The sequence below is a fragment of the Saccopteryx leptura genome, chromosome 3 (genome assembly GCF_036850995.1).
Source record: "Saccopteryx leptura isolate mSacLep1 chromosome 3, mSacLep1_pri_phased_curated, whole genome shotgun sequence".
NCBI lineage: Eukaryota > Metazoa > Chordata > Mammalia > Chiroptera > Emballonuridae > Saccopteryx > Saccopteryx leptura.
This window is the reverse complement of record NC_089505.1, coordinates 132,372,342-132,444,430: the sequence shown is the minus strand read 5'-3', so window position 1 is coordinate 132,444,430 and position 72,089 is coordinate 132,372,342. Positions and strand designations below refer to the sequence as shown.

Sequence of the window (72,089 nt, the reverse complement as noted above, 5' to 3'; positions counted from 1 at the left end):
GCTCGATGTTCCTGTCGGTCTCTCTCTCTCTCCCCCTTCCTCTCTCACTAAAATTAATAACTAAAAAAAATTAAGAATCCATGTATACATCAGTGTGTTTCCTCAGGGGAACATGGACCAATAAAATGGATAAAACCTTCGCTGAATTCCTTCCCTCTATCTGCCTGGAAAATCGCCTTGCATCCTTTAAAACCAAAGCCATGCGCCATTCCCCAACGGTCTTCCCTGCCTTCTCAGGTGCTCCTCCTCGAGGTACCTGCAAGCTCCTGGACTCCTCCTTTCCCTCTACCCTTTCCACCCTGGGTGGAGGGTTCCAGGGCCCCCAGCCTGGGACTAGATCAAGGGCAGACAGTGCTCAACTCTATACTCTCAGAGCCCTGTGGGTGCCTGACTTGGAAGACAGGTATTAAATGAAGACAACCAGAGGATTCCCAGGTAAATGAGAAAGAAAGCCATGACTGGGCTAAAGACAGGGACATCGTGAAATGGATCCAAGAGTGCTGATCTGCAAGGAGGCTGGGAAAACGGGGGCCCAAGGGAGAGGCCTGGGCAGCGTGCCCCTGGCTCACGCCAAGAGGATGGTTGGCAGAGCTGCTCTGCGTGTTGGGCAGCTGCCCCAACCACATTCAGGCCTGGAGAGGATGGGGACAGGAAGGAACCATCCACCTTGGGCAGTCGTGTTCTGACATCTTAACATCCTCTTTCTCACTGGACACATTCCAGGTGGCAAAAAAGAACAGGTGCCCAGTCAGGTACTGATGTTTCATTAGTGTCTCTGGGCCAGCACTCCAGGGACAAAACTTCCTCCCCTCCCCTCTGCATGCCCGCCCTGAGAAGAAGAAGGTGAGGGAATAAGAACACAAATGAATAAATCAGACTTCCAGCCTTTACTAAGCCCTCCTGTATGCCAGGTGCTGAGAGGTAAACAGCAAGGGAGATACCAACTCACATGGTGTGGCCAAGAGTGAACAGGTTGGAGGTTAAGCACACACTAGCAGAAACCCCAGCTCCATCCCCTACAAGCTGTGGGACACTAGCCAATGACCTCACCTCTTGGAGATTCAGTTTCCTCGTATATAAAAGGGTCGCATGATGCCAAGCTCACTGGACTGGTGTGTAGATTAAATGAGACCACACATGTGAGGCATTTAGCAGGTAAACAGCAGGCGTGCCCTAGATCTTAATGCTTCCCGGCTTGTCCATCTGCAGCCAGAATTCCGCAGAAAGCACCAGTCTGAGAGGCAGATGGGTGGTTGTGATGAGCTGCTTACCTAACCCATCTCTTAAACTGTAAGCTAGAGTGCTCTCTGAGTAACATAGGACTGTAGGGATGCAATGGGTGATGGCTGTGAATGTGCTTTGTTAACTGCTAAGCATTAATCAAACGTAAGGAATTGTAGCTACTGTTATTCATTCTTTCATTCACACCATAACACTTCATATCTAAAGTGATGTCCAAAAGCCCAAGGTTCATTTGGAGGTGTGTAGGATTGGAGCAGACACTTGGAGCTGTAGGATTCTACCAGAAGAGACTGTGGCACACCTAAGCTGGGGTGGTCAGGACGTCTTCTTTTCCAGAGAACTGGCCTCAGTGGGATGAGCCTGGATAGGCTGAGACTCTCTAGAGAGCATTCCCGGTCTCCCTAAACTAGTTGAATATCCTTCCTCTGGGCTCCCACAATTCCTTGCATTTCCTCTCAAAGTGCATCACACCAAATTAGAATTGTCTGTTTGTGATCCCATTTTCTCAGCAAACCATAAAGTTTGGGGTCATGTTTCTCCATCGTTGTACCCCCACTGTTTATTTTAGCTCAGGACACACAACACAGAGAAGGCTGAATAAATGCATTTGAGGGAGGGCCAGGGGGTGAGGGCATAAAGCCAAATTTAAAGCCATATCTGAGTTAAGCAAAGCCCTGGGAATGTCTTCTGAGCCACTGAAGACCTAACAGGTCCTAAGAGCATTTCAGCACATGGGGAGAGAGGACATAAGGACATCAGGGTTTGATCCTCCCTGTCTAGTAGCACCAGGCCCAAGAGAACCAAGAAGTTTGGCCTGGCTTGGCCTTTTTTAAGCCAGACAAGTGCCATCTGGTGGGAAAGTTTGCTGTCCCCGTCCCTGTCCTTCAGCCCAGCACCCTTTGCCTGAACGCTGATGTTCTGTCTACCTAAAGGGGAATTTGAAGTCTGGAAAAGCAGTGCTCAGCAGCCCTTTTCCTCATGAAAGACAACCTCACACCCTTAAATCTCTCAGCACACGTGTGAGGCCATGGTGCCCTCCTCCCTGCCCGTCTGCTTTCCCTTTTTACAGTCGGGAGCCAAAGGGACTTCTTGGTGCCCTATCCCTTTTTCTGCTCAAGGCCATAGAGAAGTCTGATTTTCCAGATTTCATGGCTCCTCATCCTATCCCCAGACCCCTGTTTACCTTTTTCATAGGGGAGCAGAGAAGAGTAATTATTGCTCCTGGAAGCTTAGAAGGTTGGTATGCTCTGTGGCAACAGAGTTGTGAAATATGATGATTAGCACTAATAATAAGTATTATTAACAGCAGGGGTTAATAATACCTCTTTTGAAAAGGACAAATGGTCCTGCAACTGTTTCCAGCTGCTGAGTCTCCCTCCATTGCTGTTTTGCATTTGCAGGGCATCCACAGCAGGACAGGATGGCTTAGTACTTGACTCCTGTCATAATCACATACCAACCCTGGCTCAAGATGGAGAGAGAGTACTGGTAAATGATCACTCTGGGGACTTAGCATTTAGTATTTCTCAAGATGCCTGATCTGGCCCTTGCTTCTTTCATCTTGAGTCATTCTCTTCCTAGTTCTCTATTTCCTCCAGTGTGCTCTTTCCAACCCCAGGACTGTTGCACATGCTAGTCTGCCTAGAAGGCCTTCCTCCCACCTGTGACCCTTCACTGAGCTGATGTCTGTGCATTCTTGAGTCTCTGTTCTGTGCAGCTGGTGCTCTGTATTCTCTTGCACAGATATCTACCCAAGTTCTGCCTTCTCTGCTACGTTGGGATGTGTATGAGCATAGATCAGAGGTCCCCATGGACCACTCCATTTCCTATACTAAGTTCAACAAAGTAGGAGGTACTTATCTTGTATATTACACACACACACACACAAATCAAACTTACCTCAGGAAAGGGGGGCAAGATATCCCAAGTGCAATCAGTGCAGAGTTCCCCCTTACACCTCTAGGCAGGCCTGCACCCCCAGAGCTGGAGCATCCTGGAGGAACCAGAAGCCTGAAGTATCCCCTTTCCATATCTTTTATTGTTTAAATCTCATTCTTGTGAATACAGATGAGCATGGATATGTCTGCACTCTCTCTACCCCTTGGCCACCAGTCTCAGGTCCTGAGGCGGCCAGTGGTAACACTCACCCTTGGTCACAGCAATTTGTCCAAGGCATGCACATGACCCATGCCAGGCTAATCACAGCACTTTCATTGGATTTTTCTACCTCCCACTATAGGGAAAAAAATGTTCTTTTCTTTCTGATAGCAAGCTGGAAAAAAAAAGTGGAAACTTAAACTGTACAGATGCCATTATATCCGCGTATGTGATATTTCCCAAATTTAAAAAGACCACAAATGTTGGAAAGCAAGCCTGGAGCTTCAGCAACCACAGTGTCCATCACACGCAGGAAGCTGACGAAGCGCAGGGGAGACCGCAGCGCACACGTCAGGGAGGAAGAAGACCGAGGGGGTGGGGCAGCAGCAGCACAGGAGAGCCAGCGCTAGCAGTTCCGACCCTGCCTCCATCCCTGCCCTGGATTTATCCGAGCAAAAAAAGTCCTCTTTTTGGCTCATGCTAGACTGAGTGTGGGTTTCTTTTACCTGAACTGACTGACCACCAAGAAATAAAAATAATATTTTATCTTTTATTTATGCCCACTTTGTTCCACTAAGGACTTAAAGCTAATGTCCTTCCTCGTCTTACATTTTCTGATTTATAATTTATTACTTTGCTCAAGGTAATCCCTCAATATGGTTTTGGGAGGTAAGTAAAGCAAGTACAATTCATCCATTTTACAGATAGTATAACGGAGGCCCAAAGAAATAAAGGGACTTGGATCACATAGCTAGGAAATGGCAAAGCCTGGACTGGAGTCCGGGTTTTCATATTTTTCTCCCTGTTTTACTAATAAATCAGGGCTATGAGCACTAGGAGAAAGACAGTTTTATTGCTTGGGTTCATAAGGTTCCCACAGCATCCTACTGTGCTCTTTTAAATTATGCCCTTTCAAAAAGCATGTCTCCATAATACAATAATATTTGCTAGAAATATTACTGAAAAGTAATAAAAGTTAAAAACTATCACAAAATCCCAGGGATGTGCTCAATTTTAAATAATATATTTAATATTAAAAAAAATACCAAGATCCTAACTTTTTCTAAGGTGATCAGGGTTCTCTGAGCCCAGTGAAAGGAAATATTGGGTGGATTTGGTTAGAAAGTCTCCACTGGTGTTGAAAAGAGGCAGGAGGTAGAGGGAGGAGGCTGGGGAAGGTTCTGCTCTCATAACTGAGATATAAAGGGAAGATGTGAGGTGAGAAACCACCACTGCAAAGACAGACAGACTCAAGTTCAAATCTCCTTGCACCAAGGACTAGTTAACATCTTGGGCGAATAACTGAATTTCTCAAATTTCTCATTTGTAAAATGGGGGTAATAATGCCTTCTTTCAAAATGCATGTATATTATGGCTTATGCATATAAAAGTACCCAGCAGCGCTGGCACATAGTAGTCACTCAATAAGTGTTTCTCTTTCCCTCACATTAGCAATGGGCACACTTTGTCTTCCATAATGAGAATCCAGTAGGAAACACCTGCGTGACTCTAGGTGGAGTAGGACACAGTGCAATGTGACTCAGCAATGGGGACCTTCCACCTGTGGCCCCAAGCATCTTCCCGGGCCTTAGTGCCCCTTTGCTTCCTCCTCCTCCCATGTCACTCAAACTATGCAGATTGTTTGTCTTTCTTCCACCAAATATTATCCTTCCTGCTCATCCTATACCTCGGTGCATTCCCAAGCAGGTTTTCCTGGATGGTTTCATTGCCAGTTAGCCTTGCCCGGAAAGACATTCTGATGGAGCCCTTTCTACATAGAGCATTATCTCTCCCAACAGAGAAAAGGGAAGGAAGCAGAAACGGAAGGCGGGCGAGGGTCTGCAGGATGGAATAAAGAATAGAAAAATACAACAGACATATTGTTTTAAGGGCTTTCCCCAAGAAGTATATTAATAGCCATAGGAAAAGACTAGACTCTGTTAAACATCATATTTACCAATTACTATACCCAAGTTCTCTATTTTTGGAATCTTGTACCACACACCTTTTTCTCTTATGGTCAAAACACTATATAGCCAGCAAGGCTCGGCACAAATGCTTCCCAGCTTGCATTAATTAAGTCATGCATTTGATATATCAGCTGAATTCCAGCTATGTGCCAAACATCAAACTGGGTGCCAGAAATATAGCGGTGACCAAGACAGACATCGTCCTGTTCTAATGAAGCTTTAAGCCTTGCCTGGTTCCCCCTGAAAAAAATATGTGCCTCCTCTATCTGCTTCCATAACAGTTGTTGCTGCTGTTACTGTAATTTCTTTTATGTCTTCCTTCCCTTTAAAAAAAAAACAAAAAACTGTAAAATAGCGTGACAAATTCATGTCAGTGTGCCTGAGACTTTCCTGGATTTAGCACTGAGAGTATCATGTCCTAAGAAACTTCTCAGGCCTTAGCAAATTGGAACAGTTGCTCACTCTGCTATAAAGTCAATGCTATTACAACAACAAATATTCCTGGAAGGAAATCACTCAATCATTCATTTGTCAAATATTTATTGAGCACCTAATTGTTATAGGTGCCTTTCCCACTGTACTGTGAGTCCCTGGGGGTTGGGGCCCATGTCTTCTTTTTCAGCCTTGCATTGCAAGTAGTAAGACCCATTAACACCCTCCTCCTCTCTTAGTCTCCCTCTAGCCCTTCTAGCAGATAAGGCAGCTGTGGCAGCTTAACGACTGAAAATCACACATATGCGGGTATCAGCCTCATCCAACCCTACTCTTGTCTTCAGAGGATGCAAGTTTTAACTGTAAACTGACTTGAAATATAAATCTCTGTAGCCTCTACCTATTGGTTGTGGTCCTAGCCAGGACTTCTAGATGCCTTTCCAGCATTAAAAGAGTATTCTCATGCCTCTTACTTATCACGCCAGCCACAATCCATATAAACACCTGAGGTTTTCTTATCTATCCCAATAGTTCCTTCAACTGTGGCCGGACTAGTAAAATTTTAGTGGTTTCACAATTCATTAGTTATGTAACCCTAAAAAACTCACCTCATTTCAATCCTCAGTTTGATCACTAGCTATATGGGAATGCAAATATATAACACAGAATTAGTTTGGGAACCAAGAGTGGTAAAGAATGGGAAAGTGCTTAAAAAGCTATAAAAACCTTTCAGATATCAATTATTTGATTTTTTTCCTCTCTTTTACTCCTATGTAAATTTTTTAAAAGTTTGTCTATTTTAGTTTTCCTTCAAAGAACCAACCCATGAATTTAGTTATAAAGTCTACTATTTTGTTGATTTTCTAATTCATTTATTATCCTTGTTCATTTTATTGTCCTATTATTATTGGTTTTGTTTTGGTGCCCACTATCTAAATGCTTAGGTTAGACATTTAGTTGCTTTCCTTTAATTTATTCACATTTTTAAGCGAAACCATGAAGGCTATAAATTTACCTCTGACTATGGCCTTTGCTGCATTTTCAGATCTGGCATTCTCATTTTCTTTTGTTTTTAAGTAGTTCACAATTATGCATGAATATTTTTTTCTTCTTTGACTTTATATTACTATCATTCTATATTCAGCAGTGTAATTAGCCCTTATTGATGCAGGAGCACCTATTGTTATGCTGAAGCTAGAGTGTTATAGTTTTCTGTAAATAACTTTCTCTCTGACACCTTTTTTTTTTAAATTTTGAAATCCCATTATTGCACTTTATTTTTTTTTATTTCAATATATTGTGTTTACATAGATTCTAGTGTTACCCCAAATGCATCCCCTCTCCCCCATATTCCCCTCAACATCTTCCTTGCCACCCTCCCTACAGCGCCCTCCCCCCTTCCCTTCAGGTTTATCCCATCCTATCATCCCCTTTCCCTCTGTCCTCTTTTCCTCTGGTCCCTTTGATCTCTCCTCATCTCAATTCCATTCCTCAGTTCACATTGTTCATTGAATTCCTCAAATGAGTGAGGTCATATAATGTTTTTCTTTTTCTGCCTGGCTTATTTCACTTAACATAATAGTTTCCAGGTCCATCCATGTTGTCGCAAAAGGTAAGATTTCCTTCTTTTTCATGGCCCCATAGTATTCCATTGTATATATGTACCACTGCTTTTTAATCCACTCGTCCATTGACGGACACTTGAGCTGTTTCCAGATCTTCACTATTGTGAACAATGCTGCCATAAACATGGGGGTGCATTTCTTCTTTTCAAACAGTGCTATGATGTTCTTGGGGTATATTCCTAAAGGTGGGATAGCTGGGTCAAAAGGCAGTTCGATTTTTAATATTTTGAGGAATCTCCATACTGTTTTCCACAGTGGCTGCACCAGTCTGCATTCCCACCAGCAGTGCAGGAGGGGTCCCTTTTCTCCACATCCTCGCCAGCACTTATTCTGTGTTGTTTTCTTGACGAGCGCCATTCTGACTGGTGTGAGGTGATATCTCATTGTGGTTTTAATTTGCATTTCTCTAATGATTAGTGATGTTGAACATTTTTCCATATGCCTATTGGCCATCTGTATGTCCTCTTTGAAGAAGTGTCCTCTTCATTTCTTTTGCCCAGTTTTTGATTGGATTGTTTGTCTTCCTGGTGTTGAGTTCTACAAGTTCTTTATAAATTTTGGTTATTAACCCCTTATCAGATGTATTTTCAAATATATTCTCCTATTGTGTAGTTTCTCTTTTTATTCTGTTCTTATTGTCTTTAGCTGTGCAAAAACCTTTTAGTTTGATATAGTCCCATTTGTTTATCCTGTCTTTTATTTCACTTGCCTGTGCAGATAAATTGGCAAATATATTGCTGCGAGAGATGTCGAAGAGCTTACTGCCTATGTTTTCTTCTAAAATGCTTATGGTTTCATGGCTTACGTTTAAGTCTTTTATCCATTTTGAGTTTATTTTTGTGAATGGTTTAAGTTGGTGGTCTAGTTTCATTTTTTTGCAGTAGCTGTCCAATTTTCCCAACACCATTTGTTGAAGAGGCTGTCTTTACTCCATTGTATGCTCTAACCTCCTTTGTCAAATATCAGTTGTCTATAAAGGTGTGGGTTTATTTCTGGATTCTCTGTTCTGTTTTATTGATCTATGTATATGTCTGTTCTTATGCCAGTACCAACCTGTTTTGAGTAAAATGGTCTTGTAGTATAACTTGATATCAGGAAGTATGATACCTCTCATTTTATTCTTCCTTTTCAAGATTACTGAGGCTATTTGTGTTCTTTTTTGGTTTCATATAAATTTTTGGAATATGTTTTCTATATCTTTGAAGTATGTCATTGGTATTTTAGTTGGTATTGCATTGAATTTATAAATTGCTTTGGGTAATATAGACATTTTACTGGTGTTTATTTTTCCTATCCATGAACATGGTATATGCTTCCAATTGTTTGTATCTTCCTTGATTTCTTTTATCATTGTTTTATAATTTTCCGAGTACAAGTCTTTAATCTCCTTGGTTAAATTTGCTCCTACGTAATTTTTGTTGTTGTTGTTGCAATAGTGAAGGGGATTGTTTCCTTAATTTCTCTTTCTGACAGTTCATTATTGGTGTATAAAAATGCCTCTGATTTCTGAGTATTAATTTTATATCCTGCCACCTTGCTGAATTCATTTATCAGGTCCAGTTGTTTTTTAACAGAGACTTTATAGGGTTTTCTATATAAAATATCATATCATCTGCAAATAATGATAGTTTTACTTCTTCTTTTCCAATTTGGATGCCTTTTATTTCTTCTGCTTTCTGATTGCTGTGGCTAGGACTTCCATAACTATATTGAATAAGAGTGGTGAAAGAGGCACCTCTGCCTTGTTCCTGATCTTAAGGGGATTGCTTTTAATGTTTGCTCATTGAATATGATGTTGGCTGTGGGTTTGTCTTAGATGGACTTTATCATACTGAGGTATGTTACCTGTATTACCACTTTTTTGAGAGTTTTGATCATGAATGGATGCTGGATATTATCAAATGCTTTTTCTGCATCTATTGAAATTATCATGTGGTTATTCTCCTTCCTTTTTTTTATGTGATGAATCACATTGATTGATTTGCAAATATTGTACCAGCCTTGCCTTCCAAGAATAAATCCCACTTGATCATGGTGTATGATTTTTTTCATATATTGCTGAATTGGTTTGCTAATATTTTGTTGAGGATTTTAGCTTCTAAATTCATTAGGGATATTGGCCTATAACTTTCTTTCTTTATGTTGTCTTTGCCTGGTTTTGGAATCAGAATTTTGCTCGCCTCATAAAAGGAAGCTTGGAAGTCTTCCTTCTTCTTGAATTTTTTGAAATAGCTTGAGAAGGATAGGAGTTAGTTCTTCTTTGAATATTTGGTAGAATTTACTTGTGAAGCCATCAGGCCCAGGACTTTTCTTTTTTGGGAGTTTTTTGATAACTGTTTTGAACTCATTTGTTGTAATCCATCTATTTATGTTTTCTGATTCTTCCAGATTCATTTTTAAAATATATGTTTCAAGAAATTTGTCCATTTCATCTAGGTTGTCTAATTTTTTGGCATACAGTTCTTCATAGTATTTTCTTACAATCCTTTGTATTTCTGTTGTGTCAGTTGTTATTTCTCCACTCTCATTTCTAATTTTATTTATTTGAGTCCTCTCTCTTTTTTTCTTGGTGAGTCTCGTTAAAGGTTCATCTATCTTGTTTACCTTTTCAAAGAACCAGCTCCTGGTTTCATTGATCCTCTGTATTGTTTCTTTAGCCTCTATGCCATTTATTTCTGCTCTGATCTTTATTATTTCCTTCCTTTTACTACCTCTGAGCTTTACTTGCTGTTCTTTTTCTAGTTCTTTTAGATGCAGGGTTAAGTTGTTTATTTGAGCTTTCTCTAGCTTCTTAAGGTATGCCTGTAATGCTATGAACTTCCCTCTCAGAACTGCTTTTGCTGTGTCCCATGAATTTTGAGTTGTTATATGCTCATTATCATTCATTTCTAGGAATTTTTTTATTTCTTCCTTGATCTCATTGTTAACCCATTCATTATTTAATAACATGCTATTTAGTTTCCAAGTGTTTGAGTATTTTTTAGTTTTTCTGTTGTGGTTGATCTCTAGTTTCATGCCATTTTGATCCGAGAAAATGCTTGATATGATTTCAATCTTCTCAAATTTTTTTATACCACTTTTGTGCCCTAACATGTGGTCTATCCTAGAGAATGTACTATGAACACTTGAAAAGAATGTATATTCTGCTGCTTTAGGGTGAAAAGTTCTGAAGGTATCTATTAAATCCATTGATCTAGTTTGTCCTTTAAGTCTGCTGTTTCTTTGTTAATTTTCTGTCTTGAGGATCTATCTAGTGATGTTAGTGGGTATTGAAATCCTCTACTATTATAGTATTGCTGTTGATCTCGCCCTTTATATCCATCAAAGTCTGCTTTATATATTTAGGTGCTCCTATATTAGGTGCATAGATATTTATAATGGTTATATCTTCCTGTTGGATTGCTCCCTTTATCATTATGTAGTGACCTTCTTTATCTCTTACTATAGCCTTTGTTTTAAAGTCCATTTTGTCTGATATAAGTATTGTTACCCCAGCTATTTTTCATTTCCAATTGCATGAAATATTTTTTTTCCATCCTTTTACCTTCAGTCTATGTGCATCTTTTGTTTTAAGGTGTGTCTCTTGTAGACAGCATATGTATGAGTCCTGTTTTCTTTTTTTTTTTTTTTTTCTTTTTCATTTTTCTGAAGCTGGAAACGGGGAGAGACAGTCAGACAGACTCCCGCATGCGCCCGACCGGGATCCACCCGGCACGCCCACCAGGGGCGATGCTCTGCCCACCAGGGGGCGATGCTCTGCCCATCCTGGGCGTCGCCATGTTGCGACCAGAGCCACTCTAGCGCCTGGGGCAGAGGCCACAGAGCCATCCCCAGCGCCCGGGCCATCTTTGCTCCAATGGAGCCTTGGCTGTGGGAGGGGAAGAGAGAGACAGTGAGGAAAGCGCGGCGGAGGGGTGGAGAAGCAAATGGGCGCTTCTCCTGTGTGCCCTGGCCGGGAATCGAACCCGGGTCCTCCGCACGCTAGGCCGACGCTCTACCGCTGAGCCAACTGGCCAGGGCCGAGTCCTGTTTTCTTACTCATGCAGCTACCCTATGTCTTTTGATTGGATCATTTAATCCATTACATTTAAGGTTATTATTGATAATGTAGTTGTTTATTGCCATTTTATTCTTTAAAGCTGTATTCCTCTTTTGCTATATGCTTTTCCCCCTTTTATCTGCTTACAACAGGCCCCTTAGCATTTCTTGCAGCATTGGTTCGGTTGTAATGAATTCCTTGAGGAATTTTTTGTCTGAGAAGCCTTTTATTTCTCCTTCAATTTTAAACAATAGCCTTGCTGGATAAAGAAGTCTTGGTTGTAGGTTCTTGTTCTGCATTACTTTGAATATTTCTTGCCATTCCCTTCTGGCCTCAAGTGTTTCTGTTGAGAAGTCGGATGTCATCCTTATGGGGGCTCCTTTGTAGGTGATAGCCTTTTTTTCTCTAGCAGCTTTTAATATTTTCTCTTTATCTCTTAGCTTTGGTATTTTAATTATAATGTGTCTTGGCCTAGATTTCTTTGGGTTTCTCTTTATTGGAATTCTCTGTGCTTCTTGAACTTGTGTGACTTTTCCCTGCATCAATTTAGGGAAGTTTTCAGCTGTGATTTGATTGAACAAAGTCTCTATCCCTTTTTCTTTCTCTTCTTCTTCAGGAACCCCTATGATGTGGATGTTATTTCTCTTCATGTTGTCACAGAGCTCTCTGAGAGTTTCCTCTGACTTTTTGAGCCTCTTTTCTTTTTGTTGCTCTGCTTCCATGCCTTCGTTTATTTTGTCCTCTAACTTGCTGATTCAATCCTCACCTTCATCCATCCTGCTTTTAATTCCTTCCATTGTGGTCTTCATTTCTAATATTGTATTTGTCTTTCTGACTGATTCTTTTTTATTATTTCAATGTCCTTTTTTATACTTGCTCTTTTTATTTAAGTGTTTGTTATGCCCATCTATTGTTGTTCTGAGATCTTTGAACATCCTAACAAACATTATTTTAAACTCTGCATCCAGTAATTGGTTATATCTGACTCATTCAAGTCCTTTTCTGGGGATTTCCCTTGATTCATTTGTGTTACATTTCTCTGCATTCCCATTTTGTCTGTGTATAAGAAATGTGTGGCCTCTGGAGTCCAATGGGTGTGGCCTCTGTGTTCCCTAGGTGTGGTCTGTCTGCAGGCCTGCCACCCTCTCTGCCACTGCCTCAGACATTCTGTATGGGCGTTGCCAGGGCCAGCCCACTGCAGCAGTCACTGCCATTTCCGCCTCTCCTCCACGAGTGGGTCTGTATACCACACCTGGGGCTGCAAGCCTTGGCACCACAGGCAGGGCTGTGCACCTATGCTCAGCCGCGGGTCTCCACCTGGTCCCAGGCTTTCGCCCTACCCCCATGGGCAAAGCTGTGCTTGCAAGTTGGGCCGCAAGCTCCAACTCCAAGGGCCGGGTGGGTCTGCACACCTGTGATCAGCTGGAAGGTCCTCACCTGTTCCTGGGCTATCACTCCACCACCTTGGGCAGAGCTGTGCTTGCATGTCAGGCCGCAAGCACCGGCTCCGCAGGCTGTGCGGGGCTGCGTGCCTGCCCGCACTCAGCCACAGGTCTCTGCAGTTCCCAGGCTTTTGCCTTTCCGTTGCTGGCGAGATTGCAGGCGGGACCACTCTTGCTCACCTGGCCCTGCAGCCCAGTCGGACCACTTTTGTGCATCCCCTCCACCTCCACCAGGCGAGACTGAGCTCATGCTGGGCCTCAGTTGTGGCCAGCCCAGCTTCCGCCCCCATTGACGGGACCACTCTTCCACGTCCCGCCACCGCCCGCCTTCCAGCAAGCCCTGAGCAGTGTGGGTGTGGGCGCTGCAGCTCAGACCCTAACACTCAATACTTTATTCCTGAAAGCTCCCTCCTTCTAAGCGACTCTGCTCTGAGTGCCGCGGTACAGCTTGTTTGGCTGGTATCCTGCTTACCTTTGCTGGTATTGCTGTTTCCAGGAGAAATAGTCTCTTCAGATTTGGGAGGTGACTCAGCCCAGGGGTTTGGGTGACTTTCCCTCAAAGTGTTTCTCCCTGTGCCTCCTAGATTACACTCTCTTCCTGCTACTCCAGTCCTCTCCTCTCTCCCCATCCCCTGGAACCCTGGGTGAGTGGTTGTGAAAGAGATTTTCTGTGCAGTCCCTTTAAGAAGAATCCTGGGTTTGAGAAATCTGTCTCTTTCTCACAACCAATATCCTGACTTGTTTTTCAGCTAAATACTGTCCATATGCCTCTTCTAGGTTCTGGGGCTGCAGGCTGGGGCTTGTTCCTGGGGCCCAGGACCCTTCCCTCTCCGGTAAACTCACTTCCCGCCATGCAAATCTCTCCAGGCTGCCATTTGCTCCCAGGAGCTGGGCAGCCCTCTCCATGTTTCTGCTTTTTCTACCAGTCTCAGTGTGGCTTCTTCAGTGTTCCTTGGTTGAAGAGTCCTCTTAGTTTAGTCCAAAGTTGGTTTTTCCAGATGATGGTTCTTAAAATTAATTTGTAATCCACTTTGGTTCTGGGAGGTGGAAGTTGGAATGTCCGCCTACTCCATCACCATCTTGCCACCCCCCTCTCTGACACCTTTTAATACAAGTATACCATGACTGATAAAAAGTAGAGAGTTTTTATTTATTCATCATGAAACTTCCACCATAAAATATTAGCAACTTTGAATCCAGACCTTTATCAATGAGCACAGTTTTAGAATAGTCTCCTCCTACTCAACCAATAACTAAAGAAATCAAAAATCCTGCTAAAAGAGGAAGTGTTAACAGTGCTAGTCCATGGTCCTGACCTTTGCTCAGACATTATGTTCCCAGGGTTGTAGTCTCAATGTTAGTCTTCCTTTAAACTTAACATAAGGCCCAGTTTCACCCTGCAACCTTCATAAATTACTTCAACACATGGGGATCTCTCTTCTTAGATCATATCCTGTGCCCACAAATCTAGGATTCAGCCCTAATTCCCAAACTAAACTGTAAGCTCCTTGAGAGTAAGGCCATATCTTTATACTTTTCATTCCTCCTTATATTCTCTGGCATCTAGTTCCAATAAATATTATGATTGTTTGATTATAATTCTTATTTTACTGAGTGTGTAACTGAAATTTGGAGTCATCGATTTTTTTTTTTTTTTATTTTAGTGAGAGAGGAAGAGAAAGAGAGAGTGAGACAGAAATATCGGTCTGTTCCTATATGTGCCCTGACTGGGCATAGAAACAGCAACTTCTGCATTTCGGGCCAATGCTCCAACCAACCAAGCTATCTAGCCAGGGCCAGGGTCATAGATTTTTAAAGCAACACGTGGCAAAATCAAGGATTTTTTGAAACCCTTTAAGAAGTTGAGAATAATATCTTGGACACACGCTTTGAAGAGAATAAACAGTAGTATCCCAGATATTAAGAAACCTCATTTTTAGACACTATGAAAAACAAAAGTGACACTTTGTATTTGTCCAACTAGTGTGACCTGTGGGCTCATGTGCTTTCAAGTACAGTGGTCACAAAATTGAGGTCCAAAATGATTCTAACATTAACGTCTCACATGTGTAAACTACAATTCACAAAACTCTCCCATGTGTAAGCTCATATGATGTACAAGGCTAACCTCCAAAGAAGGCAAGTTAGAGGCTATTATCCCCATTTTGGAAAATAAGTATTTGAGGTTCAAAAAAGATTGGCTTATTTATCCAAGGTCACCATGCTAGGAAGTAATTGGAATAGAACTGAGCCCAGATCTTCTGACTCCCTGTCCTGCATTCTTTAGGCTACAGCTACTCTAAAGTGATTTGGGAACTCCTGAAATAAATCTCAGCACTCAGTCATCCATTTCAATGGATGTTCATTCACCTAAATTTCCTTTGGATATCCACATGTTTGAAGATCCCAGAGGAAGAAGACACAGTTCCTGTCCTCAAGGAGCTCACAGATAACTAACTTGATCATTATACTGAGGATGATAAATTTGCTGCAAGTGCTGAGAGAATTAAGATAATGATGATAACTAACATTTGTTAAGCACTTATTATATGCCAATTTCTGTCCTAAGCACTTGTCATATGGGGTGGGGAGCATTATGTATCATACTGCCGGGCACTTAGCAACAGTTTAAGAGTTGGCAGTCATTGTTATTATTATAGTTTTTAAAAAGTAGGTATTGTTATCTGAAAAGAAAATGGAATAATATTTAATTTTTAAAATTATCCAGAGCAACACAGTAGAGGAGCAACTACCCATATAAGGAAATCAGAGCCAAGGGAGAAAGGCTGGAGTGGGATATTACAGAACAATGAAGGGAGGGAAGAACGTTTCAGGTAGAGCAGGGCCCTGAGCAGCATAAAAGGGAGAGGCAAGGAAAGGAGGCTTTGGCCTTTGGGCAGCCAGACACAACATACAGAAGAGGAAAAAGGAGAGGCCTCCCGCTAGAAAGCAGCAGAGGGGTGGGGCTCTCCCTGTGCCTGACCCAGGCACTGAGGGTGAGGCACAGATTTTCCAAGGCTATTTGTTTGTAGGTTACATTTTTCCTGAACAGAATCCAAATTCCTTTGTTTTCACAGAGAGCACCATAGTTTCCAAAGAAAAGAGAAAACAGACTTCTTGGTCCAAGGGCTTTCCCTGAGAAATATCCTACAGGCTATGGGCCAAGACAGGGTTCCACCACACTCCGCACTCAGAGAACAATAGAGTAGCAGATTTGAATCTTCTTCAGAAACTGCAAGAAAATAGTAATTCGAAGTCATTCCCTGGGAGGTTTTCAAATACAAGCAATAATGAACTGTTGGTTCTGCCCCAACCAAACCCTTCTACTTGGGGTTCCCAGAACACTGCATGCACACAGTGGGAAAACTCGGTGCCTTGCCTGAGAGCCCTTCCTCCTCCTCTCTGTGCTGGCATGCTCCTACTCTTCCTGCAAGACCAGCCCAAAGACTCCTCCTCTGAGCCTTTGAGCCTTTCCTGGTGACATCCCCAAACCTTGGCCCAATACCAGGGTGGGTGGGTGGCTTGGACCTCAGTGCTCCTGCACAGACCCACCTATTTGCAGCCATTGCCCTACCTTGTATTTACGGTGCCCCCACCTCCCCACCCCCATCTCTCTCAGTGTATGAGACAGGGAGGTGACCAAAGATGGGGGGTCAGGGAAGTCTGCTCTGAGTATAGGTAATGAAGGGGTGCATAACCTGTAGTGAACTTAAAATAATAAAATAAAATTTTATAAGCCGGTCTCTTCTTTATTGTTACCAGGTGCATGCAAGCAGTTTTGAAATGTCAGGGATAAACTACTCTACTTCTCCAGGGCAAATGGCATGTGGGCAAGTGGCATACCCACTGCTGTGAACACTTCCCAATTAATCTGGTCAGGGAAAAGAACATGCTATCAATGGCAGACTGTGATGCTGGGCAGAACCTTCAGTCAGTCATCAGTTACTCATTAAGACTCATATGTGCCTGGTACCATGCTAGCCATTTTCCATGCATTCTGTCCAGTCTTCCCATCATATATTCCCTAAATATTCCCTAAATATATACATCTCTGTTCAACTATTTGTCAAATAAAGAAATGGAGTCTAAGGTAGTTAAATGATGTATCTACCGGAAGGAAGTGGTAGAGGGGAATTTGAACCCAGACCTATGAGCCCAGTGTCTATGCTCTTTCCCCAGTGCCTAGAACAGCATGTCCACACCATACCAGGGGCTAGAATTGCAAGCCACGCATCCTCTCCTTAAGGAGTTCACAGCCTAATGGAGAAGGAAACTCACCATGATTCACCTTGGCATGTGGCAAGTAGCTTTAGAAATAAGCCAGACCAAACCCTCAACTAGGGCCACCTCAGTAAAGATCCAGGTGGGGGAGAAGGGTTGGCAAGAGAAATAATCAGCCCGATTGAACTTATACCAGATGCTATTCTGTACACATGCACATGCTCTCCTGCTTGAGTCTTACCACAAACACCTCCGAGGTGAGTCTCACTGATCTGAGTTCTCAGCAGATACTCAGAGAGGTTAAGTGATTCACCCAGGGTCACACAGCAGCTAGTAACCAGTAAAACAGTGATTTGAGGACAAGCCTCTCTGACTCAAACAGCCTATCCTCTGGGTACAGCAGCACCCTGATAAAGAAGGAATTGGACCTCCATGCTGGACTAAAGAATCTAGATGACAAAAAAAGATGAGGAAGAAAAAAATAGTATTTTGGCACTTTATAATTTACAAGATACTTTCTCATCCACTGTGTTATTGAATCCCTATGGATTTGGGAGGACAGGTATTACCTCCATTTTACAGATGAAAAAATGAAGGCTTTAATAAAGGCTTTGTGTCAATGGCCAGTGTCAGCACCTATTCCTAGGAGAACCATCAGGGATAGCATCCTAGCCTCGGAAAGGTATAATTCTGAACTGTAACCCATGAATCTGAGTACCCTAGCAGGACTAAACTGAAACTACCTACCCTCTGCAGGTGGCGTTTTAGTGCTATCTCCCAAAGTACAGTGGAAGGAACTTTTACATTTCAGTTCAAACAACCTTGGGGTGAGTCTGGCAAATTCCTTTTTGAGGACTTAACACCAAAATGCCTACTATGTTACACTAGAAGCTCACTCTGACTTTGTTGTATTTTGATTGTTTTAAAGATCATATTGTTCTTATATTTTGCTCCTCAAAGAGTTATTATGTGCTGCAGACGAAAAGCTTTAAAAATCTGATCAAGCTGTTCAGTCTATCTTCCAGGCTGATAGGCCATGCTCCATTCATTCATTCATTCATTCATTCATCAACAGCTGGCTTTCATCAGCCTGGCATGGCCAATCTTACTTCACCTACCAAATTATCATCTGACCCCAGCAGCTGGCATTGAGAACAGCCCAGAACCTACCCCTGCCATTGTTCACACCATCATTTCAGCCATCTTGTTGTTCCTCTAATGTGTCCAACTTCTTTCCACCTCAGGACCTTTGTATTTGCTGCTCTCTACTTGTAGTGCACTTCCCACAGACCTTCGCCTGGCTCCCTCCCTCACTGCACTCATAGCTCTGTCAAATGTCATTTCTTTAAAGAGCCTTTCTGGATCTCGCCATCTGAAATAATCTGCCTATTTCCCACCCCACCTGTCTTTTGTGGTCTTGATCTTTCTTCATAATATTTATTACCATCTGAAATCTGAACTAGTATATTTATTATTTACTTATTCATGGTCTTTCCACCCCAGGAGAATGTAAATGCCACGAGGAAAGATACTTTGTGCACCTTGCTCACTGCTCTATCCATGGTGCCCAAAATAGCACTTGGGGGAGAGTACACACTAGTTTTTGAATAAACAAAGAATGAATGAAAAACACTTCTCCACCCTAGCCTCTTGTTTATAAAATAAAACCTTGCTAGGGAAAGATTACAATGGCAAAGGCCAGTAAATTAGTAGATCTACAGCTTCAATAACATGAAGAAGTCTCTCTGTTATCTGTGGACCAAGGAACTCTTTACCTCAAAAACCTGCAGTGGCTCCCTATTGCTTCAACAGAAGACAGCTGTCTATGAGAGTTTACAGCCTGGGTAAAGACTTAAGACTATTAAAATAAAATAATCGGATGGTAACATTCAATGTGTGTATGTGTGTGGGCATGTATTTATTTCATACACATTTACCAAGAGCTTGCTATATGCCAGGCATTATGCTGAAAGAACAGGAAGATATGGTTCCAACCCAACCACTACAATTTTAGTAATGGTAGTGGTGAGACACCAGGAAGGTCATAAGTGATTGAGAGAGAGAGACCTGTAAACAACATTTGCATTAACAAATGCCAGGAACTACTTCTACACAGGAGGCAGAAAAAAGGAATCATCCCCCTTTATTGGGATATAAGTGGGAGTCCAGAACACTTACAGGAGGGAGCTGCAGTTCAGCTAACCTCTGATGGTAGTGAGGGCATTCCAGGCAGAGGAAAAGTCTGAGCAGAGGCCTGGAAGGATGACACATTCTGGAACTACAGGTGATAAAGCCATTTGGAAGTGTGGACCCTAAATTAGGTTGTGGTGAGAGACCAGGCTGAGAGGTAAGCAGGATGTTTAGACAAAAGACACTGCATTTGCAGTCCGATAGACCTGAGTTCAAGGGCTGATCATGTCACTAGCAAGTCACTCCTTTCTGGGCTCAATATCCTGGGAAATAAATGACCCAAGGGTAGGGGCCTCAGATCAGCAGCTTTCTATGGGAGTGGGTGGAGGTGAATTGCTGAAATCAGAAGCTCTGGGGAGGCTTGTTTTTGAAAACACAAAATGCTGAAAGCTTTGTTCCTTTGCTTTGACTTGGTTTTGAATCATATTTAAATTATTTTGAATCTGAAACTCGAAGAGGGTCTGAATTTCTATGTTTATCTAGTGGAACCTGGATTATTGAAGAGGCATACAAAACCTGGCTGAAGTGGTTCTTAAAGTCTCCGCGAATTCTAATTTCCAGTTCTAAGATGACAGAGAGCTGGACCTACAGGAAAAAGCAGTGTGGTGCAGTGATTCAGACACTGAACTTGAAGTTAGACCCAAATTCCAATTCAGACTCTGCCCCTTATTCTTTGGTGAAACAGGCAAGAGAATGAACTTGGAGTGTCAACTTCCTCTTCTGTAACATGATATTTTCCTCACGGGCTTATTGTTTTATTTGAAATAATGGACTTGCAAGCAATTGGCACATAGTAGGTGCTCAGTAAATATATAGAGTATAAACTCTTCCATTGCATTCAGTCCCTAATCATAATAGCTTTCCCTTGAGTGGCTACCATGTGTGAATGCTTTTCACAGGCTATCTCATTTGTAAGAAAAAAACCTCATGATTTAATACCATGTCATTAATTCAGTTCACTGAATTGTCTAAAGGTGGTTTTGACAGTAAGAATACAGCCACTGTGAATGATGGGAAAATAGGGTATGCTGACTGGAACCAGACCAGGCTTAAAATCCTTTTAAAATAAAGCTGTTTTTATTACTCTGGAAACCTACCCATTGCCCATTTTTTATTTCCAATCATTATGCTTTTTTTCTTACTTTCCACATTTAACTCAAGGCTTCAAATGCAAAAGCCAAGTTTGAAAGAATCATAACATTTAAGCAATGAATGTAATGACAGCTTACACTTGCATCACAGGAAGATCTATATTCTAAATTTAATAGCTTTAGCCATTTACAACAAGAGTTATCACAGGGACCCCAAAGAGGGAGGGTAGGAGAGGGAGAATTCCACACCTTGGACTAAAGATGTTGTAGTCATAATCTGTTTTGGAAATGATTAAGTGATAAATACAGTAAACTTACCCTCAGTTCTGGGAACCTCACAGCACAGACAGTAATTCTCAGAGGCAGAAGCAATTATTATTATTAAAAGGTCTAAACCTTAAGTGTGTGCTGTTTCAGTCTATTTAACTGGAAGATCACTAAGTACAGGAGAAGAAAAACTCAGGTATATGGGGGCACCTACTAGACACCAACTGCTCTATCACCCAGAACACACAACGTCCTCACTCCTTGTAAGTACTTGTAACTAGACTCACAAAAATACAAGAAGAGGGAAATTAACAATGTTGAATACTGCCTGTGTACAAGGTACACGCATTGTGCATATAAAATATAATGAAGTGCATGCCATGCTTAAGCATATGTAAGGAAGGCCAATAAACTGAGAAAGGAGACCCTGCCCTTAAGTTAAGGAGGTGATTGTGTGATGTTCTTCCTGGCTGCATCCCCATGGCCTAAGCATTGTGCCTGGCACATTGTGGAGGAGGTAGGAACATGGAATATGGAGCCAAATTTTGTGGAAGCAAATCCTACTTAGTAGCTGTGTGACCGCAGATAAATCCTTAGCCTCACCTGACCTGTGGTTATGTAGTGAATAAACTGACGACCTGGGATGCTGAGGTGACTGGTTAGAAGCCCTGGGCTTGATTGATCAAGGCACATATGAGTTGATGCTTCCTGCCTCTCTCCCCTCCCTTCTTTCTCTCTTTCTCTCTCTCACTCTTCTCCCTAAAATAAATAAATAAAATCTTTAAAAATATTCTTTTTTAAATCCTTAACCTCTCTGTGCATAGATTTCCTATTACTGTTACCCTACATGGGGTAACAGTAAAACCTCCTTCATACTGTAATTGTAGAAATAATTGAGCAAATAAGCACAAGGTGCTTAAGACAGTGCTGGCAAATAATGAGAGCTGCAAACATAACTTATGGACTTGCCAGGTGCTGGGCAGCTCCTCTGTCCTCTCCTCCACCCTGAAGTGTTAAGTGTGATGAAGCTCTCTTTTCCAGATGGGGAACTGAAGAAAGTCCACCTGCCCAGGTCATCCTGTTCTTAATTGTCCTAACAGAGATTCCTACCCAGGCCCGCCTAACGATAATAGCAAACTATAGCATTTAATTGGTTTTGTAAATGTCCTGGGCCTTTACAGATAGGCACGCATTTACTTCTCACAGCAATTATATGAGGTAAGTGTCGCCAAACCCCACTTCACAGATGCAGAAACTGAGAGTGAGAGAGCTTAAGACATTTTCTCAAGGCCTTATAGTTAGCAAGTTATGAAGGTAGGATTTCAGCCCAGGCCTGACCACCTGACTGTCCCCACAGGCAAGGTGAGGGCCACGGTTCCAAGTGCCTGAGGCTGAGCAGGTAGCCAGCATCAGAGGAGTCCTCCTAGCCCCTGCGGAAACGGGCAGTTGGGACGGAGGTTTCTCAGGCCGCAGATTGGTCTAGCGGCGCGGGAGCTGGGGCGTTGTCCGCGGCGCTCGCAGGCTTTGCGTGGGGACCGACACAGAGAGGTTAGGGCAGCTGCATCCGGCGCTCTCACAGCGCAACCCCGAGGGGCCCCGCCTGCGCGGGCGCCTGGGCTCACCACCCGCCGCCCTCCCCAGCCGTCGCGCGCGTCCCTTTCGCTTTTAGCCCAGCCGCCTACTTGCCTGCGATTACTCAGAATCGCCCCCACTGGGTTGGCTGAGTGACAAGATCTGCAGTAGATGAAAGCTATTTGCAAACAGGACCCCCGCCCCCAGCAGGCGGAAGTCCGGTCATCTCGGTTCTCCTCCGGCTCTGCCTCTCGCTCTCGGTGGCACTCAGTTTGCCCAGTTGTGTAAATGGCACTAACAACCCAGCGAAGGCGAACGGTGTGGGAACAGGCTGAAATTTCTTTGAAGTCTCCTATTTTCAGCCAAAATAATTCTGGGAGTTTTATATTCTTCTCCATCACTATGTGATTTACTAAGAATCTATACTTTTTAATTTATAAAGGAGTCAAACTGAAGGAAAAACAATCTGTGACTTATCCTGCTGCTGAAGTCCCCTTCACCCCCCCCCCACCCGCACCCCTGTTTGAGATTCCCAAAGACGCTCTGAAGAAAGGTCCTTTCTTTTCCCACTGTTGTGTTCATCTGATGCGTTGTGGTTATTTTTTTTACTGTATTCCTCGTTAAGACTTTTACAATCTCACTGATGGGGAAAAGATTGGGTTTTGCAATCAGATATTTCCTTATTTTCGGTCTGCCCCTCCCCTTTTTTCTTTTTGCCTGTGAGACCTTGGTCAAGCGATTTAAACTTAGCAAGCTTCGACCCCCAACCCCATCCCCGACTATAAAATGGGGAGAATACTCCTTGCAGGGTTGCTGGGAGATGGGATGATGGGCCGGCCAGGTGCTGGGTGATCAGTGAATGAGGGTGTTCATGGGTGAGAACACTGACGTTCTAAGCCTGGATTTCCTCCCTCTACTCCCTCTTTGGCCCCAAATCCCCGCACCTGCGGGAGAGTTGGGCGTGGCCAGTTCCCATACTCCGAGGCCTGCACGGCAGCGGTGGCAGCACCGGTTCCTGCCTCCCCGAAGGGCCGCCTCCCCTGGCAGGACCCGCGGGGACTTGCAGGTGGAAGGCTGTGGGCTTTATTTATACAAAAGGCAGCCAGTGGAACTTGCCTTGTATGGACGAAACGCTAGCGGGCCGGAACGTCGCTGGGGGAGGCAGTTAAGAGGCTGCCTGTGCCTGATAGGAATCTGAATAAATAAAATACCTGAATGAAAGAATGCACTGAAATGCCCTCCTAGGATCACCGAAACAAGACCCAAAGGTGGCCTTTGGAAACCTCCCAAATGTTGATAGTTTGGCAAACAGAGGCTCAAATGGTGACCTCCTGCCACTCAGATCCTGCTGTCCTAGAATCCCGTGTGGGGCACCACTTCAGGGCCAGGAGTGAGATCTGGGTCCTAAACAAAGAAGGGAAAGGGAACCGCTCTTTATGAGCACCTAATGTGTGCTTCGAACTGTTCCTACTTCATTGACTTCTCACATCACGCTTTCAGATAGACTTTCCCATATTCATCTGGAGAAACTTTGGCTCAGATAAGCGAAGTCACTTGACCAAGAAGACAAAAGCCTGCAAGTGGAACAGCTGGAATTCAAACACAAGTCTTTCCCAGGCTCTTTTCACCCAAATGCCCTGCCCTGGGAAGGCGCAGGGATAGAGCACAACACTGGTGGTTGCGATGTCAGGACAGCTGGTGGCTACCCAGTGTTTCTGGGCACCACCCCTTTCCACAGCTTCCTTCACCTGCCCACTTGATGTCTAAAGCCTCTTCCAGTTCTACCTGTCAGCTGATTCGCTGCTGTCAAGCCCTCTTTCCTGACTTAGCAGCCAGAAGTCACACACCCAGTGACCATTGACCTACAGCCCCTAGTCCAATCATTTCCAAAGCCAGTGTAGCTCTGGAGGAAACCGGGGTGCACCCAGGGCACTCATTTCTCCAGCTTCTGCTTGAGTCACAAGTCAGGAGGCTGCATCCGGTCTGGGAGCAATGGAAACTGGTTCAGCCGCCCCCCTTTCCCGGCAGGGACCATCCACACCCACCTGCCTGCAAGGCCCTGAGCAGGTTTCTTCACTTTCCCTGGCCCACCTCCTGCCCGAGGCAAGGAAGGGAAACCGGTTGCTCAATGTGCTCGAGGACCGTTCTGGTTCTCATGTGACTTGTCTGACGATCCATCAAGTATGCGGGGCCAATTCAAGCCTGGCACATGCAGTGGGTCACACACCCAAGGCTACCCAGCAAACCCTTAGGTCCCGCATGTGGCATGTGGGCCTGTACTCAGACCACCAGCATCAAGTCCCATGGAAAAAGTGGGCAGGGGGTGATGGGCCATCCCAGTCCTTCAGGTCCATCCAGCAACGAAGGGTTATGGGAGGATAGTGTCAGACTGGACCCAACGCTTGCACACTGACCTCTCACTGGCTCTCCATCAGTATGTGCCCAACGACCTTCAGAGGACTTTCACGGAACAGAAGACTCAGCTCCTTCCTTTTAGACCTCTTGGCGAAGAGGAAAGTTTGGGCAGAGAATCCAACCAAGCAACAGAAGATGTATTCACAAATATTTATTGAGTGCCAGGCACTGTACTAGGCCCTGAGGACAACACCATGACCCAGACAACAGTCCTTGCCCTCACTAGTGCCAGCCTAATGAGGTGTCAGACAGGTAACAGATCATTTTAGTATGGGGCAAGGAACCATTTCCAGGAGCGCATCTGGGAAAAGACGCAAGCTGGCTGGGGGTGGGGTCAGGAGGCATTAAGGAAAGACTTTCTCAGACTTCAGATACTGCCCCTTTTCTTTTTTCTTCCACCTTTCCACATATATTTCTGGAACACTCGCATCATGCTAAGAACTCAGGGGCAGCAGTTGGTGGCTAAAAGGCCAAGGCTCTAGCTACAGCCACTGCTCTGAGCCCCATGTGACTCACATAATTTCTCTGAACTTCAGTTTCTTTATCTGGAGGAAAAGGGATGATAATAAATGCTTCATAGAACAAGGCTTGGCCTAACGTAGGCATTAGCGAATGAAATCTATTGTATTATTTTGTTGTGGTTCACACTCTTCTTAGCCTCATGACATTTTCCATGTGGTTGGTGGCACAGGTAGCTTCCTCCCCATGTAACAGATGAGAAAGTTGACTCCAACAAACTAACAAAATCCTCCATGTCTTGTAAGTGTTTAGGGTCAGCACCCTGGGGAGGGGTGACATCTTGAAAAAGGGGAGATATTATGACCTTCACCTGCCCTCCCTGAAACCCTAGATGACTGGTTGAGACTGAACTGTCTGGGGAACTTCCTCTGACCTAAATCCTGTCAACTATACCCGAACAGCAGCCAGAAAATACCAACAGCCACACCCTAAGCATTTTTGTCCCAACTTGCACTTCATGCCAGGGGATTTCTCTTTCAAGAACTACATTTTAAAAGAGGAATAATATAGCTAATTAGACACCTACTATGTGCTAGACACTACACCAGGCATACTTATGTAGATTATTCATATGTGGGCAGGGAAAGGAGGAGGAAGAGGCACCGGAAGAGGAAGAGGAAAGAATCAATTTATTCCAATAGGTCTCCATAATATAACTTGACACATGCACATCTAACCCTGAGTGTTCTTCCTAAAATGCAAATATGATGATGTTACTCCAGCTTCCTCATTTAAAATCTCTCCATGGTCTTCCACTGCCTTTATACAAAATCCACACTGCATAAAGGCACACTTTGCTAGCCATATTATCACATCTGCTGTGCCCACTGTTGTCCTGACCTTTGCACATGCGATTCTTTCTTCCTGGAATGATCTTCCCAGCTCCTTACTTCCTTTCCTACTTTTATTTCGTTAAATACAATTCATCCTTCAGCTCTCAGCTTTAGATGTCACCTCCTCCATGAAGCCTTCCTCTCTACCCAGACAGGACTAGGTCTGTGTACGCTCTATAAATTTCTGTTTAATGGTCTGTCCTTATAGACACCATAGTAAACTCCTTTGGGACAGGGACCATGTTCTGTTCCTGTGTCCTCAGCACCAAGCATAGTGTAGCTCATAATAGACATTCAGTAACTGTTTAGTGGATGAGAAAAGGTTGAGCAGAAGTTATCCCCATTTAACAAAGCAGAAAACCAAGTCGCAAAGAGGGCAAAAATGCCTACTATGGTCAGACAGCTGATAGTGAGTTAAGCTACAGCTAAATCCCACTAAATCCATTCATATTTCACTTACATTGATGATAATATAACCTCCTTATAAGTTTTCTCATCAAAGTTGTTCCTAGCTCTGTCTTTCAATATTGCACAGAAATAGGATCTGAGTCCTGATAATGTAATAATTACAAATGCCGATCATCAGGTCTATAGTTAGCTCCAGGCACTGATGTTAGGTGCCTGAGACTTCATGACATCTTAGAGAGGCCAACATTGTGATGTCTATTTAACAGAAGAGAAAGCTGGTTCAGAGAGGTTAAGTGATTTGCCCCAGATTCCACAGCCTTCAAACCCAAGTCAGTCTCCAACTCCTAAGCTCAGGTTCTTTCCATGTCCCCAGGCAGCCTTCTGACCATGGCTACAGGACCAACTAGCAGGCAGCCTTCCTCCCCAACTGGCCCCAGATCTCCCTTGAGGGAACACAGATGGAGACTCCACAACCTCTCAGGTTCCTCTGGGCTTGGCCCAAGTGTCGTGCTAACGCTGGCATTATTCTCTGGCCACTCTTCTCTTCTCCCCTTGGGTTCCAGCATCTGCACTGGCTACACGTCCAGGGAAAAGACAGGGCATGGGAAACCGTCGTAGTTCCCAGTAAATGCCCCCCTTGAGAACTGGGCATGTACAGGCAGATCCTCTCATTCTCAGGTGCCTGAATAAACTATCCAGCAATTACACACACCCTTGGCCAGAACTCCCACAACCTTTCCCTACTCCTAGAAATTGCTCTCCAACTCTAGGGTCACCCCAAGAGCTTCCTTAAGGTGCTGGCACTGATTGATTTGTTCAACAAAATTTGCCCTGTTCTTACAGCTACTGTATACCTCTCTTAGCTACCAGTGTTCCCCTTGGAGCCGGGGTGCTTTTCAACTATCTGAGATGAAGAAGTTCCCCCAAACCGTCTAGAGTAGACTAGAAGTTCCATGAGGGCAAAGGCTTCATCTGCTTTGTCACTCTATATCCATCACTCTATACTCATACCTGACATATGAGGCCCTTATAAAATATTTGGTTAGTAGCTAAATAAATATTAAAGGAGCCATTCATCTTGTAAAAGTTGCTTTCAGTCCTTCACTTAAAGGTAAGAATCTCGGCATGTTATGGTCAAAGGGGACCATAGTGGGAAAAGACCTACTCCAATTCCCTCATTTTATAGAAAGGGAGACCCAGAGAAAGGAGGTACAGCATTCAGGGCAGAATCTCAAGTACAACCGAGACCTCTTGACTTTTGCCTAAGCACCTTCTCTGTGCTGAAACCTTGCTCCAAAACCATAAAGATACCCTCATTTAATTCTCACAGCAACCCTCTGGGGCCAGAAGCAGAGAAGGGAAAGCATAACCATTGCCAAATGGCAGAAGAGAAAACGGGGGCTGAGAGAGGTGAAGTGGAGTGTACCCAAGGTCACCCAGTCAGATCCCACAGTCTCCTCCTCTATATCCCATGCTAGGAGCTCACTTTCCCCTGGTCTCACTCCCACTTTGCCCTGTTTATGTGAGTCTTAAAAGGGCTTTGAAAAGATAGACCCTCAGGTTGCAAAGACCTTCATCTTTATTATTCATTCTGTTTCTGGATGGTTTGGTCCATCTGCCCGCCCAGGGCCAAAATTAAGACCATTCAGGTATTCAAAATTGTTATCTTCTCCTAAAAGGGACTGGTGGCCTAAAAACTTGTCTTAGAGGCCAAATGTTCTCAAATGACAGAGGACATCTCCTTTCTATTGTGGCATTGGGTGAGTAGGAACCAGGGGTCTTGTGGAGACTATTAGAGCCCATCTCAAATCTCAGAGGTCTCTCTGGACTTGGTGCACACCAGGTCTCTCTGACCACAGGCTCAGCCAGGCCACAATTCCTGCCTTCCCGGTCGAGGCTGGTATCTTCTTAGCAGCCAGATCCTATTGTGATGGTGGGAGAAGGTCTTAAAGGGAGGCCAGGGGCCTTAGGAAAAACAAAAGAAGAAAAAAGGCTGAATGAGGAAGGATAGCCATGGTGAACTCTCCTGATCTGAAGATGTTTATTTCTGGGACAATGCAGCTCAGCTACTCAATAATGAAAAGTAAAAGCATTTTGTTTAAAGGGGCAAAGTTGGTATGCCAGTATCCTGCTTCATGCATTAGAGATAACTGACAACTTTATCAAAAAATAAAATATCCTACCAATAACTTTAAAATGCCAGTGGCCTGTGGTTTGCACAGCACTCGGCAGGAGCCCCAGCTCTGCCCCACACCAGCTGAGCAGTCTTCAGCACACCGCCACCGCCTGCCTTCCTGAATCTGTCTCCTGGGCTGATTAGTAAAGGCACGAATGCTGCCCCTTTGGCAGGATTTGTAGCAATTAAATAATGTCATGAAAGTACAGTAAGGCACCGAGCACCATGCCTGGAACATAGTGGGTGCTTAACAAATATCACTTCCTTTAAAAAAAAAAAAAAAAAAAAAAAAAAAAAGGAGGAAGAAGAAGAAGAGAGAACAAACAAATTGTGCTTTAGAAATAGAACAGTCAAGTAAAAACCCATTGCCATCCCCCTCCTGCCAGCGAAGTAAAGCTCCACCAAGGCAAAATGGAGCCATTTCCCAATCATTTGTTTAAGGACCAGCCCCCACACCGTGTGACTGGCCTCCCACACAGTGGGCTTGCCTGCTTCTCCTTTCCTGTTCTCCTTGAGCCAGGCCTTGCCAACAAAAATGCATTTAGCCACTCAAAATGCAATTATTACAACTCACCCAGCAGGCATGTTAATATGTCTATTGACATGTGCACACAAATACTAAAAATGCATGCAATGCGATGCGGCCTGATAAAACCCGTGGCTCCCCTTCCGCACACATTCAATGAAACAGTAGAGCACAGTGAGAAGAGAGGAGCTCTGGAACTGGATGAATATGGGTTCAAAGTTTTTTTTCCTTCTTTTAATAATGGCATGACCTGGAGCAAGTCACTGAAAAATCTCAGTTTCCTCATCAGAAAAGTGGTAATTACAAGCCATACTTAGCTTTTGATCTTGTTGTAAGGATCATATAAGACAATGTATATAATAAAATGATCTGATAAGCTATAGATGCTTCAAGGTATTTATTGCAGAAATGCCAAAAATCTGAAATAGGAGGAGAGAGGAGAGTCTAGTGCCAAGCTCAACAACTTTATGGGGTTTTACCCAATGAAGAGAGTAGTCTATTCTGCTTCTTCTCAATTCCTTTCGGGATTTTTGCCTCTTAACAGTAAAACCTTGAACTTAGCTGGCTTTGCTCTGTCATGGACCTATTTTTATTTTACCTCAACAAATGAGCCAACAAACTATACAAGTGTGAATGTCATGTCTCCCTCTGTGTCTTCCCCACCTCCCACCCATAATCCTAAATGCTGAGTGCTGAGCTGGGGGACAGCAGGTCCTAGGTGAAGACAGGGAAAGAAGAATCAAATTTATATTCACCCTCAAACCTCGTCCCACGGCCCTCACTGCCTGCCCTTCATCCTTGGCCTCTCTGAGCCTAGGTGGATAAGATAGCCAGAAGTGAGCAGGAAGGGCGGGGACAAGGAAGGACCCAGGTGTGACACTCCAGATCTGGTATATTTTGGCATGGGAAACAAACAAAGTGTTGCAAAAAGAGAAATTCTCTGCAACCCCTCCTCATTTATTTGAAACAGTCAGGTGGAGAAGAAGAGGGTAAAGTGAAGAAATAAACATCTGAGACAGATTCAGATTTGAGAATCATCTTAGCAATTATTTTGCATAGCACAGAGAGCCTTCCCTCGCTTTCTCCTATTTCACCTTCACACCATCTCGGTGAGGCAGATTCTGTCAACCCATTCCACAGGTAGTAATACTAGGAGAAGAGATGTGTAGCCATTTGCCTGAGATCACACAGCAGGAAAATACCAGATACGTGGCCCAAAACTGTGTCTTCCTACTCCAAACCCCAGGTTTTTCCTGTTACAGGGGTCATTTCTCCAAAGAACAAAGAAGAGGAATTCTGAGTCATTGGCCCATCTCAAACTCTCTGCAGCATCCACTTTGACAATCTATACACCAAAACAACCTAATCGGTGCACACACAGGGCTGGTCACTTATTTATCAAGTCGTACTCTTACGATTTCTGCACTTTTCTGTGTATACATTATACTTCTTTTAAAAAACTTAGCCTGACCAGGCGGTGGCGCAGTGAATAGACTGTTGACTTGGGACTCTGAGGACCCAGGTTTGAAGCCCCAAGGTCACCAGCTTGAAGCCCAAGGTCACTGGCTTGAGCAAAGAGTTACTGACTCAGCTGGAGCCCCCCAGTCAAGGCACATATGAGAAAGCAATCAATGAACTACTAAGGTGCTAAAACGAGGAATTGATGCTTCTTATCTCTCTCCCTTCCTATCTGTCTCTGTCTCTCTCTCATTATAAATAAATAAATAAATATTTAAAAAACATTAAATGCAGCTTTAAAATCTACTAGAAAATCACTTTTCACTAAAGGCTTTCTCTAATTCTTATTTTTTAAATGCAGATCTGTTTTTGTCACTCCTCTCTCTAAAATCTTTTTGTGGCTCCCACTGCTCTCTGGATGACATACAGCACCCTATTCAATCTGACCCCTGGCCTGCCTCTCCAGCCCACAGCCCCCTATTTTGTGCAGAACCCATACAGGCCAGGCTTTCTTTCCTTTATTTTTTCTAGACTTCTGCTTTCTCTGAGCATGACTGGCTCCTACTCCCTCTTTCTTCAGGCCTCAGGTAAGACAGTGCCCACCCAGGAAGCCTTCTGTAACCACCACTCCTCCAGGGTTGTAGCCTGGACCTGTTAAATCCCCATAATATCAGCGCCCACTTCCAGCCCTCCTGTACTAGGTGGAAATGTTCCTCTGTCCCCTTCTACCAGTCTGTCAATCCTTGAAGGCCAGACAGTGCCTTATCGTTTCTATGTTCCAGCAGCCAGCTCAGCAGGGGCTCAGCACATGGTTCTGGATCAGAGCATGAATGAATCCACCCCCCCCCCCACATCCACTTTCCAGGAGAGTTTGTTTTACTCTTTACTTGAAACTGGTTGCTCAGTTGTTTGTGCTCTGTCCCTTTGCCTATTCTGAAATTCCCAGAGGACACTGTAATGGACTGAATTGTGTCTACCTCAAAAAGACAGGAGATCAGAAATCAGAAATGTGACCCCTATTTGGAAACAGGATCTTTGCAGATATAATTAGGTTGGGGACCTTAAGATATCATCATTTTGGATTTAGAGTGAACCCAAAATCCAATGACTAGTGTCCCTATAACAGAAAGGAGAGGGAGATTTAAGAAAGAGACACCCAGGGAGGAAGGCCATGTGAAGAGGGAGGCAGAGGTGGGAATGATCTAGCCACAACCCAAGAAACACCAGGAGTCCCTGGAATAAGAAAGAGGTAAAGAATGGATTCTTCCTTAGAGAATTCTGAGGTAGATTGGCCCTTCTGACACTTTAATGTCAGGTTTTTTGGCCTCCAGACCTGTGCAAGAACACACTTCTATTGTCTGAACACACCAACACTGTGGCATTTATTGCAGCAGCCGTAGGCAACTTATCTGAGCAGGACTGTGCCTCTCACAATCGTGATGTCCTGCCTACTCCCCCACCCCACCATCTTTAACCTCACTGTGGAAACAGTATGACCTCCATGAAAACCTTATGAGGTACTGATTCTGAAGGGCCCCATCTCCAGTTTTAACTGAACTGACTATCCTAAAGGTTGGCCAAAGCCAGAAAAAGGTTATCAAAACACCACCACTGCGCAAATCAGTCAGCACGGAAGGCAGAAGCATCTGCACACTGCGGGCTGGCTGCTCTACCCCTGGCATCTCACTGGTCATCTTTCATTCAGCATGTATTATTGAGTACCCATTTTTAAGGCCCATTTTAGAGAAGAGGAAACTGAGGTTCAGGGAGATGAGGCAACCTGCCTGAGATGTGACGATGAGTAAGTGGTGGTGTTGGGATTGGAACCCTCAGCTGTCAGTGTTGTTTCCCTTCACTAAGCTACCACTTTTTATGACAGGAAGAGACTCAGGGCAGGGAGGATGAAGGGGAGGGAGAGACCGGGTGCGGAAGAATGATTCAGTGCTAGAAGACTTTGTGTTTTTGTTTTCATTGTCTAGAAACAATTAGATATCACACCTCTGACTTTCAATTTATTGCAAGGATGCTAAATTTAAACCTTGAGTGATCTTTATCTGATCCATGTATTTGTATGGGCAAAGTGAATCATACAGTAGAGCTACCACGATAGTTCTAGACAGCACCGTAACTACGGCACAAAGTGCAAGCGTGAAAGCAGGCACATCAGTGGCACAGGTGAAACAACGGTGGTCCCCAAGGTGTGTGTGGAAGGAGTGGGCCCCTAAATGACCACCGATTCTCCTCCTCAGCAGGCCTCTTCTTAGCTTGGGTAAGACAAATGCTGGTCATGAGCCATCCAGGCCTGGAATCATCTGGGTTATCTATGTAGGCTCTTCCTTGCCATTTCATAGAGAGGTCACACACATTCATACATTCAGCTCTGGGTGTGATGAGAAGCCACTGGAGGGAACAGCACAGAGCAGTAGCAAGGTCTGGAGGTTATGGAAGAATACCCTGTGTAAAGAATGAAACAGAGGGCCAGATGGAGCCAAGGAGGCCACTGAGAAGGGGACAGGTAATCCTGGACCCAGGAGTTAAGCCACAGTAGATCAAAACTGACAAAAAAAGAAAAAAGAGATAGAGATAGAGAGAGATAGAGATAGAGATAGAGAGAAGGGAACAGAATGGAACAGAAGGGAAAGAGTGGGAAACAAAGAAAAAGGGTGGGAAGGAGAAAATAAAAGTGGAGTATGACAAAAAAGAACGTTTTATGTAGCAAATGAGAATTCAAGGTCATCTTTTTTTTTTTTTTAATTTTTCCACTCATTTGAGAGGGAGAAAGGAGAGAGAGAAGAGCATCGACTTGTTTCGCTCAGTTGTTCCATTTAGTTGATTGCTCATTGATTCTCATACGTACCCCGACCAGATGTCAAACCCACGACATCAGTGCATCGGGACAAAGCTGTATCCACTGAGCAACCCGGCCAGGGCCAGATCATCAGTTACTGAGTGTAAGACTCTGGGATAGGGATAAGGGAAATGGATACCTCCTATGTACTAACCACCCACCTCATCATTTAACAATCATCTGAGGTAGAAATAACGAGCCTCCATTTTATAGATGAGGCATCTGAGTCCCAGAAAAATTAAATAATTTCTCTAAGGTCACACAGAAATATGGCAACAATGGAATCAGAGTCAAGGGATTATCTAAACCCAAAGCTGATCTTTCTAACCCTCATTCTGGCCAGTGCAGAGAGATGTATGGACATACTGCCTGCCCTCATAAACTTCCCTGATTTACAACCCCATGAAGTCAGAACTGTTATTACCGCTATTTTTAGAAATGAGAAAACTGATGCCTAGAGAGGTTAAGTGACTTGCCCAAGTCACAACAGCTGGTAAGTGGCAGAGTCAAGATCAAACTCTGGTTAGCTCCAAATATCTTAACCACTACTCTGTGTCACTATACAATGTAGTTGTTGTGAACATTAGTAAAACATACTTTTAAACCTCATTTACAGATAGCAGATAGGTAAGAAAGAAAAGAAGTCATCTTAGTCCAAGACTCCAAGACTTCCTGCAAACACACACACACACACACACACACATTTATTGACATATATGTACAGACACATATAGATATAGACACACCCATAAAGTACATGCATACACAACATTCCAAATTCAATTACTTCCTAAATTAGGCTCTGTTATCTGAGTCTCTGGGGAAGGTGAGTCATTTACCCAATTATGATAAATTGCCAAAGCCATCCATCCAATCCCAAGAAGTACACGGACGTCTTCAAATTACTTCTTAAAAAGCCAACTGGAACCCTCTGTTAACATTTCCTTGAGGAGCTGGGGAAAGGGGTGGGAATTGGAGGGTTGACATGTCAAATATCCAAATCTCAGCACTAGAGGCCTCCTCCAAACACCGGTATTTCCTAACACCTTGCTTCTCCGGAAAGACAGACTGGACCTCACTGGTGTGTGATCTGATTGCAAATATCAGAAGGAAAAAGTCTCCTGTTGAAAAGGACTGCCGTGTAGGGAAATGTGCGGGCACAAAATGTGTCCTCTGACAGCCTGAGCTCTAAGCCTGACTCTTCCCTTTCCTAGCTCTGTGACCCCCGCAGGTGACAGGTTCCCATGTAAACAAAGTGGGGATAATCTAATACCTACTGAGAATTAGCTATCATGAGAATTAGAAAAGATCCCTTAAACTAAGGGTCAGCCCACAGTTGATGCTGACGAAGGGCAAAGTTCAGAGTACTGACCTTTCCCCTATAAGGTACAGAGTTGCTAACTTCCAACCAATAGAATCTATAATTATTATCTTTGGCCACCACAGGAAGGAAATGTTAAAAAAAAATAAATTAAATTTAAAAAGCAGTCAGATGTTTTCATGGAAAGGCAGGCCCAGGCATCAATACCACGTTGCTAGGTGTTGTTAAACCACCCACCTAGTCACAGAGTGGGCAGCAATTAATGTAATTAGTGCAGTGACGAGTGTCCTCTGCAATGATAAACAGCTCCGTCCTGCAGAACTTGACAGACCTGCTGCTCTCAGGAGGCTCTTGACCCTGAACATCTACGTAGGGAGTGGTGGAGTGGAGTGGAGTGGAGTGGAGGGAGACAGAGATCCCATCTTCCCACTAATTCCTAGCTCTACGACTCAAGGCAAGCTGTTGTCACCTCTCTGAGCCTTTAGTTTTCTGAGCTATAAAATGGGTTAATACTGTCCTCCCAGGGTTATTGCCATTCTCTGTATCTTTACCACCGTCATCAGAGAAAACCCCACCCCTGCTGGTGGAACAGTGCAGTGTCTAAGGAGACGCAAACGCTGCTGGGGCCTGGAGCTGGAGCAGCCTGCTTCTTCTCTAAGTTCAGGGCACACAGCACCGATCCCAGTGGCTTTAGGGAAATTACTAGAGTTTGGGATGCAAAGGATAGTGACACTTGGCGGTGGGGACTACTCTTTGATTTGATTAACTACTTAAGATAATGTTATAAATAATTACGACAGTTGTTATAGCAAGACTACCGCTTATGAAAAACAGAAGAGCCACAGCAATCTGGCAGTGGGTAATAAAAGCACGAAACCTGCCTGTAACTTCGAATATAGCAATGCCATCTTAAGGATTTATACCCTCACAAAATAAGGCAAATGATTCAAAGGTTATGACATGTATATGTATGTATGTGTCTGGTGAGGTTCTTGATAATCATTAAGAATTCACTAATTTGCCCAACAGGCAGTGAGTGCCTACTGGTACCAGGGTTATAGACATTGCGTATGGGGAGTTACATAGAAACACACTCACAATTAGGATTTGTTGAGATGAAGGCTCTGAAAAGGTCTGTAGAGTGGATCAAAAGGAAAGAATCAAGTGGAAAACGGTTAAGCAAAACTAAAGCAGAATCTCCGAAACTGACAAAGGAGAGAACATACGTAAACATGCATGTAAAGTGGTGTTAAATGAAAAGAAACAAAGAGAAAGGATCAGAGGACTCAGAGAATGCTGGAGCTACAAGGACCTGGGATGACATCCAGTTCAGCATTGCTCAGCTCTTTCCACGAAAACCTTGTGGCAAGTGAGGTTCTCGCATCCTAACAATGTAGGCAGAAAAAATTAAGTTCTGGCTAATAATAATAAAATTATCAGCTGCTAGCTGTCACTCCACTGTTTTCTCTCCCACTTGAGAAATCTCTTCAGTACACCAGGGAGTGAGGCTAAAGCTATTAATGGGATAACTCTGAATCCACTCTAATTTGTTTAATAAAATGGGGATGGAGAGACAACACTGTAGTTGAAAACCAGCAATCTGGCCCAAGCCTCCATGCTGTTGGTGGAGAAGCTGAGGCCTCAAGTGACTTATCTTCTGCATCATGCTCGCACATACTTCTTGCTCAACTGGTATTCATTGAGTGAGTATTCGTTAATGAGTAGGCAAATGAGATGATGTGATAGAGATCACCCAAACTGTATGTGCTTGGTATCATATACTGATTAAAACTTAGGGACTGGGAGAGAATTTAGCCTGTGGTATCTAGAAGTGCATGTTCATTACGTCCCCAGTTTTTAATTTGCTCAAGTGTAACATGAGAAATAAAACAATGGCCCAGCAGACACAGCAACAGAAAGGAGGTCAGAGTATTAGCTTGAAAGTAATAGAGTTCTAGAATTACCAGGATAGGGATGCTACCAGTGTCTAGTCTCCAGTGTTTCAAAACCACACTGAGGGCTCCCCATAATGTGACCCTTTATCTGACCATCTAGGAACAGAGGATCTGCCTGCAGGGGAAAGTCCTCTCCACCTGATCATGGCTCTTTCCTCCTGTCCTCTGCCTGGAATGGCACTCCTGTCCCACTCTCCTCCCAGCATCAGCATTTATAGCCTTTACACTGTAGCCCCTCTTCAGAGAGGCCCTTTCTGATTTTCCTCTTTAAGAAGGTCCCCACTGTTATCCTTCTTCAAAAACAGAAGGGTATAGAACTTCTAGATCTGTAGGCTCAATTGTCTCCCAACTCCCCATCAGCTAACACGTAACCTACTAGCTATACCACACGGGAAACACAGTTCCTATCCATTCTTTTCATTCATAACATTTATTGCATATTGTAATTTTATATTAATTTATTATCTATACACAATAGCTATAATACTAGTAGTTAAAATTAATATTTATTGGACACTTACTGGGTCAGGTACTATCTAAGTACTTGATGTATCAATTCATTTAATATTCACAACAGCCCTCTGACATAGATTCTCTCATGAGCCTCATTATACAGATCGAAAATGGAGATTCAGAGAGGAATTTGGCCAAGTTTGTATCGAGTCAAGGACAGAGCTAGAGATCAGACCCAAGTGATGTGGCCCCAGAGGTTCAACGCTCAACCCCTAGGCAGAGGTCATATCTTTTTTGCCCGCCACTTCATCCTCCAGACCTTGTATCACTAGTACCTGGCATGAAACGGGGGCTTGATAAATATTGTTGATGAAGGAAGGGAGGGAGGGAGGGAGGAAGGGAGGGAGGGAGGAAGGGCTGAGAAAGAGGAAGTACTACTACTCTCATCTTGACCAGCTTGTGAGTGAGGTAGGATTAGAACCCAGTGGGGAGCCCCTGTCTCCCTAGGAGCAACAGAGATGCTGGAGACAGAGCTGAATGAGATACTATTCCTGTCCTGGGGGGGAATGTCTTTATCCTCATCTCAAGGTGATCCAGTGGTTCTGACATCCTCAGGTGAGCCTAGGAACCCCCTCAGTGGATCCCGGGCTCTTCCCTGCCTTCAAAAGAAGGGAATACAACTGTGATACAACCATTCCTCTCCAGGGTCCCTTGTGAGGACCCTCAGAGCACATCAGTGAATATGACACGAGCCTTCTCTCAAGGAGCTCACAGGCTAGTGAGAAGAGGAGCCCTGAAACCAAGGAGGGGACAGGAAGTAGACCAGTCAGACAGGAAGGGAAGGAAGAAGGCACAGAGGGAGAGAGACACATCTTGGAACAAATTCTACCTCTGAGAGTCGCTGCTTGTTCTGCTCATGAAGCCTGCAACCCCTCCTCCCTCCACTCCATCTGCATAGGTGGACTGCTTTGCTATATATAACACATGATACTGTGATACATGTTACTGTTAAGACAAGGTAAGCCTGGCAACTAGAGGGATAAGAACAACATAACATGCAAGTGGCTTTATTTCACACTGATTTTTCCCAGGATGTGACTGTTCTGTCCACCGAGGAGCAGCAGTGGAGGAGAAACTACACTAAGAGAGTGAAGTGTGGCTGACACAGAGTCATACAGTACTAAGGGAACTGGACAAGATGCCCTTTCACCCCACGTCCTGCTAGGCTGTTCACCTACAAGCCCTTTCCTGAAAGAGCTTACAGCATGGCGCCCCCATCTTTGAGCATTTGCACTCGCCTCCATGCCTCAGCAGCCTCATCCCCACCATGCCTTCACCAAGCTCCCTTTGCAGTTTGAAGGAAAAATCCTATTATTTGCCGTAGTATGTATATGTGTGTATATGTTCATTTATTTAGTCAGAACATAACGAGTCTTTTAACTCTATTATTTTTGTTAGGATAAAAAGTTACAATAAAAACCTTTGGTTACAATCTTGGATGGGTTTCCAATGATCTGCCCCAAACCTATTTCTGCAAAAAGCCCTGTTATTTTTACGGTACAACTCTGCAGGACACAAAGTGTTTTAGGAACGCATACGTCACATTACAGCAGAACTGCCCGTATCAGTTCACCAAAGGCTTTGCTGTTAGGTATGACAGTATTTCTTACAGAAGTTCATTGAAGTAAGCATAAATGGCAATCGCCACACTCATTTTCAGATGAGAAAGCTGTAGCTCCAGAAATGTTAAATGACTTATCCAAAGGAGAGAAAATAGGACTCAAATCTAAGTATTCAACTCTGAGTCCTTCTCCCCACTCTTCACTGCACCACAGCACCTCCCGTATTTCCTTGCACATGGCAAGGAGCCTATCAGTAAATTATTCTGGGAAAAATTAGTCGTGCCTCCAGATTATTCATCTCTCTGACAGAAGAGTTCATGAGCCTCAGTTGGAAAAAAAAACAACAATGAGGAAAAGAAGAAGGTAACTAATTTTTTGAGTTCCTGCTGTGAGATAGGAATGACACTCAATGCTTTTAAAAATACACACACACACACACACACACACACACAGGCTGTGAGTAGCCTTTGTTCCATTTTATGGGTGAGAAACTGACACTCAGCTATTTATTTATTTATTTTTTTGTATTTTTCTGAAGCTGGAAACGGGGAGAGACAGTCAGACTCCCGCATGCGCCCGACGGGGATCCACCCGGCACGCCCACCAGGGGGCGATGCTCTGCCCCTCTGGGGCATCGCTCTGTTGCGACCAGAGCCACTCTAGCGCCTGGGGCAGAGGCCAAGGAGCCATCCCCAGCGCCTGGACCATCTTTGCTCCAATGGAGCCTCACTGCGGGAGGGGAAGAGAGAGAGAGGAAGGAGAGGGGGAGGAGTGGAGAAGCAGATGGGCGCTTCTCCTGTGTGCCCTGGCCGGGAATCGAACCCGGGACTTCTGCACGCCAGGGCGACACTCAGCAATTTAAAAAAACTATCCCAAATCACACTACTGGGGAGGGAATTAGTTTAGATTTGAACTCAAGCCTTCCTGACTCCAACATGCATACTACACCACTATATCAGTGGAGAATGCCTGCCACTTGTAAAATAAGAAAAACTTTTAGTGATACATAGACAAATCTATTTATTTTAAAGGCTATATATTTACTTTTACAGTGGTCTAAATGTTTATAGCAAGTCAAAGTTGTTATCCATTTATAACAGTAATGTATTATCTATAAAAATATCTTTGTTTTAAAGAAGTGGATCTACTTAAAAGAAAATATTAAGTAAATTGATTTTGAGAATGTAAGTGGACATAAAAAGTGAAGATAAGTAATGGGCAAGTGACTGAAACATGACTCTTTAGCCAAACAAATGAATTCCTATAAAACATTTTCTTGGCCCTGCCCAGTAGGCTCAGCAGTAGAGCATTGGCCCTGCATGTGAAAGTCCCAGGTTTGATTCCCAGTCTGGGCACACAGTAAAAGCAACTATCTGCTTCTCCACCATCCCCTTCCCCCCTTTTCTCTCTCTCTCTCCACCTCTCTCTCTCTCCTTCTACCACAGCCATGGCTCTAAGGACTCGAGCAGTTGGCCCCGGGTGCTGAGGATGGCTCCATGGCCTCGCCTCAGGCACTAAAATAGCTCTACTGCCGAGCAACAGAGCAGCGGCCCCAAATGGGCAGAGCATCACCCGGTAGGGGGCTTGCCAGGTGGATCCAGGCTGGGCGCATGCGGGAGTCTATCTGTCCGCTTCCCACTTCTCACTTAATAAAAATAATAAGAAAAAAAAAACATTTTCTTTTTGAAAATAGATTCCCATGAGCTATAACAGCAGATATTTTTGAAATCACCAACAATAGAAAGGAAGTTAAAGCAGGTATGATTCCCTGCCCAGTGTTTTAAGGAATTTAACATGCAATGCTCCCTTCCTGCATCTGTGCCATTTGATGTTTCTTTACAGGACTTGGCCATGGTTGGTCTGAGAAGTGCTTTGGTTCTCTTAAAACAGAGAAAGCAGTTGAAGAAGGAGACTTAATTCATTTTTAGAAGAGTATTGGAAATTTCAGAGCTAGTGAAAATTCCCAGACAATCCAGGGGCTTGATATTTGTGTGACACAGAGAAACAAAGTAAAAGGCCTGAGCCCACTTGAGACACCTGGTTTCCACCCCATCTTTAGCCACTAATTTACTGTATCACTCAGGCACCTGACAGCTGGGGAGCATGCTGTCCCCGTTGGATAAATGAAGGCATTTTTAATTTTATAGCCATTCTCCAGTGATGTGAGACACACCCAATCAAGAATGACCATAATTGGCAAGAGTAGCTATCCTGTGACTTAGGAGACACCTGCCTACCACAGGCACCAGCGTCCTTCCAGGTCTGAGAGTGTGTGAGTTCATGATTTAAGTTCCTTGGATTGCACATGGCCACACAAGTGGCAGTGATGTATACAGAGAACCATTAAACAGTCTCAAGACTATGCTTAGAATGTCACACCACAGGCAACATAAACCAAGCTATTATAAACTCCTACCTTCCCTAGTAGGTACTCTGGTTAATTAAATGTCCTTGTTAGTATCACTGTGCTCATTATACTTGTAGATACGGAGTTGCTGTTTTTAAAAAATACATAATGTGACTTTGGAATATACTGAACACAATTAAAACTGTCCCTGGTAAATATTTTTGTTTCCTCACTTTATTGTTAACTAGGAAAGCAATGAATGCTTATTGCAGTAGGTTACTATACAGAAATATTCACTTCCTCCTTCCACAACCCCTATGACTTGCCAGCTCACTAATATTGGACTTGGCCATGTGACTGGCTTCAGCTAATAGAATGCAGGCAAAAATGACAACATACCAGTTTGAACTGTAGGCCTTAAAAAGCCTCAAGTGTTTCCATTTGCCACACCTCTGTCATGAGAGGAACACATCCCTGATAGATTCTGCCTCTCTAGGATGGATTCGAGAGTGAGACACAGGAAGCAGGCCTGAGTTTAACCCTCAGCCCTATTTCTCCAGGTTGCACACAAACACATATAACACTGCACTAAAGTCAGAAGTTCCAGGAAAGGCCACCATCATGTCTTAGAAAACTGCAGGGGAGGGAGACGCAATGGAGAGGAAAAAAGACTACATAGGGCCTGAGGAAGGCTATGCCATCTCAGCTGACCTGCACATCGATAAGCAGGAAATAAAATACTTAACACCCTATAGCACTCAAATTTTGTGGTAGTTTCTTTCATATCAAAAGCTGATTAATCCATCCATCTATTATGATAAGCAAAAATTTAATAGAAATCATACAGTTTTAAAAGTGAATTAAATCTTTATAATCACACCCCAAGTAAGGTAGTTGATAATGACCATTTGGTACGTACAACTTCTACTCTCCTTTCTGGGTTTTCCAAGGATTAAGTGATCAAATGCATGCAATAAGCACTTAGCACAGTGATGGGCATATGATGTAAGCACTCACTTAACATTTGCTGTTTTTATTAATATTTTCATGCAAATACACTCAGAGATGGGTTTTTTTAATTGATGCAAAATAAAATGCTACAGATATTACAACTTGCTTTCTTCACATAATACTGTATCACGGGTATTTCTCTAGGTCAATTCATCTTTTTAAGGGCAATTAAGTCATCTTTTTAAACACACAGGCTATATGATATTCCATGGTTTTAATATACCATAATGTATTTTGTCTATTTCCTCTGAGGTAAATGCATATAAGTGCATACAGTATAGTACAAGGCCTTCTGTTGCACGTATTAAGTATGTGCACACATATATTACAAGGTCCTCCCCTCATGCTCATCCTGTCAATTCTTTCTTACTGGCTTACCTTTCGGTCACTCCAAACATGCCCCACATTCATGTCCCATATTCAGACCTTTGTACATGCAGTCCTTTCTAGAACACTCTTCCTCCACTGTCTCCTCTTCTTCTGGCTACTCCTACTCATTCCTGAGGTCTCAGTTTACTCATTGCCCGGCAGTGATTTTCAACCTTTGTTTCTCATGCACTCATAAACTAATTACTAAAGAAAAAGGGGCCCTGACTTCTTCTTCCTTAGTAACTAATTTATTTGTGCCATGAGATGAAAATGGTTGTATTTAGTCAGGGGCACTGACCTTAGTAATTAGTGTGTGTTTGTGCCATGAAAAAAAAAAGTTGAAAATCACTGGAGAGGACAATTCTCTGACTGCTACCCTTGTCAGATGTCCCTTTTCTGTGTACCCAGAACATCCTGCCCTTCCTTCATTATTATACTTGACTCATCTTGGCCTCTTTATTATGTATTTTCCTTGCTATACCCCAACTTGTGGGGAGGTACTGTAGCTTTTGTTCACCAGTGTTTACCAGTAGCTGGCCTAGAGTAAATGCTTAAAAATTGTTGAATAAATTAGTAACATATTTAACAATATATGTTACCTATATTTCTTCAGAAATCCCCAAAACACCTGGCACGTCTCAATAAATATCCACTGAAAAATTATATATAGCTGACTATGTAAGACATAGCAACATGTCTCATGAAGTTTATGAATTTTAGATAGAAAGAAACATTATTAGGATCAGTGTGTGATCAAGTGCTATGTCCTTTACTTCCACCTCCTCTGCTAATTCTCTTCAAACAGGAAAGGGAAGAACAAAAATCCCTAACTTCAATACCACACTTATTCTCTCATTGAGAGTATCCTGCAGCACCAGCTGGAATATGAAGACACTAACAGCTGTAACATACAGACTCCAAAATCTCAGTGGTTCAACACATGGTAGTTGATTTTTCATTCAGGCAAAGGCCAATGAATGAGAATATTCCTGGTCAGTGTGCAATCTTCCACATGGTCATCCAGAGATCCAGGCTCCTTTCTTTTGTGACTCTGCCCTTTTCTATGTCCCTTACTTTTTTTTAATTAAGTGAGAGGTGGGGAGGCAAAGAGAAAGTCTCCCGCATGAGCCCTGACCGGATCCACCTGGCAAGCCCCCACCGGATGATGCTCTGCCGACCTGGGGTCACTGCTCTATTACTCAGCAACTGAGATACTTTAGCACCTGAGGCAAGGCCATGGAGCCATCCTCAGCACTGGGGGCTGATGTGCTTGAACCAATCAAGCCATGAATGCAGGAGAGGAAGAAAGAGAGAGAGAAGGGGGAAGGAGAGGGGTGATGAAACAGATAGTCACTTCTCCTGTGTGCTCTGACCAGGAATCAAACATGGAACATCTACACACCAGGCAGATGCTCTACCACTAAGCCAGAAGGCCAGGGCCCTATGTCCCTTACTTTTACCCACAGATGGGGAAAGATGGCTCTGTGAGCCAGGCCTATATGTAGCACACATTACAGTCATACTCTTTGCATTGACTAAAACTCTGCCATGTGGCCATACCTAATTAAGGAGACCAGAAGATGTAGTTTAGCTGTGTGCACAGGAGAAAAGGAGTTTTGTAAACACTATATAGTTCTTCTACAACAAATGATAACTGAGTATCTAGTTTTAAGTGATCTCAAGTACAAGTAATTTTGACTTATGGATACTGAAAGCACTTGTTTTGATAGAAGAATGTCAATCTAACTAACACTGGACTTGAAAAAACATCCCAGGTTTTCAAATGTTGAGAGTAAAAGAAGAGTCAATTCCAGAACTGAGAAATCACTAATGCTGAGAACCAACCACTCTTAGGAAATTCTAAAAGAGGATATTTAAAGATGGCTTTTATAAACTTTTAAAATGAAGTAGTGATTATTAAAAGTTACTCTGGGCTCACTAGAAATCATATAACTAACCAAGCATAGTGTCTGGCACATCACAGACAATAAATATGTACTGAATGGATAAACTTCAATTCTACTTTTAAGGCAACTATCCTATCAATAAAAAACTGTAATTTCAGAAAGTTCTTCCATAAACATAGCAGTTCTTCCCTCTAGCCTCTAACCATTAACCTCACTCTGACCTCAAAACCTACAGAATAAGTCAACTCTCCCATGTGACAGTTGCACAACTATTTGGAGACTTCACCATATGTTCCCACGGTCTTTTATTTTTCCCTCTGGGTAAATATTCCCAGTTCCTTCACTTCTCCAGGGGACATAGGTTGTCTTCTCACCACTTGTCCTAACTTCTCTGAGATCTCTCAGATTGGTCAAATTGCTTTCCACAGTTTCATGTCCACAATGCTCCCAATGCAGTCACACAAGCATTATCACTCCTCAGCTCTGTCAGTGTCACTAGGAGTGTTCAGAGAGTGAAGATGCTGCCAAAGTGACTTCTGCATTGGGGAGAAAGCAGGACTTGGAAGATGACTTCTAAGGACCCTTGCCAATTTATGATCCCACATAAGTTTTGTGGACGTTCTGACTGCTGAAAAGACATCACCATAAGGGTGATGATGTGTACAATTCCACATTCCTCCTTAAAGAAAACCTCATCCAAGCATACTCTTCAACAACTCAATTTACTTACTTGTATATTTGTTTTCTTCATTTCTGCCTCTTTATTCCAATTGTGAGCCAGATGCATGTTTACAAGCGGACAACCTGGAAATAAAAGGGGGATGGGGATGAGGAAGAGAATGGACTATTCCAAAACTGGGAACCAGTCTCAAACAAAAGAGAACTAATTTTGTTGAGAGTTCTGATGTATAAGAATAATTTACTGAACACCTTCTATGTGCCAAGTATTGTGCTAAATGCTGTGGATAAAGTGAAGACAAAAAGAAATGCTTATCCTGCCCTCCCGACGCTTAGCCTCTGGTTTAAGACTGATCTTAAAAAGACAAAACAATAACATAAAAATATATAGAATAACAAATTAAGATAAATTTTGTTGTGATGATTAACTCTCCATTTCCCTGGCTTTGGGTTTCCATGAAGAGACATTTGCTAGAGTAAGCTTCTCCACCCCTTATTTACTCCCCACAGGAAGAGGGGCGAATTATCTGACTGTTGAGTTCAGGAGAAAGACCCAATATGCCCACTTTGGCCATTTGCTTTCCTTTTAGAATCAAATTTTCCACAGGATGTACACACTGCCTGTCCTTTTAGAAGATGCCTGCAACTGCCCACCTTTGCCAGGGACTGGTGGGTACATTTAACGCAGTATGAAGCATTAGGATATCCACTGTGGCCTTACATCTGCCATACCCTCCTACATCAGCTATCAGGCTGACATTGCACCCTCCTTTTTTCTGCTTCCTGTATCTAACTTTCGGCTGGTTCTGAACTTAAAAGGGACAAAAGGGAGGGTTTTTTATCACCCTCCTGAAATCCCAATGCTATAAAGAAAAAACATAGGTACTTATGAGAAAGTATAAGAGGGGAATTTAATTTAAATGGGGGAGGGTGCAGTATGAAAAAAAAAATTCTATTTAAGTGTCCTTTAAACTAATATCCAAAAGAAACAGAAATTGAACAAGGAACACGGAAGAAGTGGGAGGGCTAGCATAAAGGTTCTTAGGCAAGAAACGATTTGTCTTGGTAGAGGAACTGAAGAAGTCCAGTGTGGGAGTCACTAGGATTGGTCACCAAATACTTCCAGCTCTCTGCCTTCCAGGCAAATGGGATTGCACTTCCTGGTCTCCTTGTGGCTGGGTGGGGCCATAAGACTACTTTTAGGCGGTGAATCCTGAGAGGTGACACATGACAGTCTACAAGATAATTAATTGCACCTGGCTGAGGAGACCTTTCAAAGCTCTCTTTCCCTCTCCCTTGATCGATATCTGTAATGTCCCTGGAAAAGGGTGACCTACCAGACTGGGTCCCAGAGGAAGACAACATAATCAGAATCCCTACCAATGCTGGATGGACATGGAGTAGGAGCAAGAAATAAAACTTTTCTGTCCTGAATCACTGAGATTTGGAACTGTTTCATATAGTAGCATAACCTAGGCTATCCTGACTGATACAGCCATAGCCAGTGCGGCTGCAGGATAGTTAATGAAGGGAGAAGTACTAGCTATTTCAGGCCGGTGAGGTAGAATAGCTCAGTTCACGTGAGATCTCATAAGCAAGGTAACAAGTTTGGGTTTTAATCCCAAATCCAATAGGATACACTTAAGGAGGTTTCAGCAAGGGAGTCTGAAATGTTCCAACTTTTATGTATTAAAACAAGGTCCTGTGGATATTTGACTATTAGAACACCCCCCCCCCCCTTCATTGCACTGCAGAAATGGCTGTTTCCTAAAAATCCATCACAAGCATTTATTAAGCACCTTCTTTCCTTCTATGTGCCAGGCATTGCCTTAAGCACAAGAGAAACAAAAAAGAATTAAGACATAGTTCCTGGATTTGGAGTCAGGAAGGTAAGAAGACATTTACAAGAACACATAATAAACATTCTCTGCTTCAGGTATGTAGCCAGTGTGGTGAGAGTCATAGAAGATAATAACTATTTGAAGGAAGGGCAGGAGATGGGGTAATAGAAAGCTTCAGAGGGAGTAATTATTTGAGTTGGGTCTTGAAGGGTGAGTAGGAGTATGCCAGGTGACATTTTGATTAGGGATAAAAGTAAATGGAAAGACAGGAACATGTTAGAGGAATGGAAGATGTTTAGGATAGCTGAGACTCATAGGAATGGGAGAAATGTGTAGTGCAGCGTGTGGTAGACTGTATTACTATGTGCAAATGCTTGCTGCCCCTCCCCACTGATATCAGGTTTGTGAACTGTTCTCAGCAGAAGCTTTAAGCTCCATGCTCTTCCCTCTCTGCCATGACAATCAGCAATGTTTTAGAAAGGGTCCAACAGCAAAGATGATGTGTGTGAAGCAGAGACACAGCCCACGCATAGTGACTGTGCAGTATGAATGAGAAATAATCCTGTGGTTGTCATCCAGTAAGGTTTTTGGATTGCTACCATAGCATAACCTCATCTATACAGAGGCTCGTGTTTCCAGGTCTTGACTTCCAGACACATAATAGGACTGCATTTTCCTGAACCGTGTAAGACATGATCATTTGACTAGTTTTTTTACTAATATATAAATATAAGTACAAATAATGTGATTTATTTTAGAGAGGAAGCTTTTAAAGCCAATGTGAATTCACCATGCTTTCGTTTCCCCACTGAAGTGATTGAGATGATTGTGGAAGTACACATTAAGATGAAACCCCCCTCAGACTTGGTTTCTGAGTGGGTACACTGAGCAGAGTCCCTTTGACTTGGAATATGTAGTATGAGCAAGTAATAAAGTTATTTTGTTAAGCCACTAAGATTTTAGGATTGTTTGTTATGGTGGCAAACCTAGCCTATCCTGACTGATATAAAAACTAGCACACAGGGTAATGTAATAACAATAAAATTACACACTGTTTAGAGGACAGTAACTGAGAACACTATTATCAGAAGCTAAAAGGATAGTGACCTATGTGGTGACTATATCACCTGTGATAATTTAGAAGGAATATCACGAACCTAATAAACTTAAAGAAGAGACTGTAAAGTAAAATGTTAGTAGTGTGTGTTGGTGGCTGTTGGAGGCATTTGTAAACTTACTACAGAAAAAAAAGAAAGAAAAGAAAAAGAGAGAGAGAGAGAGCTCAGAGAAGACTCAGCCAGTTTGCAAGCAGGAATGAAAGTGTAGGACAATCTAGAAATTCAGAGATTTGTAAGAGTAGAAGCGGCTACTGCTCTCAATCTCAACTAGTAAAATATACAATTAAGAAATGTTTTGCAGCAAGAAAATTCCTGGTAAAATTGGCCCTGAAGTACAGATCAAGTCAAGGGTATGGCCTCAAACCAATACCTCTGGGTAAATTAAGGTGTTACCTAGCATATGCTTTCAATTGGACAAAAGGGCTCTGGAAAGGGAGAAAAAGTATGAATCTCTTACCAGAGCCTAATAAGTACAAAGGACTCAAAACCAAGTTGGGGGAGGGATGCGGGTAGGAGACTGAATGAGAGACAGAGAGACCAGCAGGTATAAAAGCAAGAAAACAAAGAAATATGGCAGACCATAGAACTGTCTAGAAAAGAGTTGGTTGTGGCTATTGGGACATGGAATGGCTGGAATCAAATTGCTAAGAAGCCTATGTTTATAGGAGAGTTCTGCTGCCAAAAGAACATCAGCCTGGATTAAAGGACTCTGTACCGGAGACTTAATATCATTCTGCAACCCCCTCCCCCAATTTTTAAAAGCTTAATAAGAAATGGTGACATATTGCCATTTACGACAACATGGATGGACCTTGAGAACATTATACTGAGTGAAGTAAGTAATTCAGAAAAAGCTAAAAACTATATGATTTCACACATAGGTGGGATATAAAACTGAGACTTACAGGCATAGATAAAACTGAAGTTGTTATCAGGGGAGGGGGGTGTGAGAAAGGGAGTAGGGGAAAGGGTGTAAAAAGGGACAAATATATAATGATAGAAAATGATCTGACTTTGGGTGATGGATACACAATATAATCAACAGTTCAAATATTGTAGAAATATTTACCTGAAACCTATGTATTCTTATTGATCAGTGTCACCCCTTTAAATGTAAATTTTTAAATAAAAATAAAAAATAAATCCTTGCAGCAAACAAACAATAAATAAGTAAGTAAAAGCTTATTTAAAAATATACACTGCTCACAAAAATTAGGGGATCAGGGAACATCCAGATACTCCAGTACTTTCAGCCTTTTGTATAGTGCATTTTCTCCAATGAAATAACAGTTGGTTTTGTTTCTCATCTGCATAATAGAACAACTTTCTTTGACTTGTCGTTTGCTTTTCTGATGTTCTTATTTAATTTTTTAAAAATCAAATGCTTCTTTATCACTTCATATTCATTTTGAAATATTCCCTAATTTTTGTGAGCAGTATATTTTCCTATTCCTGCTTTTGATATAGAAGAAAAAGGCTCTTTCAAAGGCAAAGCAGGGGTCATGGAAAACAATGGATGGGGCCGCTGCACTTGGGGAGCAGTATCAAGGTCTAACTGAGGTATTTGAAGGGTCCTCAATAAACCTGCTCAGTGGACTAGTGTTTACTGTGGTGTCCCAGTCCTTCACTTTCCAAATGGTGTGTCCACTGCAGCAGTGCTGTCCCTGTCCTATAATTATATACGAAAGGTATGCAGGATAGACATATTGCCTTTAGAAGGAGCTGATATAGTCTAGGACACATCACCTAGAACCTGAAAAGTGAGCTTGATACACTGTTACTAGATGGGTCTTTAGAGTTGCCCCCCTTGAGGAAAGAATTGAAGGAATTCTGCCTGTGGGAGGTCAGTAAGCCTAACATTTGTCAAACAGAAAGGGACACTGTTAGAATCATTAGTATTGTACCATAAATCTTCCTGGCTTTCTTCATCTAAGACAGTTAACAGGATTACAAAGATTCAAAGTTAGGCGTGGTCATGTGACTTGCTTTGGCCAATGACATGCAAGCAGACTGCAGTGTGTCATTTCCAAGTGGATACTCTGAGAGTCAGTGAATAATTTCTCACCTTCTCTCCATCCCCGACCCCCAGCCAAGACAGTAATATGAAGCATGCTTTAAGATGAAACCTTTTTAATTGGAATCCTCAAGTGACCACAGAGAGCAGAACTCCCCTGCAAACCCACAGTAGACACATAGCATCAGCAAGAAATAAACTTCCTTGGGGGAAGCCACTGAGATGTTGGGATTGTTCATTAGGGCAGCATAGCTCAGCCTTTTCTGACTGATACTGGGAGTGAGAGATGAGGCCTGAGAGCAGAAGCTAGATGGTGAAAGGCCCCTTCTCCTAGGCAAAGTTGTCTGAACTCTTTCCTTATGGTAAGGGGAAGCCAGTGAAGGCTTCCAAGCAGGGGCGTTAACATAAACACATCAGTTATTTTTTGGATGAAATGTGCTATTTCTCAACATAAGGACAAAATCAGCCTACTAAACCACATAAGGCAAAGAGGAACACACAGAACCCTTAAGCAAAATATATATATTTATACAAAGTCCTAAGTCTTGAATTTTCTAAATACAGGATCTCTGAAAGGAGCTACAGAGGATCGAGCAAAGAAAATTTCTTCTGTCTCACCATCTAAGCTCTATTTCCTCTGCAGACAATATTGTTACAAGATAGTCTCCCCAAGCAGAAAAGATACAGGAGAACTTAGCAGGGACCTGAGGTCAATTTCCAGCTGCCTGTGTGGCCTCAGCAAGATATTTAACCTCTCTGGGTCTAGTTCCTCATATGCTAAACCCACCTAATAATATACATAGCTCTAGATGGTTGTGGGAGAAACCTTATATTTAAATTGCTCAAGCAAATGCCTGTCTGATATTAAACATCTGTTTAATACATGAAATTTATTTTTATTGCTCTCATCATAAACATTATTAAGAACACCAGCTCCCCGATTACAGAAGAAAATGATTCAGGGCAACAGTATAGAGGAGAATGTTCTCTCCTTGAGAAAAGTAACTGGATCTTGTCATTATTGTATCCCTACTCCATCCCTACCCCACACTCCAGCACAGTACCTGGCTCAAGGCAGCCACTTAGTCTTCCTCTGCTGCATGAGACAAGAGAGGTGAATGCCTCGAGTGAGGAAAACTTGTCAAGATTTCCCTGCCTCCAGCTGCTGTTGCGCTGTTGAATCTGAACTCTCAAAGCCAGCCACAAAGACCTTAAAGCTCTGGTCTCTATAAACTCAACGCTAAATTCCACCAAGTTCTGGAGCTAAAAAAGCCAGAATTGGAACATAGGAATATAAACTGCTACAGCTCCAACTTCAATCACCAGTCTCAGGACTTCTGCCCATGAAAGAGCTGACTTCTGACCCTTTCTTTTCTCCCTCACCCTCCTCCCCTCACTGCTCCTCACAGGCATATATACACCTGTCATATCCTGGCATTCCATGGAGGCTCCAGGAAACTCAGGGAAGGGGCCTGTTTGACGACCACCTCCTAGCTCTGAAAGAGGTGATGCTCCACTATCTCAGCCCATTGAGATGGTTTTCCCCGGTTCCCTTGCAGATAAAGGAACAGAAGCTCAGAGAAGCTCTGTAATTTGCTCACTTCACACCGTGGTGGTAGCGTTGGCCACGACGGAACCCACGATTCCCGATTTCAGTATTCTTTCCATACACTTTTGTCCCTAAGGGGTGCGGGATGGGGGAGGATAAAATAAGCACCACAGAAAAGGAACCACTTATATGTGTCTAGCGCTTCCTAGAGGTTACACAAGATATGGGCTCAGCACCCGGCCGGGCGCGAAGAGATTTTGAATTCCGCTTCTACCCGACTCCTCGCTGCGTGACTTTTGGCATGTGTCGGGCGCTCTCGGACTTGTTTTCCCGGAATCAAGTCAGGGCGGGAGGAGTGAGAGTGGGAGCGAGAGTGTGTGTGGTTAGTGTGTGTGTGTGTGTGTGTGTGTGTGTGTACGTGTTCGTTTGCGTGATGTGTGGTGGGCATGTTCTTATTATGAGAGGGTAGGGAGTAGACAATCACAGGGGTTCCCCAAGTTTCGGATTCCGTAAACTTTGGTTGTCAACTAAACGCTGAGTAGCCGCCTGATTCAACTCCCTAAATGTATATATTATAAAAAGACCCCCATAGAAAATTGTGACCACACACCCTTTTCCCAGGGTCTGGAGGGTGAAGTGGGGGTGCGGTGGGGACTTAGCCAAGCACCCAGTTTTGAGCAAGGCAAATCACTCGCCTTCTAGGCGCAGCCACACCGTAGGGCGGACGGTCACTCGTGAACTTGACCAGGCGACAAACTTCCTAGTGTCCTCAACGTGGGGGGCCGACTCTCGCGAGACCGCCCCTGAACTTAAGCCCACTTTCACTCGCCCCCTCGGGGACTTAACAGAGCCACCTTAAGGGCGGCGACCCGCCCCCCGGAAGTGCGGGAGGGGGGTAAGCAGCCGGGTGCTCGGCCTCCCCGCCCCGCGCGGCGGCAAAGTGCCCGCAGACTACATCCAGCCCCCGCAGAGTGGGGAAATACCACCCACCCAGCACTCTCGGCCCCAGACACCTGGCCGGGTTCCCCAGCCTTCCGGGTCCCCGAAGCCTCCGCATTCCCACCCGGAGCACCAAACTTGAGCCAGCCTCTGTCAGAGGCTGCGAACACCCGCGTCCGGCCCGCGCACTGTAGCCACCGTCTCTAGACAGTCAAACCCCAAGACGTCAGCCCACAATGCACCGGGCGGGTCGGGAAAGACGCGCCGGGAAGGAGAAGGCGAAGAGTGGGGCGCGAGTCGTGCGGGAGGGGGAAGGGGAGGAGGAGAAATAAGGGCCCAACTGTAGGAGGGCAGCAGAGCATTACCTCATCCCGTGAGCCTCCGCGAGTCCGTAGAAGAATCTTCTAGGGTGGGGTCTCCATGGCGACGGGCGGGCCCGCCCCCTTGAGAGCGACGCGGGCCAATGCGAAGGCCTTGGGGTGACATCATGGGCTATTTTTAGGGGTTGACTGGTAGCAGATAAGTGTTGAGCTCGGGCTGGATAAGGGCTCAGAGTTGTACTGAGTGTGGCTGAAGGAGTGAGCGCGAGTGGAGGTGCGCGGACTCAGCGAGACAGACAGACATAGTCGGGACTGCAGTAGAGTCGAACTGCAAATCTTAGTGTCTTTTCCATTTTCTCATCAACTGCCCAGAGCTAGCGCCTGTGGCTCCCAGGCCGGTGTTTTGGGGAGCATCCGAAGAGCCCCTTAACCAGCCGCCCCGAGGAGGAGCGCCCCGCTGCCCCGGCGCCGCTGACAGCACGGAGAGCTGCGACTGCCGCCCGGAGGAGTCCGGCGAGCCGCTGCAGCGGCAAAGAACTTTCCTGGCCAGGAGGACGGGGGACAAGTGGCCCCTGGGTCCCGGAACGAACTTTTGCAAAGCTTTTTTCCCCGCGAAGGAGCCGCGGCGACAATAAAGAAAAGCAGGCGGCGGAGAGAGGAGAGCGAGGAGGGACGAGCGCTCAGCTTCGTCTCGCACGCGTTGCTGAACTTGGGCGAGCGCGAGCCGCGGCCGCCCGGCGCCCCCTCCCTCTCGCAGCGGAGGAGGGGACAGTTGTCGGGAGTCCGGGCGGCGGAGACCCGCCGCCGGCCGGCCACTGCGGGGTCCGTGCTAGTGCCGCCTCCGGGAGAACCACTGTCGCTAGGAAGCGAGTTCGTTCGCGGACTCCGAGAAGCCGCTGTGCGGAGGAGCGCTCAGTGAGTGACCGCGACTTTTCAAAGCCGGCAGCGCGCGCGAGCGGACCAGAGTGCAGGCGGCGTCTTAACCCTGCGTTCACTGGAACGAACTGGTGAGGAGGGCGCAGGGGGGAGGACAGCCAGCGGGTGCGCGCGCTCTTAGAGAACTTTCCTTGCCAAATTCCCCGGGAGGCGCGGGTGGCCCCCGCTTGCCAGCGCGCTGTTGCGGCCCCGAAACTTCTGCGCGCAACCCAAACTAACCCCACGTGAAGTGACGGACTGTTCTATGACTGCAAAGATGGAAACGACCTTCTACGACGATGCCCTCAACGCCTCGTTCCTCCAGTCCGAGAACGGCGCCTACGGCTACAGTAACCCCAAAATCCTGAAACAGAGCATGACCCTGAACCTGGCCGATCCGGTGGGCAGCCTGAAGCCGCACCTCCGGGCCAAGAACTCGGACCTCCTCACCTCGCCCGACGTGGGGCTGCTCAAACTGGCGTCGCCGGAGCTGGAGCGCCTGATAATCCAGTCCAGCAACGGTCACATCACCACGACGCCGACCCCCACCCAGTTCTTGTGCCCCAAGAACGTGACGGACGAGCAGGAGGGCTTCGCGGAAGGCTTCGTGCGTGCCCTGGCCGAACTGCACAGCCAGAACACGCATCCCAGCGTCACGTCTGCGGCGCAGCCGGTCAGCGGGGCAGGCATGGTGGCTCCCGCGGTGGCTTCCGTGGCGGGCGGCAGCGGAAGCGGCGGCTTCAGCGCCAGTCTGCACAGCGAGCCGCCGGTCTACGCCAACCTCAGCAACTTCAACCCGGGTGCGCTGAGCAGCGGCGGCGGGGCGCCCTCCTACGGTGCGGCTGGCCTGGCCTTTCCCGCGCAGCCCCAGCAGCAGCAGCAGCCACCGCAGCCCCCGCACCACCTGCCCCAGCAGATCCCGGTGCAGCACCCGCGGCTGCAGGCCCTGAAGGAGGAGCCGCAGACGGTGCCCGAAATGCCCGGGGAAACACCGCCCCTATCCCCCATCGACATGGAGTCCCAGGAGCGGATCAAGGCGGAGAGGAAGCGCATGAGGAACCGCATCGCTGCTTCCAAGTGCCGGAAAAGGAAGCTGGAGAGAATCGCCCGGCTGGAGGAAAAAGTGAAAACCTTGAAAGCGCAGAACTCGGAGCTGGCGTCTACGGCCAACATGCTCAGGGAACAGGTGGCACAGCTTAAACAGAAAGTCATGAACCACGTTAATAGTGGGTGCCAACTCATGCTAACGCAGCAGTTGCAAACGTTTTGAGGAGAGACTGTCCGGGGCTGAGAGGCAACGGAGAAAAAATACAATAAGAGAGAGACAGACTTGAGAACTTGACAAGTTGCGAGAGAGAGAAAAGAAGTGTCCGAGGACTAAAGCCAAGGGTATCCAAGTTGGACTGGGTTGCGTCCTGACGGCGCCCCCAGTGTGCACGAGTGGGAAGGACTTGGCGCGTCCTCCCTTGGCTTGGAGCCAGGGAGCGGCCGCCTGCGGGCTGCCCCGCTTTGCGGACTGGTTGTCCCAGCGCAAACAGAACGTTAGACTTTTCTTTAACATTGACCAAGAACTGCATGGACCTAACATTCGATCTCATTCAGTATTAAAAGGGGGGAGGGGGAGGGGTTACAAACTGCAATAGAGACTGTAGATTGCTTCTGTAGTACTCCTTAAGAATACAAAGGGGGAAGGGTCGGGGGAGGGGAGGCGGGAGGGAGGTTTGTGAGAGTGAGGCTGAGCCTACAGATGAACTCTTTCTGGCCTGCCTTCCTTAACAGTGTATGTACATATATATATTTTTTAATTTGATGAAAGCTGATTACTGTCAATAAACAGCTTCATGCCTTTGTAAGTTATTTCATGTTTGTTTGTTTGGGTGTCCTGCCCAGTGTTTGTAAATAAGAGATTTGGAGCACTCTGAGTTTACCATTTGTAATAAAATATATAATTTTTTTATGTTTTGTTTCTGAAAATTCCAGAAAGGATATTTAAGAAAATAAAATATTGAAAAAGTACCCTTCCCCCTACCTCTTTCTGCATTATCTATAGTTTACCTATCTAGATGGAGTTGAAAGAGTTAAGAATGTCAATTAAAATTTCTCAGTGCTTCTTACTATCAGGCAATAAAAACTATTCTCTACTGGACTGGAGAAATAACTGTAGCTGATGCTGTCATCAATGTATGCTGTTCCCTCCCCCACTGTCTATATAGAGTTGCTTACAAAGGGTAGTGTGGCCTTTCAGGAGGCTGAGGGAAGGGAGGTTGTGGTGAAGAGAAACAGCCCACTGGAAAGTCAAATACTTTAAAGTTTGGGTTATATCAAGTGGCCAGTGCTGTGACCATTTATAATGTTAGTAGAAATTTAACAATACATGCTTATTCTCAAAGCAGGACTGGTGGCAGATTTTTACAAAAGATGCATCCTTCCAATTTGGAAACTTTACTTTAACAATTCCTAGATTAAAAAGATGGTCTTTGCTTATGAATATTTATAACAGCATTCTTGTCACAATAAACAGATTCAAATACCAGTGACAGATCTTGAATTGCTTTCCCTTTACTACTTTTTTCCTTCCCAAGCTCTATATGGAAGCTTTTCTTTTCAGTTGCAGGGGTTAACATTGCTTCCATCCAAAGTTACTCAGTAATTAAGCAGAGAATTTAGTAAGACTCCACAGAGAAGTTGCAATCTGGTTGAAACAGTTTCATTAATGCATATTCTCTCTCTCTCTTTCTCTTTCTCCCTGAAATAAACACCTATGCCAGAACAATAAAAAAAAAAAGTTTACCATTTGGGGTTCTTCTATTGTTTCTTAGTTTGTTTCTAAAATTATCGACCTGTTTAATTAGAGAATCAGTCTGTAAAGGTAATAATCTAGATATCATGGAAAACATTCACAAGAGAAAACATAAACACCAACACACTGATTGCATGTGTAAATCAAACCTTAACTGGGGAAATATCAAAGTTAAATTCCGTCTATACATATAACTTAGGAGATCAACAAGGCTGCATTCAACAAGGGTACAATTTTTGCTTACTTGCTTTTCATCCCAAGAGCCAGTGTGATTATAAAGCAGCAAAAGCAATTTGATATCCAGGAATATTTATTTCACAAACCACTAATTGAGGCAGGGCTGTTTGCTCATTAGCAGTGCTCTAGTACCCAGCAGATCTTGGAGTACTAATATCCTGCCTATGGCTATAAATCTACAGACACAAAGGGTTTCTCCTTAGTATATCTAGGAGTGGAAGAGATTAGACAGGCTTGTTAGGTATCAGATCTACTCCATTGTTAATAACACTTTTTTAACAAAGGGTTACTGGGAACAGAGCCCAGTTTGCCAAACAGTGAATTTGCCGATGTCAGCAACCCGGAAGGTGAGTTGATTTTGACCATATGTAGGAATAGTCAGCAGAGGGACAATAAAGCACTTGGGGTGGGGCTCTGTGGAAGCTAAACAAGAGCCAACTAGAAAAAATAAGCAGGCTGGAGAATTAATTACCTGCAAAGGTAGACTAAGCCCAGACAACACTGCAATACAGAAAAGCCACATCACTCTCCCGTTTGCTTTAGACTCCAGTGTTTAAAAAAAGTAAAAGCCTGAAACTCAGGTTTATCTCTGTACTTGTTTATTTCAAATAACATTCCAAATGTATATTCCTGAAATTCTAACCATTCTAACAAAAGGGGTAGACAAAATAATTGTGAAAAATAAACAATAATCTGCAAACTTTGGAGACAGAAAAATCATATAATTACTTGTACACATTCAGGTTAATTTGGCATTCGATGAGTTATTTGGATAACACTAATATTTGGAGAAAATGAAGTTAGCACATGAAGCCTAATCTCAATTTGTTTTATGTATGAATATATAAATATTTCATGTAGAGGTTTTTAACCCCTTGTGTCCATTGGAGTAGAGGGTTCATGAACTCAGTGAAAATGCCTATAAGCTTGTATGCATATCTGTGTGTGCTTGTATGTACAAGCGTTCATAGGCATTCTCCTGTGGAGAAAGATCATTAACTTTTATTTATTTGATTCTCACAGAATTCCATGACTCAAAAAAGGTTAATAATTCATAAGTGACACACTCACTTTGAGAAACATATCTATGTATGAATCTGAATCCCATGCCTTCCATGCTTCTGCTTGTGCACATTCCTCTGCCTGATACACTTTTCCTTGCAGTTCAACTGATGAGTCCTACCCATTCTTCAAGGATTGGCATAAGTGGCACCTTCTCTGTGAAGCCCTTTTCTATGCTAATTCCTTCTGCTGGTAGAATGCATGTTCCCCATGGAGCATCCATAACACTTTATCAAAACATCTATGATTGCACATTGTGAACCTCTGTGTCTCCTGGCCAGAACCTATCCTACGCACCTGTGGACCCCAGACTCCTAGTACAGTGCCTGACACAGGATGTTCATAAAACAAATGTGTGATGACTGAATAAACAATGAGACTTAAAACTCTTCTCCAAAATAATTCCAGGTCTTAATTTCTTTTAGTGAAATATACCTTCTTCATTTCCAAGTACACACTCCAGATGGGTTGAAAAACCCCAGAAAAGCCAAATCTGGGCAATCACCAAGTTCTAAAGCCTAGTTCTCAATGCGTGCTCTTAAAAATATTAAGCTGTTAGCCTGACCAGGCAGTGGTGCAGTGGACAAGATGTTGGATGCTGAGGACCCAGGTTCGAAACCCCGAGCTCACCGGTTGAGTACAGGGTCACCAACTTGACCGTGGGATCATAGACATGACCCAAGGTCACTGGCTTAGCTGGAGTCCCCCCCCCCCCCCCCCGTCAAGGCACATATGAGAAAGCAATCAATGAACAACTAAGGTGCCGTAACTATGATTTGGTTCTTCTCATCTCTCTCTCCCTTCCTGTCTATTCCTGTCTGTCCCTCTCTCTCCTTTTCTCTCATTCTAGCACACTCATTCCTCCAGTCACACAGAGTGTCCCTTCACTCCCCACTAATGTTCTTGAAGAATGGGCATCTTCTTATATAAAAATGGGTCTGCCTGAAACATTAGGCTTGTAGGTAAAGATGGAAAAAGAATAATATGTGATCGTTAAGCAGGCATAAAAAAAAAAAAAAGTTCCAGATGAAGCTTTATTACAAACAACCACTTCATTGGTAATGGCAGAGAGAACTTTCTGTCTGTAAAGTTAATGTATTTCAGAGGCCCAGAAGTAAGTACCCGGTATTTGCTTGACAGAGACAATGATCATGATCATTTATCTATTTCCCATGTTCTTTTATTATTAGAGAAGATGTGCATAGTTGAACCAAGGAAAAAGACAAAGCCTTTTAGTCTGCCCTGCCTCTTGCCCCACCACTCACTTCTATGCAGGTCAAGTGGAATGGCCTGGAAGAGGGGAAGAGGGTTAGAAGCTGGGATGACCCCGTACAGTAAAACTATCCCTCGCTAACTCTGAAATCTGGCCCCAGTTCTTTGCTTAGACTTTTGACATCCTAAAGAAGGGCATTCTCCTGGGCCTGGGTCTCATTGAGGCCCTGTACTAAGTGTGAGGATTCAATGATGAGCAAGACTCAATCCCTGTGCTCAAAGAGCTCACAATCTAGTGGGGAAGAGTGTGCAGATAAAGAAAAAAAAAAAAAGAAGTGCCAGTCAGGGGAGGAGGAGCCATTATCAGGAAGGACTTCATGGGAGAGGTAACGTTTGAGCTGATCCAGTGGGACCCTCCAAGTAGAAGAGCTGGGAGGAGGAATTTGTGTGTGAAGGCATGGAGGCATATGAAAACATGGTGCGCTTAGGGACTTGTAAATTGCTTGCAGAGGCTGGGAATGAATGTGTGAGAGGGAAAGTGAAGGGGGATAAAACAAGAAAGTTTAAGGATCAGGACTAAATAAATGAACAAACAAAATTGAAACAGATTCATAGACACAGCAAGAGGACTGGTGGCTGCCAGAGGTTTTGGGGGAGTTGGTGAAAGAGGTGAAGGGATTAAGAAATATAAACTGGTAGTTACGAAATAGTCATGAGGATGTAAAGAACAGCATAGGGAATATAGTCAATAATATTGCAATGAATATGTATAGTGCCAGGTGAGTATTGAAAATATGAAGGGGAACACTTTGTAAAGTATATCATTGTCTAACCACTCTGCTGTACACCTGAAACCAATACAAAATAATACTGCAAAGAAATAAAATTAACAGGTATATTTAAAAAAATAGTTTATGGATCAGGTTGTAAAGTTATATCTACTCCATATTAAGAATTTGTTTGTTATCCCATAGGTGAGGGGTCAGAAACCTATGGCTCGCGAGCCAGATGTGGCTCTTTTGATGGCTGCATCTGGCTCACAGACAAGTCTTTAATAAAGAAAATAATAACGTTAAAAATATAAAACATTCTCATGTATTACAATCCATTCATTTCCTAATGCTTATGTTCATGGTTGTGGGTGGCTGGAGCCAATCACAGCTGTGCTCCGGGACAACATCAAATATTTTTGGATAATGTGTAACGTACACGGGTCATTGTATGGCTCTCACGGAATTACATTTTAAAATATGTGGCGTTCATGGCTCTCTCAGCCAAAAAGGTTCCCGACCTCTGCCATAGGTGATGGAGAAATGTAGAAGGATTTGAAGTAGAGCAGGGACATCTCTCTCAACTTAAGAGAGATTCATGCTGCCAACAGGTTCAATTGATGGACTGGTGGGGAAGAGGCTAGGAAAAAAGAGTAATATCAAAGAGAGGTTTTCAGTTTCAACTGCCTGTAGTATTTAAAGTAGTCCTAGGGTTGGGAAGATGCGAAGAACATGACTTGGTTCAAGCTACATCATGCCACAGTTCTTTCTAAACAACTTTCTGAGAAGTTAGGCCTAAGGAGGGATATCAAGAAGTTCACTTTTTATGGTGGTTCCTCAAAAAACTGAAAATAGAATTACCTTATGACCCAGCAATCCCTCTACTGGGTATATACCCCAAAAACTCAGAAACATTGATACGTAAAAACACATGCAGCCCCATGTTCATTGCAGCATTGTTCACAGTGGCCAGGACATGGAAACAACCAAAAAGCCCATCAATAGATGACTGGATAAAGAAGATGTGGCACATATACACTATGGAATACTACTCAGCCATAAGAAATGATGACATCGGATCATTTACAGCAAAATGGTGGGATCTTGATAACATTATACGAAGTGAAATAAGTAAATCAGAAAAAACCAGGAACTGCATTATTCCATACGTAGGTGGGACATAAAAGTGAAACTAAGAGACATTAATAAGAGTGTGGTGGTTACGGGGGGGTGGGGGGAGAGGGAGAGGGAAAGGGGGAGGGGGAGGGGCACAAAGAAAACTAGATAGAAGGTGACAGAGGACAATCTGACTTTGGGTGATGGGTATGCAACATAAGTGAACGACAAGATAACCTGGAGTTGTTATCTTTGAATATATGTATCCTGATTTATTGATGTCGCCCCATTAAAAATAAAATTATTAAAAAAAAAGAAGTTCACTTTTTACCTGGGCTACTTGTCCTGTGTTTAAGTTTTCCTCTCTACTCTGTCAATTTGACATGTGAAAGAAAGTCATCTTACAAAATGGTTCCAAGCTTACCTGCTCAGTGTCAGTATGCTCAGATACACAGATGTGAAAGAAAGACCTCGCAGGGTCGGAGTACAGAGTTAGTCCTCATAGCTGCAGTACCCAAAACTAGTTTTATCTAATCACCCAGAATTGATTAATCTCAGTGGGACAAACTGACCCAAACTATACAAACTCTTTGATGTATAAACAAAGAGGCCAATGGTTTTGTTTATGTTGGGTACATTGAATTATAACACCTTACATTCATATAACACTCATTTTATTGAGCAGGCAGTATTGAATTCCTATTTTGTGCCAGGCCCTAGAGATGCAATGGAGAGAGAAATCCACAGGATGCCTCCCATCACAGAGTTCACAATCTGCTAAGAGACATGATAAAGAAGGAAACATAGCAATAAATGTATGATTCTACACTTTGACAAGTACAGTTGACCTTTAAACGACACAGGTTCGACATGTGAGTGCCCACTTATACAAGGATATTGTTCAATAAATACTGAAAATATATGTTTTCTTTATGATTTTCTTAGTAACATTTTCCTTTCTCCAGCTTACTCCATTGTCAGAATATAGTGTACAATACACATAACACACAACATATGTGTTAATCAACTCTTTATGTTATAGGTAAGGCTCCCAGTCACCAGTAGGCTTTTAGGTGTTAAGTTTTGTGGAGTCAAAAGTTATTCTTCATTTTTGACTGTGTGGGGTAGGTCTGTACTCCTAACCCTCATGTTGTTCAAGGGTCAAGTGCACAATGAAGAAGACAAACTGGGAACTACGGAAAAGAAAAACAATCTCTAAACTGGATTGATGGTAAAAAAAAAAAAAAAAAAAAAGTCTTTTTTGAGAAATACTTGAACTGAGACTTATTAGATGACTAGGAGTTCATCAGGAAAGAGCAAAAGTGTATGGGTAGCAAATTCCAGGGGAAAGGTCAGCTTGGGAAAGACTTTGGGATACCCTAGGAGTTAAGAGAAGGTCTGCATCTGTAGAGTGGAGTGAGCAAAGGGAAGAGTGATGAGCATGAGACTTGCACTCACCAGTTTACACTCTTGTCATTTCCAAAGTGCTCTCCCCTCTTCTATCTCAATTTATTCCCCCCCCCACACTACTCTGAGGATGGTTATTGTTAATAAGTGTTTCACAGGAACAGAAGTTGAGGTTCCCAATTAGTTTTAAGTGCTTTTGTCAAGGCCACTCATCCATTCACTGGTAGGGCCACAATTAGTTCCTCAGACATCAAGAGCCATATATTTCTGTTACATTGTTCCAGGAACTAGATGCCTGGGTGATCCTGGGTTCTTTACCCTGAACACACCCCTAGTTTTATATCAAGGACTCTGAGGAACTGAATTAGTCATCAGAAGATTCTTTGATGTGCACAGCATATGAGCAAAGGTAATCAGATAGTCTCCTGGGATATTTCATCCATGCTGCAGCAACATCGAATGAACTCTCCTTGCCCTGCTACAAACTCCTCTCTCTGGAGAAGCCCTGACAGTGTGTCGTTGAACAAACTTCCTTCATGTATATCCACTAAAAAACATTGCCTAGTTTTTGCACCATTACTGCTTCAGAAAATTGGGTTATAATATTGTTGATTAAGATTCTGCCTTCTTAATTCATAGGTACTCACTGGCTACCTGGACAGAATTTGGGCATTTCTGTCTCCTCAAGACTGTCTGTCTATCAAAGCTGATGGATAATCTCTTTTACAGTGCATTGATTTATCTTAGGTTCATGCTCAAATAGAGGATCTTTACCTGACCTATCACAAGTCTAAAAATAGTCAACAGGCACTGTGGCTGTTAAACAATTGTTCACTCCATGAATTAGGATGCTTACAGGGGCTAGTAATAGAAGACACAATTTAAACAAGAAATTCAGACATGAAAGACATGAAACAGGTCCTGGGCAAATATCGTGGCTCAGTAACATCATCATGGACCCAAGGGCTTTCTATCCTTTCAGTTCACCATTTTTGGTGTGTCAAGAAAGTTCCTTATGTGGACTCAAGATAGCTGTATCACCTGACCAGGTGATGGCTCAGTGGATAGAGTGTCAGACTGGGATGCAAAGGACCCAGATTTGAAACCCTAAGGTCGTTGGCTTGAGCACAGGCTCACCAGCATGAGTGCGGGGTCGCTGGCTTGAGCATGGGATCATAGATATGACCCCATGATCGCTGGCTTGAGCCCAAAGGTCGCTGGCTTGAAGCCCAAGGTCGCTGGCTTGAGCCCAAGGTCGCTGACTTGAGCAAGGGGGTCACTCACTGTGCTGTAGCCTCCCCATCAAGGCACATATGAGAAAGCAATCAACGAACAACTAAGATGCCTCAACAAAGAATTGATGCCTTTCATCTCTCTCTCTTCCTGTCTGTGACTCTCTCTGTCTTTGTCAAAAAAAAAAAAAAGATAGATATATCAATTCTTTACATCATAGGTAACCATAATAATCACTAGAAATTCAAGAACATTTAGTTTAGTCTTTCTCTTTTTATTAGTGACAGACACCTTGCTAGAAACTTCCCATCTTGACCCCAGTAGACTTATCTTTGGGTCCTATTGTCCATGAGCAGGTCACATGCCTATATCCAAACTCATCCCAGGAAAAAAAAAGAAGAAGATGAAGAAGAAGAAGAAGGAAGAGGAGGAGGAGGAGGAGGAGAAAGAAAAAAAATGAGATCACCATGATTAGTCGTGTGTGTGTTATGATTCATTCCTCAGGCTCACCTTTTCCTAAGCACACAAGAGAGTGAACACCAAAAGTAAATTTTAAAAATAAATGAAAATCAAGGCTCCAATAGCAAGAAAGAAGAGGGAGAGAGGATGGCTTTTGGGTTGGCAAATTGTTATTAGTGCTCTACACCAAATATTTCCGGTTCTCCTCTTGGGTACAAGATAGGGAAATGTGAGCAGTAGTGACTTACATCACATCCAGGTGGAAGCCTTAAGAATAAGTGAATAATTCAAGGTTTTCTTTTCACAGCCTTGACAAATGTAAAAGCAGAAATGGAGTGTCTAAAAATCTGGATCCTGAAATGATGTTCATGTACATCAGAGTCCCTCCCCAGCATACTCATGAGCAAAAAATACCTTTGTTGTTTTAAGACATGGAGATTCAAGGAGAGCTTGTTGTTCTAGCATTACTTAGCCTTTCCTATAAATGCTCCAGTAGGAACCAACAGTATCTGCCATAAGTATAATAAAAGCTAACACCTGTATGCTATTCATAATAGATACCATTTACTAAGTTTTTACTACATAGCAGGCACTGTACTAAGACTTACAAGGTAAATGTTAGGACTGTATTTTATATATGAGAAAATGGAGGTTTAGATCTTGTTTAAGTTCATGGAATAAGTGACTGGTGGAAGTCCAAGCTAACTCTAGGTCTTCCTGACGTCAAAAAGCTTGCTCTGGCCTGACCAGGCAGTGGCACAGTAGATAGAGTGTTGGACTGGGACACAGAAGGCCCAGGTTCGAAACTCCAAAGTTGCCAGCTTGAGCGTGGGCTCCTCATCTGGCTTGAGCGCAGGCTCACCAACTTCAGTGCAGGGGCACTGGTTTGAGCATGGGATCATAGACATGACCCCCATGGTCGCTGGATTGAGCCCAAAGTTGCTGGCTTGAGCAAGGGGTCACTCGCTCTGCTGTAGCCCCCCAGTCAAGGCACATGTGAGAAAGCAATCAATGAACAACTAAGGGACTGCAACAAAGAATTGATGCTTCTCATTTCTCTCCCTTCCTGTCTGTCTGTCCCCGTCTATCCCTCTCTCTGTCTTTCTCTCTCTCTGTTTCTGTCACACAAAAAAAGCTTGCTCTGTACATCTACGACCTTGCTCCTGAGTAGTACTGCCATGCAAATTTATACTTCAGCTGAGCCTCACAACCTCTCTGACACCAGCACTCCATGTTGCCTATGATGAAGCTGAGATTCAGAGAAGTAAACTAACTTGCTGAACTTCACACAGCTGGGAATACAGAGCCTGTGCCCTTTTCACTGTTCCTTGCTACCCTCTGACCACACAAAGAATTGAAGTATTACAAATTACAGGAGAGAATCAAGGTATTATGACTTAGAGGAAGTGCACAGATTTTGGACCCAAGTGCGCAGGCACGTTAAATCCAGCTCTGCAGCTCGTATCTGGGGAGCATGGAGCAAGTCCCTTAATATTGCTGAACCTTGATTCTTCCCTTTGTAAAAATGAGACTAGCCGTGGGTCTCAGAAGGTTTTTAGGTGTGCATATATGTAAAGCCCCTGCAAAGAGCAGCCAAGCAATAATTTGCCATTTTTCACTGTAGACTTGTTAATTTAAGAAGAAATGCTCAGGAATCCCCCCACCCCAACCCCGTGAGTCAGCAAATACACACACACACACACACACACACACACACACACACACACACACACATCACTCTAGCTGAAATAAAAGCATTTCCCATTAAGATTCTACAAGGTCTCACAGGGCCAGCTTCTTGGTCACAGAAGGGCTGGCAGGTCCTCTCTGAGGGCTGGAGAAAAGTTTTGTTTCCCCAGCTGCACTCGCAGGGGAATGCTCCACAGGCACGGCATTGGGAACCTGTTTGGCTTGGCTCAGAAGCCTGTCAGCACATTCAGGAAGTGAAGTCAGAGAGAGGCAGGATTTCAGACAGGGCCAGCTGCACACAAATGCCCAGGCAGAGAAAAGCCTGATCCAAGCGGGGTACTGATCAGCCCGCGTTGCCCTGGGTGCTGTGAAAGAAGCCTCTGAGAATGGCTCTGGACTGGAAAAGGAAGAAGCAATCACTCACACCCAGACTGGGGCTGTGCTGCCACGAAAGTGGCCAAAAGGGCTGTTCAGGGGTCATCTCAGCCAGCGCCCTGCCTCCACTGGGGAATGACTAAGACTGGGCTCCCAGAGCTTGCTGGGTGAGGAGCTAATGTTTAGCTTTCTCGAGTTGTGAAGACTAGGTGCAGGAGAAGAGGGGAGAGGACAAGGAGGATGACAAAATGAAGGAATGGGTGAGGAGCATAAAGGGGAGTAGAGAAGAAATGGACGGTGCCTGAGAGGATATGAATCCTGAGAAGGAACGTGCCACCACTCTCCAGCCATGTTCCCCTGTTCAGGAAAGAGTATAGTGGCTGAGACCTGAATTCTAATTCCCAACTTCAACATTTCCTAGTCGTGAGTGGGAACATATTTCATTTCTCTAAACCTCAGTTTCACTAGCTAAGAAATGGGGATAACAATACATATGCCATAGGGTTGATATAAGAATTAAGTAAGCGCCTGACTAAGCAGTGGCGCAGTGGATAGAGCATCGAACTGGGATGCAGAGGACCCAGGTTCAAAACCCTGAGGTCATCAGCTTGAGTGCGGGGTCATCTGGTTTGAGCAAGGCTCACCAGCTTGAGCCCAAGGTCACTGGCTTGAGCAAGGGGTTACTCAGTCTGCTGTAGCCCCATGGTTAAGGCACATATGAGAAAGCAATCAATGAACAACTAAGGTGTCGCAACGAAAAATTGATGCTTCTCATCTCTCTCCTTTCCAGTCTGTCTGTCCCTTTCTGTTCCTCTCCCTGCCTCTCTGTCTCTGTCACAAAAAAAAAAAAAAAAAAAAAAAAAAGAATTAAGTAAGCTTATATAAAAGGCTTAGTCTAGTGCTAGAAATGTATCAGGTAGAATTCATGGTTGCAAGTGACAGAAAATTCAGTTTAAGTAAAAAGAAATTTTATTGAAACTTGTTAGTGAAAAATCATCAGTAGAGGTAGCTCTAGTGGAAGGGAGGGGAAGTGAAGAGCGAGTTGTATACGGGGCTTACATGGCATCATCAGGCTTTGATTTCTCTCCATCACTCAGCTTGCTACGGGATGAGTTAGCATCCTCCTCATTCTCAATGTCATAGTGTCCAGCTGCTCCCACTCTCTGTCCATAGTAAGAGGTCAGATGGCCTCAGCAGTCCCTCACATCCTGTCAGGATGGTGTTTTACTGATCTGATGGGGTCTCCTATTCATCCCTGAGCCAATCACCATGACTGCGGGATAATGTGGGATATGCTGGTTGGCTTAGGGTTAGGTCAAATGCCCACTTCTAAAACCAGGGTGTTAGAGTCCCATCAGATGACATGACTAGAGAAGGGAGTGAGGAAGGAGATGATCTTCAAAAGAAAATAACGATCCATGAAGGAGTAGATGCTGGAGGTCAAAAGAAGATAAATGGACCCGAGTCCATCTCTCTGGTGATTATTGTTATTTTTATCAAACTTACAGGCCAGGGGAGAGGGGCATTAACTACCGTTCAAAAACCAGGTTGGAAGTCAAAATCCACTCTTCAATCTCTTCTAGTAGGTTGGGGCTCCAGGTATAAAATCATCAAGAACATGCTTCTCTGGATAGAAAATGATCAGGAGGGTTGTTTTAAGCAATATGACATATTTAAAAACATTTATTTATTTTTTTTATAAATAAATTTTTACTTTAATGGGGTGACATCAATAAATCAGGGTACATACATTCAAAGAACACATTTCCAGGTTATCTTGTCATTTAGTTCTGTTGCATACCCATCACCCGAAGAGAGATCGTCCTCCGCCACCCTCCATCCAGTTCTCTCTGTACCCCTCCCCCTCCCCCTCTCCCTCCTTCCCTCCCCCCACCCCCCATAACCACCACACTCCTGTCCATGCCTCTTAGTCTCGCTTTTATGTCCCACCAATGTATGGAATCCTGCAGTTCCTGTTTTTTTCTGATTCGCTTATTTCACCCTGCACAATGCTACCGAGACTCCACCATTCCGCTGTAAGTGATCCAATGTCATCATTTCTCCTAGCTGAATAGTATGCCATGGTGTATATGTGCCCCATCTTCTTCATCCAGTCCTCTATTTTTTTTTACAGTGACTAAAAGCCTTTAAGCAAACTCTTGGCCAATACAGCAAGAATCCATAAAAGAGTAGTGTCCTTAACATGTTCACCAAGTCCAAGTTGGCCCCATCACATGCCAAATCCCTGAAAAATGCAACCCAACCACAGTTCAGTCTAAAACAGTTACTTATTAATATTACTTGTTGTGGTGGTATTTATTATAAAAAAAATTTAACTCATCTAGGCCAATTAAAATAGAGAGTTGAAGATTCTCCAGGCAAGACTTTGAAATGTCCAGAAGCCCAAGTACACACACTGTGGTCTGTGATATTCTCCACTCACCTGCTCACTGAACTGCCTCAGCACCAGAATTGGCATCGGTATTTCCACGATTCACTTGTTAAGTAGTAGTGTTATCGTAGACAGTCAGGGAGCACCAGGGAGTCTTCTCCATTGGCCAAGATGGTGCAGGGGGAGGTTCTTACACTGAGCGTGCCAAGGGCTAGAAAGATAAATATACATAGGACCCAAGGACACCAAAAGCTAGCAAGATAATTGGATTATAAAAAAGAAAAAGACAAAAAAAAGGCTCTCCCCTCCCTATCCCTAGATATTTGGTGCTTGAACAGGAAAATGAGATAGTCTTTGAGACAAGAGACCATCATTCTCCCAGGTCGTGGCACCTGAATAAACCTCTTTCTTTGTGCACCAGCACTTATCTCATGAGTTTGGCTTTTCTTGCAGCAGGCCACTGAACCTGTATTTTTAGTAATAGTAGAAGTGGAAAAAAGGATGAAACAGACTGTTACCATGACTGAATCCTGAGCAGAAGAATTCAAAGTACAATGAAATATTCGCTTCTTTTCCCCCCACACCAAATCAAAGATTTTTTATACCTGAGAACCAAGAATGTTAGAAAGATTTCTAAAAGTTCCTAGAAATGTTTTTTAGCATAAGAAGTGAATGTTAGCCTGACCTGTGGTGGCGCAGTGGATAAAGTGTTGACCTGGAATGCTGAGGTCACCAGTTTGAAACCCTAGGCTTGCCCAGTCAAGGCACATATGGGAAGCAACTACAAGTTGATGCTTCCTGCTTCTCCTCCCCCTTCTTGCCTCTCTCTAAAATAAATAAATAAAATCTTAAAAAAAAAAGAAAAAGAAGTGAATGATAAATCCAGCGTTGCAAGTATGACATACCAAGGAAGAATGATGAGTATCTACTATACAACTTCAGACATTTTTAGTAAGTATTATGGTGACCAATTCTTGACATAAATAGTCTAACCATCTGTCTATCTTAAAATTGTACAGTGGAATTGATTGATTATTACTCTCAAAAGGCAGTGTTACTCTATTCATTCATCCCATGTTTATTGAATGCTTCTATGTTAGGCACCCCCTTAAGTACAAGAGTTGAGAAGCTATGTAAGAATTTGATCCTACCATCAAAAGTGATGGCATTTGATATATTAATTGCCATGACAGAGGTAAATAAAATGTACCTTGGGAATGAGTACCCCACAGAAGGGAGGTCAGCAATGACTTCACTAATGAGCTGGTTTGGAATTGTATCTGAAAAGGATGAGTAGAAGTTTGACAGAAAAATGGGTGATGGTGTGTCAGGGTAGGGCCTGAATCAATCTGGTCAGTAAGAAAGGCTTCCTCAAGGCAGTGACTTTTAAATTAAGACGGAAGAAATTAGTAGGGCTTAGGGGAGTGAATAGGAATTCCTGACTTGGGCAAGAGCTTATATTAGAAGTAGCAAGAAGACCAGGAGAATATCAGGGCAGTTAGAATGATCGATCCCCTCTGGGGAAGGGGATGAAGAAGGGGATGGGGAAGGAAGAGACCACAAGGCAGGTGGATCCAGACGGTGTACAGTTGTCTGAATATAGTACCCAAACCCTCAAGTCTTCAACAATCTGAGAGCTTATGTGACAGTGAAGAAAGAGAACCCAGGCTTTTTCTGAAGGTCACACACTTTGCTTAGGACACAGGGTTTAATTCTGCTTGAAGAAACTGATCATGACATTAGCTGTTGATGAAGCTCCTATGATGTGCCCTGACCCATGGTAGATACCTTCTGTGTCACCTTGTTTCAGCCTCACAATAGTTGTAACAGGCAACCATCAAAGACCTGTTCCCTGGTGAGGACACTGAGACCCAGAGTGGTTACAGAACCTGGCTAAGGTCCACGACTCTAATAGGAAGGAGCAAGATTTAGCTCTAGAGTTGGGGTCCTGATTATTCCATCAACCCAGGTCTGAAGGAAACCAAAAGCATTCTAGATCTTGTAAAATTCCAGTGGCTCGGCAATGTTACCTTCCCCGCATGATACTTTGACATGTAGAAGGCTTAACACGAATGCTGATTCCATTTCCTTTATGTGGAAGGAGAATCAGAAACTCCGGGAAACTTTTCATTTTCTCTCCCATCCATATCTGGGCTTTATGCCCCTGCTGTTGTGCATTTCATTTAAAATGAAATTTAAAAAAAATAAAAATAATTTTTAATAAAACCACTCTTAGCCAAGCCATTTGGATTTAAAGCAAACCAGCAGAAACCTGGAAGGAGTCAGGATCTCCCTAATATATCAACTATTGCTGCCAGCACCAAGCTGAATGGCTTTGCTCCATTTTGTAAAGAGAATAGGCCATATTTTGAAAATGAATGAGTAAGCCTCGCTGTTGCAACTTGTCTGAAGGTCTGGAGGCCAGGCCTGGTTTTGATCTGACAGGTCTGAGTCTCCAAACCAGGGTTCTTTGTTTGCAAAGACTCAGAGAGGCTTCATGCTCTCCAGGCACAGACCCGGAACAGCATCTCTTTGAAGAGACTTCCTCAGTCGGTCTTAAGTGGGATTGGGTGCTCATTGTGGACTCACAGTAATAAGCTCAAAACTAGTGTTTTTCATTATACTAGCAAATCACTCGGTCCTTCTGTTTGCTCAGGTGTGTGGCTGTGTGCCCCATACCCTGATCTCTATATAATAACAAAATAAATATTTGTAGAAGGAAGAAAGAATTGAAGATGAAGGAATGTCACAACCCGTGGGGTGAGAAAAGTGCGAGAGAGACGACGCTGGTCTCTTTAAAGTGATACATTTGTTACCTACTTTCTTTACAAATTGGTCACCCTCTGGTTCATGAAGAAGAAAGCAATCTGCTAATGAAATGGCAGGATTCATCCAGTTAATTACTGAATAAGTACATCACAACTCTCCGGGGGCTCCTTCAGACCTGAACAGTGCCGCTAGATAGCGCCAGAGGGCAGACGCCGTGCTCTCTGCTTCTCAGCGCAAACAATTAGAAAAAGCCCAACCAACAAATTCAGCTGGGACAAAAGTATGGGCGTCGTCTGCCTTCAGAGGGGACCAAGGATAAACACTTTTTTTTTTTTTTTTTTTTTTACACAGAATGAGGAAGCATATGCTCTGGAAATGTTCTTGCTCCACCAGCCGGAGGCCAGGAAGCCAGCGTCAGATGCTGCTTCCGGGGCAGCTCTGATTTCAGAAGGAAGACTAAGACTCAGCAGGTAGGGAGACCTTGAGAACCAGCACCGAATTTCCAAGAAGCCCACATTGGAATGGAGCTGCATAGGGTTTGGCTCAGAAAACTCATTGAATAAGACAATAGAGGCTTATGTGTCAGAAGAAACCAATTCATCTGCCTTACCAGAGGGACCAGCTTGGTATACTGGGGAGATTTTGAAGTTCGAGAGTTGCACAAAGCTGAGTTAAAATCCTGCATGTGTGGTGTTGGGTAAGTCTCTTTCCTTCACTGAGGAACAGTTTACTCATCCCTGGAATCTGGTAGTTGTAAAGGAGGGAAGAATACTTAGTACAACCCTCAATATTCAGCAGTATGAAAAACTCTTCCAATCACAGCACTAAAACGCATTCA

General features: G+C 43.7%; 1 protein-coding gene and 2 long non-coding RNA genes across 3 annotated transcripts in view; 2 read left to right on the top strand and 1 right to left on the bottom strand.

Moving 5' to 3' along the window:
• Positions 1-32,515: 32,515 nt before the first annotated feature.
• LOC136400192 (uncharacterized) lies at positions 32,516-52,729 on the bottom strand. Its single transcript, XR_010750262.1, has 3 exons — positions 52,547-52,729; positions 45,087-45,160; positions 32,516-32,977 (listed from the first exon to the last, which is right to left on the bottom strand). It is a non-coding gene; the product is annotated as an uncharacterized lncRNA (long non-coding RNA).
• Positions 52,730-53,017: 288 nt separating this feature from the next.
• Positions 53,018-56,263, top strand: JUN (Jun proto-oncogene, AP-1 transcription factor subunit). The gene has a single exon (XM_066376405.1). It carries the CDS (start codon positions 53,996-53,998, stop codon positions 54,998-55,000), a length of 1,005 nt encoding a protein of 334 aa, XP_066232502.1. The 5' UTR covers positions 53,018-53,995; the 3' UTR covers positions 55,001-56,263.
• A 15,414-nt stretch (positions 56,264-71,677) lies between these two features.
• The window catches only part of LOC136397685 (uncharacterized), a 13,798-nt gene continuing 13,386 nt past the window's right edge, over positions 71,678-72,089 (top strand). Inside the window, exon 1 of the long non-coding RNA XR_010749897.1 lies at positions 71,678-71,948. This is a non-coding gene — a long non-coding RNA (uncharacterized lncRNA). The remainder of the gene's footprint in view (positions 71,949-72,089) is intronic.

Coding starts and splice junctions, on each gene's coding strand:
- JUN (XM_066376405.1), top strand. CDS start 53,996: ATGACTGCAAAGATGGAAACGACCTTCTACGACGATGCCCTCAACGCC.